General features: G+C 38.6%; 3 protein-coding genes and 1 long non-coding RNA gene across 4 annotated transcripts in view; 1 reads left to right on the top strand and 3 right to left on the bottom strand.

Annotated features, from left to right (window-relative positions):
• The window catches only part of LOC146762032 (uncharacterized), a 6,294-nt gene extending 4,371 nt beyond the window's left edge, over positions 1 to 1,923 (bottom strand). Inside the window, exons 1-3 of the mRNA XM_085539245.1 lie at positions 1,295 to 1,923; positions 1,050 to 1,168; positions 204 to 917 (exon numbers count right to left, since the gene is read on the bottom strand). Coding sequence (XP_085395371.1) covers positions 204 to 917; positions 1,050 to 1,168; positions 1,295 to 1,923 — 1,462 coding nt within the window. The remainder of the gene's footprint in view (positions 1 to 203; positions 918 to 1,049; positions 1,169 to 1,294) is intronic.
• A 262-nt stretch (positions 1,924 to 2,185) lies between these two features.
• On the bottom strand, positions 2,186 to 2,842 carry LOC146762031 (uncharacterized). Its single transcript, XR_014943721.1, has 3 exons — positions 2,680 to 2,842; positions 2,483 to 2,584; positions 2,186 to 2,305 (listed from the first exon to the last, which is right to left on the bottom strand). It is a non-coding gene; the product is annotated as an uncharacterized LOC146762031 (long non-coding RNA).
• A 4,573-nt stretch (positions 2,843 to 7,415) lies between these two features.
• Positions 7,416 to 33,264, bottom strand: SPMIP7 (sperm microtubule inner protein 7). Its single transcript, XM_032442458.2, has 9 exons — positions 31,506 to 33,264; positions 26,151 to 26,233; positions 24,859 to 24,932; positions 24,022 to 24,160; positions 23,484 to 23,551; positions 22,707 to 22,748; positions 22,046 to 22,153; positions 11,483 to 11,590; positions 7,416 to 8,046 (listed from the first exon to the last, which is right to left on the bottom strand). Exons 1-9 carry the CDS (start codon positions 31,999 to 32,001, stop codon positions 7,923 to 7,925), a joined length of 1,242 nt encoding a protein of 413 aa, XP_032298349.1. The 5' UTR covers positions 32,002 to 33,264; the 3' UTR covers positions 7,416 to 7,922.
• Positions 33,265 to 33,903: 639 nt separating this feature from the next.
• On the top strand, positions 33,904 to 55,220 carry ZPBP (zona pellucida binding protein). Its single transcript, XM_015854354.3, has 8 exons — positions 33,904 to 34,129; positions 38,196 to 38,264; positions 40,212 to 40,337; positions 46,709 to 46,858; positions 48,173 to 48,391; positions 50,230 to 50,303; positions 51,546 to 51,723; positions 55,046 to 55,220. The coding sequence occupies exons 1-8, from the start codon at positions 34,018 to 34,020 to the stop codon at positions 55,135 to 55,137; spliced, it is 1,020 nt and encodes a 339-aa protein (XP_015709840.1). The 5' UTR covers positions 33,904 to 34,017; the 3' UTR covers positions 55,138 to 55,220.
• Positions 55,221 to 55,598: the final 378 nt, after the last annotated feature.

Here is a 55,598-nt window from a genome sequence, read left to right as displayed (position 1 = left end):
ATGGGCACTGGAGATATTGAGCCCCAGTGGAGTTGGGGCTGGAACCCAGCACTGCCTAGACCCAGGCACAGGAAGGAAGGTATAGGAGGATAGGTGCCTGGGAGGCATCCCACCTTCGGAAAAGCGGATAAGAACCACACTGAGAAATGTCTATGCGATCTTCAATTTTTATTGTGCTGGCCTCTGAGGACCAGAGCTAGCACGTGGGGCTCGCGTTCGCCTGCTTCTGCGGCATCTTTGGGGCCGGCTGTGAGGATTCTCAGCCTGACGACCCCTGGTGCGGCTTTGCCCTCGTCGCCTGGACTGGCTCCTGAGTTGTCTTTGGAGCGGGCCCCGAGATTCTGCAGGACGATGTTCCACAGGGGAGCGGCTTCGTGTCTGGGTCCGCTGCCTGGTCTGGCCTCTGCAATCAGCTGCTGGGGAATCCACTGATGGCCCCAGTGCTCCCCATCTGGTGTAGCATTGGGAGCCACTCTCAGCCCCTGCAGCTGGTGCCTGGCTCCTCCTGGAGAGCCTCTGGGGATGGATGGGGGAATCCAGGGCCCGAGAATTTATTGGGGAGCGGCTTCGTGTCCGAGTCCGCTCTCCCAGTCTGGACCTGAGGCTGCCAACTGCCAGGGATGCCCTTGAGGACCGTGATGCCCTCTGACTGGATGATGTTAGGGGGCATCTGTCAGCATGGCTGCTCCCATGGAAACCTCGGGGATGATTACAGATGTCTTCATCCATTTGGGATGTCCCAGGCAGGCTGGACTGGCTGCCACTCTCAGGCACCTGGGAACTGTGAACAGGTCCTGTTTCTGCCTGGCTGGCAGTGTTGGAGATGCTGCTCTCAGGACTTGTGGAGCTGTGGGATGGCAGTAGTCCATGCTGGCTGTCAATGCTGGGGCTGTTGACCTCTGAGTTGACACTGGAGGCTGTAAGTGGAGGCAGGAAGGTCAGCAAGATGGGCCTCTAGCCCTGGTGTGGTCAGAGAGACTTTGGCCAGGCTGCCCCATGCACCCACTGCCAGGCCTTGCCTGGCCCCTGCCTGGCTATTTGCTTCTTACCGGTGCCCACACCAGCACAGGCTTTGCACTCCCAAGCGTCTGCGTTGTTGCTCAGGTACGAGCAGCGCCGGTGAGTGCCTTCTGCAGCACAGGAGCTGCACAGGAGCAGCTCCCAGGGCCTAGAGAAACAAACGGGTTGTGTCTGTGAGGACAAAGGGAGCTGAGCCAAGGAGTGCTTGTTCCTGTAGCATGTGGTGAGGCTGAGATCCCATGTGTAGCCCCATAGGGCTGCTGAGGTAACTCACCCCCCTCTCTCTGCCTGCTCCCTGCCTAGTGGGTAAAGGCACTCGCTGGCATCGCAGCGCTCGTGTCTCAATCCCAGCGATGCGTATGCATTGCCGTCCTCCCACATCGGCCCACTGCCAGAGAGTGGAGAATACGTGATGAGCTCCCGCTGCCCCTGGACTACGGCAGACCCAGAGCAGCACTGTTCTACCCCAATCCCATTTCCAGCTTGTCTGTGAGGCTGAGGGCAGCCAGGGTTCATGGACAGCCAAGGGCCCAGCCTGCCCGAGCACTCCCTGGGCAGGAGCAGCTCTGGTGCCCTTGTGTCTTGAGAGCCGGCAGAAAAACACCAACCTGAGTGGGATTCGGATGCCCATGACGAGCATGTCAGATAGAAAGGCATCCGCATCTCTGCAGAGGGGGCACTGAAAGCAGTTGACGCCTGCCCGGATGGCCTGTCCCTGTAGCATAGCAGAAACACAGTCAGTGTGAGTGGGAGCAGGCTCAGGTGCTGCTGACTGCCCGCTGCTGCTTGCCCGCAGGTTGAGGGGAGGGCTCCTACCTGAATGCAGGCGCGGTGAAACCAGGCGTGCTTGCAGGCTGGGCACACCAGGGTGCGGTAGGACTTCTTGTCCTCCACTGGCTCCATGCAGATAATGCAGTTGGTATTCTGCTCTGGAGCCACCTCTGCAGCCTGCTTAGGGCTGTGCTTCTGGCAGAATGAACTAGGGGAAGATGGAAGGGACAAGCAAGGTGAGAAGAGCTGCAAGGAGGGCAGAAGAAAAGGAAGGAGCCCTGGGCCTTGGCCCTGGCTCTGCAGGCTGCTGAAAGGTATCACAGTGGGTTCCTCACTTTCCTCGCTGGTACTGATAACAGGGATTGCAGCTGAGGCCTGGCAGCCCTTACCTGTACTCTCCAAAGTACTGGGTGACACATTCACCCTGCCGGGTACAGGGCAGATGGAAGCTCTGTTCACAGCCCGTCTCTGCACAGGTAATGGGGGCCCCCAGTTCACCACAAATGAAGCAGTGCTGGAAGGAGCAGAGCAGTGTCATCAGTTGCAAGCTCAGGGCCTTTGCTGCTGGCCCCCCCCACCTCTGGGCAGGGCTCAGGACACAGGATGCAGGCCGGGATTGCTTCCTTGGGACCAGGCTGAGCTTGAGGAGCCTCTCCTGGCCCAAACCAGCCTGCTCCAGTCAGGTCCTCACCTTGTGCTCTGCTTCCTGGATTACGCGTTGGACATCTTCTGGGGTCACCTCTGCCGTTCTGTCGACTATTCTTGCCTGCTGGAAAAGGCCGTTGGAAAATGCCTGTTCAAGAGAAAGGAGCAGGATGGTGTGAGGACAGAAAGGAAGGAACCATTGCTTGGAGGAAGGCGAAAGGAGGGAGCCCCGGGGGAACTCACCATACAGAACGCATGAGCACATATCCCAAAGTCCAGCTGCTTGAGCCCACAGATGTCTGGATCAGCATCTGTCTGGCCGCACAGCATGCATGCTGGAGAGGAGAGAGCAAAAGCAGTGAGCACCGTGCAGGGCCAGCTATCCCTGAGGGCTGTCCCCAGGGGCCTGCACTGTGCCTGCCCTGCTGGATGAGGGGTGGGGCAGAGGGCTGTGCAGGGGAAGGGGGCATTGAGAGCCCATCGGTCCCAGCAGGCAGCCACAGGCCAAGCGGGTCCCCCAAGGCCAAGGAGCAGAGGGGCCCTGCCGGCAGTGGTCCCAGCGCACCCCTGCCTACCCACTCAGCCACAGGCTGAGCCCCAGAAGGTCCTTGCCTGGCAGCATGGAGCTGCAAGCTGGGATACTTGTCTCTCACCATGTTCCCACAAGCTGGGAGCCTCCTGCATCGATGAGCACCTGGCACACATCAACAGTGAGCACTTGCAGAGTTTCTGCTCCGGCAATGCTGGGCGTTCTCCTCCGCAAGCTCCTCTGCCAACTCTAAGGGAGAAGCAGGATGAAGGTGAGTTTACAGCTCAGGCCTCTGAGGGGTGGGAACCCTCCTCCCACTGTCAGCCTCAGGCAGCCCCTTCGTCCCTGCCTTCTCCTCACCTCACCAAGTCGCACTGAAGCAGGGCCTGAGCTTGGCAACGTTTGTTCTGTTTGCAGGCCCTATGGTCACAGTGGCCACTCCCTGCCACCCACTGTGACAGAGTCACCACTGCCCGGGGGGGTGAAGGTGAGGGCCCTCAGCACCCAAGCAGGACGCTGTCAGCTGTGCCTGGACTGAGGGCTGGGCTTCTCCCTGATTTCTGCCCCGATGGGCCCAAGTGTGTTTGTGCTGCTACAGGAACTGCGTGACTCACGCACCCCCCTGACACATCCAGGACGTTTTAATAAAAATGATATTAAAAAAATATTGACATTTCTTCTGTAACCTACCTAGAATGCGTATTTTATATGTGGTCAAAGACCATTCTTCTTCACTCAGTATGGATTAGGCAAGTCTTGCATGGCTTAAAGGATGGACATGCATGCTTGAAAGGTTTATGGTTGCACAGAGCATCAAAGTCTACTTGTTGTGTGCTTGACTTTCATTGCAATACACATGCAGGACCTCAGAAAGCATTAATTGCTGTGATACAGCTATTTAGTCTAATATTCTTAGACTTTTTGTAAAAATAGACAGTGGCAAAAAGACCCAGCCCATTCAGATGCTTTGCACACTCTCTTCTTCCATCCCTTTTCACCACCTGTTTCACCCAAGGAAAAGAATATTTTATAAATAATGCGTTTTTACTTGGTTCCATTTAATGACTAGAGCTCCTCGTGGTTTTATTTTATTTGAAATGTGATGATTTTCCAGTGACAGAGTTGGAAGAGCTTCCTTCCTTTAGGATTTTTATTCTTCCCCAAAGCCTTGCCAGGACTGCCGAATTTCAGTAGTGGAGAGCACCTGTCAAAGTTAGGGCTGAAGCTTTGAAAGTGCTAAGGTCTGTGTTACCAGCTTTATATTTCTGTTTCGTAATTTCTGTGTGTAAGTATTGCATAAATATGCATTACATAGGTGCGACGGATTTGGCCGAGAATTGTGCTGTGTAAAGAAGCTGCTGGACTCAGTTATACCCTTTACTGTTGTCCAGTGGAACAGTGCCTTTGTGCAATGACTCGTTTTTGGGATGCTGAAAGATCTGGTCAACCGTGTTCCATGGAAATCTGTGCAATACAAGCAAACGTAGACCTTGCCTCTATTGGTGCTGCACAGGTAACATCACTGTATGTTGTTAAAGGATGAAAGACCATAGTATCTTTTTCTTCCCAGTAAGTTAAGATTGCTGGGAATTGCCTATTTTGATCATTTTTAGAAAGATGTGCTTACATAACCGGAATTTGCTGTTTTTGATCTTTCTGAATCACCCCTTCACCTTGGGTCTATATGATTATTTCTGCCATTATTACAGTTAGTTTCCACAGGAAGAAAAGAGGATGCAGCATTCTTACAATATTTAATCCTTTTAAATTTTTGTTTGTTTATTTATTTATTTATTTGTTTGTTTATTTATGTATCCTGATATACAGCTCCTAATACATTAGGTCTAGTCCCTTAGTTATTTTTTTTTTCCTTTTAATTAATTTTAAGACATTTTCACGGTTGTTACTTTTGAATGGAATGATATCTAGTAGTGTTTTGAATGTTCCGTAAGTTCTTGTCAGCAAAGTGGTAGCAGAGAACTGGCTAGGGTAAGTTATTTGATGCGCTTAAAAATCCACACGCTGTGGTGCTTTACATTATGATACTTAGTCATGGGTGTTAGACCTGAAGTGTTGTCATGATGTAGCCTCTGTTAAGAATCCATGAATTAAACATAAATCTAAATGTCCAGTAGCACTGCTGAGGACTCCCATTGTCTACGGCAGCTATTAGTTGGTAGTGTTCACTTTGACAGTGAAGAAAAAAAGAACAGATATTTTGAACAATATTAGAAGGTGCTATAGAAACACAGGCCAGGTGGATGGAAAAGCTTGGGAGTGCTTTCATTCAGAGCACTAACTGTTCACCTGTGACCAAACACTGACATGTGATCAGTTGAAATTTGTCTGCTTTATTGAGACCATGTATAGATTGACAACATCTGTGATTCAACAAAGTGTTCAACCAATGCAAGACAGAAGTTATCCCACAAACTGAAGTGTTTCTTCTTTGGTTTCCAGTTGGAGGAAAAAGTGAGATTCTTTAATAGCAGTTTTCTTTTATTGGCTTTATACCATATGCCATAGCACTAGTTGATTGTAGACATTACTTTCTATTTCTCTTTAGAATGGTGAAAAACAACAGGAAGGTTAAAAATAATAATAGCTAATACATTCTACCGTACATCCCATGACCTTAGAAGGGTCCAGATTAAATCAAGTGGTGCTCCTTATTGGACTGACATAATGTCAAGAGCCCCCATCCATCTTCACTAACAGGAAAGATACCACTGTAGCCAACAAAAGCAGAAATAGGCCTTATACTGAGAGTGTCATACTACTCTTGTATGGTTTTGATCAGTACTTCAAATTTTGTCCTCCTTTGGACTGCAAGGAATACTGTGTCATAATTTTATTTAATTTTATTTTTTTAAAGAAATTCCCTCTAGCAGTATGGAGAAATATAAAGCTTTTTTCTTTTTCTTTCTTTCTTTTTGTTTACAATTTTGATTTATGTAAAGGTGCTCTGACACACAGCTTTCACTCAGTAGAGATTCTGACTCTTTCATAATCTGTATGGTCAGAGAAAACTGCACAGAGTTATCTGGATGATAACCCTTCCCATTTTAAATGCAGTTCCCATCTCTTTAGATTATTGTGCCTTAATTATGTCACGTGTAAAATGTTTTTATACAAAGCATCCAATCTGAACTTACTCAAGCGATGGCATCTCTTTGCAGTCAACGTTCTCAGCCCACTGCTGGCTTAAAATGTAATCAGTTTTCATCTGCTCATTTGAATGAAATTTAAGTCTCTGCTCAGGATACAGCCTGTGATGCTGCATTGCGCTGCACAAAGACAGTTCCTAGGTTATTAACCAAAGCCAGATCACTTCACCTGCACTGCCAAGTTGGGACTCTGAAAGATTTTAGTTCTTCTCAAGCACATAACAGTATAACCTTTGTATCCAGTAAAAAAAAAATTGCTAATATTTGTTGATGTGGTACCTATGTAATTTCCACGAGACACAATATGCCAGATTTGCAAGAGACCATGTTCTTATCTAAAATACTCACCAGCTTACATGACATTGCTTACATGCATCTCCAGAATGGGCAAGCATAAAAAGGCAAAGGCAGATTGCATCCTTCCTGTCCATCTATACACATACCTTCATTTTGCGTGCATATATAAAATTCTAATTTAATGCAGACAGAGAAGCTGGTTGGATGAGAGCCTCTCTCTAAAATAATCTGGTATCTGTGATTTTTATACAATGAAAATACAGAGAGCAATAGAGCTTCCGTGTTGGGTCAGACACTTTAAGAACTGGTGTCTTTCTGCTCTACTTTGGGATAAGCAATCTGCTGCTGTCTTACTAGGAAAAATTGTTTTACTGTAGTGTCAGTGCTTTCCTTGCTTAGCTGTCAGCTTCCTTTGCCTTGGAGTTTGTATATCCTTTGTGACTGAGATTTGCACAGAAACATTAGGTATTTGGATGCTCAGTTTCCACTGTTGTTGCCAAGGACCTAATCTTTCTGTTGATGGGTGTTCTGTTCTGAAGAATTGCTTTTTTCTGGCTCTGTGGTTTTTATTCCCTACATACTTTTCAGTATTCCCAGTGAAGTCTTCATTCTTCTCTTGAAAAGGCTTTTGGCCATAGCTACATGTTACAGTCATTCACTGAAAGCCCTTAATTGGGCTGTTTCTTACCCACGTATGTCCATCAAAAGCCCACAAGCAGGTAACTCAGTAGCAGTATAGATTATTTGGGTAATACAGCTCAGAGACCTCAAGATAGAGGCTGTCCAAATTACAATAAACTGTTCAGAATATTCTGACCCTTGGCATTGGTCTTCTCTTTCTCAGGAATGCAACTCCCTCATGCTGTCTACACCAATGTGGGAAAATAAAACAGAACCATGACAGAGGCTTGAATACTGGTGCTCCATCTTCTCTATTTAGTTACTTTTAATTTTAGCGTGAGAGTTTAAGCATGGATGTGAGACAAATGGAATTAATTAGAGAATATAATCTGACTCCTTTTACTTACTACTATACACGGAGTTAGCACATATAAAGATTAAAATCCCACTCTGTAATAATTAACCATCTTTGCAAGATACAATCTGGTGAGAGTGACTGCTGCTCAGTTATGATTTACTAGTCAATAATACATTTACATAAGTGTGATTGCATGTGTTTCTATGCGTATATATATCCAGATATATATGCCAGCTGATAGAACTTTTACACCATCAGGTTCTACCTTAGTTTGTAAGGCAATCCAATATAGAGCACAAGTTTCAAACCTTTGACTTACAGCTCCTCTTGTTTTTAATACAGCTTTAACTGTCAATGGTAGGAGGCCACATATCTGACAACAGTGCAATGAGACTGCCACAAACACCCATTTGTATGTTATTTTTGCTCTTTATTTAAAATATCCACACATTTCATTCCTCCTTGCTTTCAGACACCACAGCTTAGTTAGGCAGGTAAATACAACTGACCCTTTTTAAACTGTAATAGTTTCTCGTTGAATCTTGTTGAAAGGATTCTGAGGACTAACTGGAGTCATCAGCTGAGATAAAGGTCCCTGGTGATGATACTGAGATGATCTTCCAGATTTTGCTATGTGTCTGCAATTATTAGAAGAGAAAAAAAAACGACTTTAAAATGAGTTCTTGTGTTGTTAAACATTCCCCCTTCTTCCCTCTCACTGCATTCTGAATAAAGACATCAATCTGCCTCAGAAAACAACTTGTAATATCCTTTATTCTTGGAATCAGTCACTTTAAGAACAGTGGTGAGACATTTTCCTAAGAGTTTTAAATCTTACTTTTTGTGATGCGCGGAAAGATTGATCCCTACAGGAACTGTAATAGGGGTGTGTCCTTCCTTTTGCCTCTTGTCTGCCTTTCTCGGATGCAGAGTCCTTCACAATTAATATATGCAGCATGTGGCAAAATGAGTATGAGTAAGCTGAATGCATCCAGGCGCATAAGGCCCCACAACTCCTGGAGGGCTAGCCCTGGTCATGTTGGAGGTTTGGTTTTCAAGCCTTGAAAAAACACTTTGATAACACCATGCCAATCCTGCTCTGAATGCTCAGTCACTGTGATAAAGCATACTGGGATGGGGTTTAGAAAATATGCTGGGGACGGTATGGAAGTGAACAATTTACACTGATCTTCTGATACACTTCAGAATCTTTACAGGAAGATTCACTATCAATAATCTTATACCTGCAGTCTTATATAGTGTAACACCTCAGCTGAAAAGCCTGAAATCAAAAGCAGGTCTGATACAGAACTAGCCACAGAATCTTGTGCTCACCAATTCTTAAAATAAAAAACAGATTTTCTTTTGACCTAAGGACTCCTCTTGAAGACTCCAAAACATCCTGCTAAAAGGATGTAAGACTTCTCTAAATCCCAATGAAATCCAGCACCATCTTGTATTAACTACTATAATTCCAAGGCATTGTCAAACAACTAGAGATGCACATCAAATTTTCCTTGCTGTGCAAGAGTTAACACTGATGTCAGAATTGAACTGTACTAGAGAACTTTGCAACTTAATTTCCCGACTTCACCTTGAGATTACCTAGAAATAAAAACACAACATCGCAATAAAACTAGACATACAAAAAAGTTGTTCATATTCCAAAATGAAGAAACAATATTTTTGCTGTTCTATAACTTACACAACTCTAGTGTGTTCAGTATGCTTAAAAACACTAAAAACAATTTTGCCCCATGTCCATGCAATAGAAACACAGTGTAGAAGTGGCTGCATGCTGTTTGGTCTGCCTGGTATTGATGTTGGCTCTTAATGAAACATGTATTAAACCATGTCAGCAGTAGATGAGTGATCCTCTCTGTCACCCATAATCGTCTTCAAGAGAATGATGGTATATTATGGAACTGTCAAATAGAGTGGCTATTAAATATCCACCATGTGCAACCCCTTGCTACTTTCTGAGAGATTATTAAAGTCATGGCTTGAAAGTGATCAAAAAGAATAAAAAATGAGTCACCATTTTAAAAACAGTAAGAATGAGATGTCATCCCACATGGAAAGCATATGGAGATGAATCAGGTTGGTTTGAGTCCACATTTCAGGAATAACCTGTCTTCTCTTCTCCACTACAGACTAGCATGACTTGTGAAGACTGAAATCAGGAATTTTATCCTTGATATTACAAAATTAAGAAATCAATTGTTGAGCTTTTTTATTTTATGGGCATCAATAACTAATGTTGGGAGTGGGGCAGATTGACCTGTAACACATAGCAGTATCAAAGAGTGCTATAATCTTCTCTCTTAAGCCAGTGGACTCTACCTTAACATGTAAGTAGCCACAGAGAAGATAAAAAAATATCCCTTACAATATTGCAGCCAGAGGTTCTAATCTCATGGGAAGGTACCATCCAGCTCAGAAAAAGAATGGAAGAACTTTGTCAGCAGTTTCTAAGTGTGATTAGGCATGCTGTCTGTTTAATATATATCCATCTTCGAAAGACCAGAGGATTCTGTCGTGATTCTAGAAAGACTCCACTAGCACAGAAAAGAAAGTCTACTCTTCCTCTCCAGTAGAAACTAACAAAAATTATCCTCTATGGAACACACTCACACTAACACCTGTAGAAAGTAAAATGAAGTAACAGATGTGTTTTCCTTTCTTAGATCCCACTGGCATCTGTCTTTTTGCTTTTGAAATTTGGTATCAGTCTGAAGCCTGTAAATGATCTTTGCTAAGATGCTTTTGCCTTTTTATTTGTCTGACATTTAGAAGCCAGTTAGTCTTGCATCAAGCTGAGTTCAGTTTTATTAGGTTATACAGCCTTGAGACTGTTGCATATTTTCATTCCCTGTCAACAGCAAACTGACTGCTGGTGACTGCCTATTTTCTAGGGCTAACCACAGGAGAAAAAGAGCAGAAGTGAATAGCTGGTAGACAGCAGAAATGGAAGTCGGTGCATTTTTTACAGTGATTAAACTGTTGACGTGTTGATTTCTTCAAAAGTTAGGCAGCTCCCTAAAGCTTCTCATGGTTTTTTTTCTAGGCACTTATTGTTGTTAGTAGTGAAAAACAATTTAAATGTGTTGTGGACAGAATCCCAAGGGACAATTGAACTGTTTAATTGAAGATAAATTTATAAGGACTATGTGGAAACTTGGATAGTGTCACCATGTCCTAAATCATTGTGGAAAATAATAGATCAGAAACTAAAGGGAAGTACAAAATCATAAAGGAGGAAGGGGAAACAAGTAGTGACTAGCAGTTCTGATGCTGGGAGAAAGGCCAGATTGGACTTATGTTTCTATCAGTCTCTTTGTACTAACTGAAGGAAGAGTTTTTCAGGTGCACTGAAGAGTCCAGTTCTGAGTAAACCAACAGGAGTTAAACACATACATACTTCAGAAACGTGGCCCATAGTTTTAACAAGCGTTGTACAGGAGAGCAAGAAAGTATAAAGATTATTAATTCCTCCACGATTTCATGGTTACAGAATCTTGAGCTGCATAAATGTTGGGCTGTGCCATGATTTATCATCTCGCTGCCTTCTGAGTAAATCTCTTTTTAACAACCATTTCTGTACAGCAAATGCCCATTTCACGAGAATCTGCCAGCGCCATGTTGGAAGTGCAATACCACACTTTAATAAAACAACAACAATTTGCCTCTTTAATTTTGGTATTCTTTCATAATGTAAACAGATCAATCAAAAAATAAAGTTTTCTGAAGCCATGACTTCGTCATCTTAGTTAGGGAAAATATACATCAACGCAGAAACATTTAGGAATTATTATTTACCCCAGTGCTAATTCATCTTACCAATATGCACCCTATGTATGACATTACAGGAAATTTAAGAAATCTCAAGATGATTTCAGAATTACCACCATAATAATGCTGTGGGATCCAAAATAAACAGATCTGTATGTATATATATATTTAAGCCAAGGGTAAGTAACACTTAACATTTAATTGCTCTTTAATTAAATAAATGCAATTATGATTCTCCCTGTAACCTTTCTGCACATGCTGAGAAATATACCTCATACCTACCCACGCATTTGTGAAATTATTGATGGTGAGGTTGATGGAAGATTAGAATTTGCCGGATGGGTTGCCAACCAATGAACCTTGCCAGCATATCCAGGGATATTTGGAGTGCTAAAGTAAATAAATAAATAAATAAATAAATAAATAAATAAATAAATAAATAAGGAAAGGGTGAGTGGCAAGAAAGTGTAAATCAAATGACAACAGACTTGAAATATGATTTACAGATCATCTTAAAATAGCTTGTGTTTCTCTATCAAAAGTGAGTAGGGTAAAAGACCATTATAGTGCAGTAAGTAGTCCTTAAAATATGTAAACTGGCCTAACTTCCTTAAGATCAATGAGACAACTTCACGCTAATCTTGCTAATTTTCTGACCCAAAATCCTTGTTAGACATGACAGTATCTTTTTTCACAATTGTTCTTGGAATATCTGTATGATATTTGTGATTATAAGCAACAGTTCATTATTTCACCTCAATGAAAATATGGAGTCATGTGGCTCACAAAAAAGCAAGAAAATGTTTTTTTAATTGTGATACAGATTTATTCATTATTTATGTTCCAGATCTAAACGTGGGATTGTGGTAACAGGCTTTCAGCCAACAGGCGTTATTTCTAGTGGACAAAAATGCAAATGACTTCTCAGACATTTTTAAAGTTCTCTGAATTCACATGTATGTACGATATCACTGACACTGCTCAGACACATACACTTCAAATCTAGCATGAGTTCATGAGAAGATTGCAAGTCTGTCTCATATCTTGGAACACTAAACACTTTCCTTAATTCTGAAGTAATGTTTTAACATGGAATTCAAAAATAAATTTTCTTGAAGAAGCTTTAAGAGGATTCTTTCTTTAAAAAGGGAAGAACTCTACTTTGTTGAGGTAGTGCACACAAAATTTTACCAGTATTGGATAGGAGATAAAACAGAGATGGACAAAATTGACAAAAAAAAGAAAGAAAGAAAGAAAGAAAGAAAGAAAGAAAGAAAGAAAGAAAGAAAGAAAGAAAGAAAGAAAGAAAGAAAGAAAGAAAGAAAGAAAGAAAGAAAGAAAGAAAGAAAGAAAGAAAGAAAGAAAGAAAGAAAGAAAGAAAGAAAGAAAGAAAGAAGGTATTAATATCAGTTCAGAATGACAACCCGTGAAGATTAATAATGAAACAATCTAATGCCCCAGTTTGATAGGTGTTTTCTTTCTGCACATTATTCAGAGAGTACTGACAGTACTATTCTGTGCTGGCAGTTCAGAACAGGATACCACTGAATTATAAACATATTCAGACTCCCCATACATATATGTTTATAAGTGGTCATGGCAAGCTGTTTCATCTATTGAATCAATGTAGTAAGGATTGCTAACCTCGACTGCATTATTCTTTTGTGAGCCATTTGACTGCAAGAAAAGCAAGAGTGCCCTCTTTAAAATAATCTCTGAGATATGTCTTTGTTCCCTTGTACTCTGGGTAAACATAAACAGTTCCTGAATTTATAACGCAGATAGAGCTGTTAGTTTTGGTATGGTTGATAAGCTATTTCCCCACAGTCATGTACAGCACAGGATGCAAAACTGGACATGTGCTCTTTTATCAGGTACTTTTTTGACTGGTGTGCTAGGAAACCCAGCTCTGAAATTCCTTACCACAAGAGCTGAGGTAATGACAAAATGCTGTATTGACCCGCCTCAGCTACAGCAAGGAACTGTGTGTGAGCTATTCACAACTGGCAGAAAGGCCAACTAGTACTTTGTCCAGTTTTAAAGTAAACTATCACTAACCCAAATATTCACGCAGTGCTACATTCCCTGGGCCACACTGCAGAGCGTGACCTTCCTGATGTTTTTGTAGAATCAGTACAGCAGTTTTGTAGCTTTTGAGAAGCTGTTCCCTGTAGGGAATCCCCGAGTTGTTGTCAGAGCAAGTGACAGACTTAACTCTCTGTCTTCACAGCAGTCACACAATGGTAACAAGCAGGACCAAAAAATAAAGTACAGCAGTGAGACACTATGAGACAGTGAGACAGAACTGGCCAACATGGCTGTCAGACAAAGTTAGGTTATATAATGATGAAGTAACTTTGTGTAGGAAAGTTCATTTTCATACACAGGGATCCCACTGAGGTGCAAAAGGGACATTTAATGTGTGCAAGTCCATGCATTTAGTCAAATGAAACCTGAAAATCACTGAAGGAGTTAGACTGTGAGCAGAGATGTACTACCTTGGCAGTGTCCTATAATCAAGATACAACTTTCACATGTAATAAATTCTGTTCAGTTCCTTGAAATTTTATGAGTGATGACAAGGAGGAGTTCACAATAAGAAGTCCCACACTAACTTGCAATGTTTTATAAGCTCATTAGGAGTTAATTCACAGAATAACTACACATGTAAGATATTAAAATCAATTATGCCCAGTGAAGTATCTGATTGATAAAATCTTCTGACTTGAATGCTAGCAAAACTAGAAGAGAGAAAAGCATCGGAAATGACCAGGCGTGACCCAAAAGTCAAGTCTGAGAGATGACCTTAGCTGAAGATTTGTTTTAGACTGTCTGTCAGAAAGGTTTCACAGAAGTTGGCAGCTTCATAACATGTGGAAAGGATGTCACTCTGAAAGAGAAGAGAAATGTGCAGAGAAAAGCTAAAAGCACCAGGATCATAAGAAAGCACAGACTACAGTAAAGCAGCTGCTCTCTTGGGAACCTGCAAAGAAAATGCAAAAAAGTGCTGCGGTTATGTATGTGATAAAGCAGAAGAAAATTAGGTTAGAAAAGTACCCCCTTTGTTTTCTGGTTTTGGATCAAGCAGTTTGGCTCTTGTGCTTTTCCTCTGATGAGCTGCTAATGCAGACTATTGCTGCTAAAGAAAACAACTAAGTGCCAAGCTACCACTGGGCAGCATACAAAACCCTGATGCATGCTGGTGTAATTAGGCTTCCTTTCTGTAACCATGACATCTCTCCTGTTCATGTATTTCCTTATTGTCATACTAGAAGTTCTCAGTCCAGTAACAAATATACTGTGTTAACGTATGCATAAGCTGTAAGATTTTGAGAGCCACCTGAGATGCCTTAAGGTACCTAAGCTATCCCTGTACAGCGTGGGACCCATATAATACCCCATACTGTTCTGAAGCAGCAGCTGGAAGTGATGTTGTAGAATCTCCAGGAGTTTGGATGCTCAGCTTTGCTACATAAATTCCATCCCAGGTGTCTTTAGAGGAGTAAAATCAAGAATGCCTCAAATCATTTGTAAGTATTTAAAACCTTGGATCCAGGACCTCAGCCTGAGTGAATCCATAACTTGAGCCAACCATATCCTACCAAAAGCAGCATGGCCAGCAAGTTGAGGGAGGTGATTCTGCCCCCTCTACTCTGTTCTCATGAGACCCTGCCTGAGGTACTGTGTCCAGTCCTGGGGACCCCAATTGAAGAGCTGTTGGAGTGGGTCCAGAGAACAATGAAGATGATCAGAGGGGTGGAGTATCTCCCCTATGAGGACAGGATGAGAGAGCTGGGGCTCTTCAGCCTAGAGAAGAGAAGGCTCCAGTGGGACCTTATAATGGCCTTCCAGAATCTGAAGCGGGCCTACAAGAAAGCCGGGGAGGGACTTTTTATAAGGGCACATAGCAACAGGATGAGGGGAAATGGTTTTAAACTGGAATGGGGTAGATTTAGGTTGGATATTAGGAAGAAATTTGCCATGAAGGTGGTAAGACACTGGAATAGGTTGCCTGGAGAGGTTGTGGATGCCCCCTCCCTGGAAGCATCCAAGGCCAGGCTGGATGGGGCTATGAGCAACCTGGTCAAGAGGGAGGTACCTTTGCCTATAGCAGGGGGGTTGGAACTAGGTGATCTTAAAGGTCCCTTCCAACACAAACCATTATATGATTCTATGAATGAGGTTTGCAAATCCTTTGTGCAAAAGTTATGTCTCATAAAAGCAGTCCTGGAGATTCATATCTTGCACTTAAGAGTGAAGGGTCCCTAACACCTTACTCATTCTTAGAAATACTTGCACAAATCCCAAATAACCAAGTCACCAGATGAAGTCATAAATTAGTTTTTTTTGGTTAGCGCAATTACAAAACAGGTCTCTCAGTTCTCAGTCACGATAGGCAAGTCTTGCAAATGGTTTCCAGATAAATTCCCTGCCAGGAAGACCTACATGTCATGCACTCGTGGCCCTTCTTTTACTCCATGACCCTGTTTGCTTAGCAGAATATCCTGTGGCAAAAATGTCTCTGATGTGATCTTCTGTCAAGAAACTCAGTGCATATATTTCCTAGTGTTGGGTAAGAATATACTTGAGAGAGCTTATGAAGTTAGAATAGGGTGCTCCATATAGAGTGAAGAATGGAACCAATAGGATTTCAGAACAAAGCATTCTGGGCTGCATTTTATACCCTTGTCCCTTAGCCGTCAAAGCAGTATAAGGAATGGATTTGGGATTTCTAACAGAATAAAAACACCAAAATGTTGTTTTCCCAGAAATATTTTGGACCAGGTTGAACTAAAATATTTTGTTCCTACAATTTCAAATAATTTCAATCTACTTTAAACTTTTTCAAGCCTTTTGTTGTTGTTGTTGTTGTATGAGTTATTTTATTTTATATTATTTTATTTTTCAGAAACATCAATAAAATCTCATTTGGTAAATGTCAAATGAGGATATTTAGGCACCCCCTCCCTCCACTCCCTGCCACCTACAGCATGACTCAAATTGGAAAACTATTGAAAATGCATGTATAGTGGATAAGCTGTCAGTTTCTGAAGTAAAGATACACTGTGAAGGCCCTCACAGACAGCCCATGTAAATGACTGTGCAAGGTGGAAAGCAGCAGAAGGTCCTGTCATCAGCTAATTGTGGCCTGTGAGGTTTCTGTGGTAACTTGAAATGCTAAGGGATGCATGCACACAGTCAGTTGGAAGCTGACTGTATACTGAAGAAATATGACTGAAGTCACTACAGATACACTGGTACGATAGTGGCATTTTGCCCAGTGTGCTTGGGGAACCGAGAATAAAGGATAGTTTCAGAGAACAGCTTCGTGCAAGAACAGTAGGACTTGAAACACATAGGTCTTGATCTTCCTGGAAACTGTGTGTATTACACCAAGTAACTCACATTTCAAAGTTCACCTTTTAAAAAACTGCTCTCAGAAATGGATTTGGGTGAGATCCTAGTCTCTCTCCAATAAAGACAACCCCCAAGGCCTTGAACAAGTAAGTTCATATTCCCCAGTCTTTGTCTTTCCAAAATTAATGTCATAATCTACCTTGTCTGTGTTGTGAGCATGAACTAGCTGACACTTCAAAGTGTTGCTGAGAAAACAGTGCTCTGCTTGTGTAAGCAGTGCCCTCTGCTGAGTATTATGAAAGCTGATGAATTGTGAGTATTGAGTGATAAAACATGAACAAATGCCAGATTTTTGTTTAATTCTGGAGTCAGAGGCTTTCAGTGTGGAAAAAGAAAATGTAATCTCTGTCCTAACTGCTTTTGTCAGATTTAAAGAGGTCGCAGTAAGGAGCTACTGTGATACAAATAAGCAGATATAATGTTTGACTGATAGGAATAGATGCTGTGTACACTGGAATGCACTAAGTGTGCCATGCTACCACAGTAAGAAGCAATGCTAACTTGCAGAGTATGTAAGGGAGTTCTAACAGTGCCAGGGAAGAGAGTTATTTGAGTCTGTCAGACTGAGCGTTTAGCAGAACCCTGCCCTTGAATGTTACAGAGGAAATCCCCATCACCATGTGGGAGGCTTTTTTTCCATTGACCCTTAAAACACCTGCAGAACTAAAATACCACATCAAGCATAACCTTGTTTCAGTAGTTATCGGGGAAGAGGTCAACTGAAGGAAAAATCTGTTGACAAGGGGCTGAAGGAGGATCATACAAAACTGCATGCCGATAAAGATGGTTAAGAGAACAGCAGATGGTTATATTGGGAATCTGTATGAAGCAATAGACCCAGGTTCCACCTCATTTTCAGTGTTATTGAGTTCAGAACACACTTCTGAATAAGAAAGAGATTTCTTTTTATCCAAAGTGATCATTAATAATAATGTGAAAGAATTATTTGGATCACTCTGCACTTATTAAGATAGATCCTGTCAGAAGTGTTCAGAGGATTAAGCAGTTTGAACCTTCCAGAAAGTCATAGTAGCTGTGTAACTTTGCCCAAGTGGTCTGAAAATAACCATGTATCCTCTGAATTCTGTCCATTCTCCTCCTCCTTGATGCTTATGTGGGTTGAAGCAGCAGTTACACATGGGGCCAGATTTTTTCAAAGTGCTCTACATCTAAAAGTTTCATTGTGGTGTTTGTGGCCAGATTTTTGCAGGAGCTTACCAATCAACATATAGGCAGAATGTGAGCTCTTTCTGAACTCTGGTTTTTAAGTGTGGTTGCTGAGCTATTTTTGAAAGCTTGGCTGGTTGCAGAAAATGCACTAGCTCTCAGCTGCTTCCCTGCCTGGTATATGGTTAGCCATGTGACATACAAAATCAGGTGCAGTATTCATCTCCCACAAATAATTACTATGAGCAAATAATAATCAAATCCGTAAGAAACAAAAGTGCCACCACCACCAACAACAACAATAAGGAAGAAAAAGAAGAAATAAAAAAAAAAAAAAAAAGAAAGAAATGAAAACAGGCATAATCATTGTAAACTCCAGAGTCTTCTACAACAAATAGCAGAGCTCTCAGTTCTGCAAAGTGTATGACTGCATAATCCCATTCCAGTTCAGGAAATCTTGTTAAGCAAATATCTTCAACTCATTAATTCCACTGGAATTTGCGTTTCAGTAGTTGGAAGAAAAAGAAATCAAATACATGAAAAGATCTTAAAGCAGGCAGACAAGGAAAGAAAGTAGGAACAAAACAACGGTGAAGAAAGCTGAACAGTAAAATGAAAGCATGATGTATTTTACAAGGTATCTTTTGAAATGTATTGTTGGAAAAGACTATCTTAGAGTGGGACTATAATTATTATAAATTATAATATTATGAAGGATGGAAAAAAAATCATTCTAAAGCAAACTGAGGAGTGAATACACAAACCAAGGATCTTAAGAATGATGCTGGAATGATTTTGGAGCTGAAACAGAAAAGATTATACATTCAGTCCCTTTCCCCCAGGACAGGCTTTAATGAAAGCATGGAAGAGAATTAGATAAATTAAATTACCATCCAGGATCTTTGGTTAAGTATGAAGATGATGAGTGTGACCCGAGAAAAGTATTTCCAAAGCTCCCCTATGGCAATGCCCACTGATCACCCCAGACCACCACCACAACACAAGCACAGTTTTGATTAATAAATCCAGGTTTATGAATTCAAAACTTCTAGCTAAGCAACACTTATGATATGGTTTTTTACATCTGATGAATGCTCCCATTCTGTGACTGAATCACAGAGATGAAGAACTGGATAAAAGATGACTTAAATTCCTGTCTTCAGTTGTGTTTCAAATAACTTTTAAGATCGATGGTGATCTTTTCCTGCTAATTATTACTATTTTTTAAATCAAGTTTAAGCAAAGCACTGTATCAATACATCAGTCCTCAAAATTTGGTAAAAAGTAATAAACAGAATGATACAGGCAAGGTTTCAGTGTATGTGAAGTTTCATTCCTAACTGTCCTATAGATTCCAAATGGGATTTGGCAAACCACTTAGTCCCACCTGAATTTTCATTTGCAAAAGCTCCAAAACACATGGTAAGGACTTCAGTCTATGATCTGTGTACTTGCTTAGTACCTCTCCAGAAGGCTGATCTCAATTCAGCCATAAGCCAGGACTTCTATCTTTTTTCTAATTCCTTGAAAGAAAGAAGGAAAGAAAGAAAGAAGGAAAAAAGGAAAGAAGCAAAGAAGCAAAGAAAGAAAGAAAGAGAGAGAGAGAGAAGGAAAGAAGAAGGAGAGAAAAAAAAAAAACGAACAAGAAGATGGTTTCCTGTTCTGCCAAGAGGAAGAGAGGGCGGGCACAAGGGTAACATACAAAACATGCCCAGGTTCACCACTCTTCCTGTTTGTCTGTGCAAAATAACATGACAGATGACTCTTAGCCAGTTTCAGCTTTGTTACTTATTTGACTGGCAACCACTTTCTTGCATGGTCTGGGGATGAAGAGTAGCTCCCTCCGAAGTATTGCCTGAGTGCTGCTGCTGCCTAAGTTCTAGAAGAAGGAAGTGCAACTGCTAGTCCATGAAAGAGCGAAAGTGACTGACTATCTGCAAAGAGATTTTTACACTTTACAGATTTGCAGAGCAGACACAGACTTCTAAATTGAAATAATGAATCTAACTTCTCAGGGATTCCGGCGGGACCCTAGAAGCCTTCAGACTTTTATGCATCTGTCCAGAACAACTGTCAAACACACAAAGCAGTAAATAAATTAACAACAAACAAACAAACAAGAATCACACTTATTTCTTCATTTCAACATGGTTTTTGTTCTGTTTTGTTATTTTTTTCAGCTTAAAATCATAGCAATCTTGATATCTGGCAGTCATAGACACAGGAAACAAATATACCTCATGCATAGCTATACTTCTTTTCAAGAGTAGAATTTTTCAAGTGGAATTGAGTTTTTCCCAGCTTTGTGATATCAGAATCTTCAAGGTGTAAGAGCTCTTGGTCTCCTGCTTGCCAGAAATCAATAGAAATCATTGTCTCACTCACTAATACCCCCCAAAATAGAGAATATTAGAAAAGGTAATATGGACTTTGTTGCTCAAACATAAATTCTGAAAATCAGCAGCAACAGCTGCATAACATAGCAGAATTAAAAGTTAACAGGTCTGCTAACTTGCAGTCAATTTTGGCCATGTTACAGTGCTTAACACTTCACGTTGTCTATGGGTCTACTGCCATAATGGGCTTCCAGCAACTAGTAATACCCTACATGACAAAGGCCCAGCATTCCAGAGAGAAAAATGACTTTACAGATTTTCTCCCTCTGTTTTCTCCAGTGCTGTAACTCTTCTGTACTTTTTCGTAAAACTATGCAAAATTGTAGACAGGAAAAAGGAAAAAAAAAGACATGAAAAGAGGAAAATGTGATAAGGTAAACAGAACTGTCTTTTGTTATACAATTTTTAGCTCTTGGCATTGTATTGCTACTCTCACCACTTTACTGTGTAAAAAGTTTGCAAATAAAGGCTTCACATCATCTCAAACTACTAAAGACAACATTAGGAAAGACTTAATGTAAAAACTTTTAAACATCAAAGTTAATGATCTAAGAACAAGGACGTGTTCCTAATGGCACTCAGGGAACTTTTGCAAACTAGAAGGCCATCTAGCGGCTAAAGTTAAAAATCACATTTTTAGCATTGCCGCGTTCAAATCATCCCATGCATCGAAGCATGCTGTAGTGCATTTTACACCACAAGACTTGTTCATGAATACTAGAACAGAAGAAGTGTTTAAAATATGAAAATATACCATATTTTCAAAATTAATGTAACACTTTGGGAGTAAGGAATCTATTCAGAATGGCATCAATCTATTCAATGGCATCAGAAGTTCCTGGGGCGCTCTGAGCTCAGAAGTTTCTCCTCCATGTCTGTCCTCTTGATTTGAACCTTGAATGTAATACAGATCTTTTTCCTGTGGCTGGACATTTAGAGGAATGCCTGTTCTGGGTGGTCTGAACATTAGTAGGAGCTACAGGTTGGGTGTTTGTAGGCATGACTTAGCAAATATCCTCAGAGTAGCTTCACATTCAACTTTTCTCAAATGAGGAAAAGGGAAAGGTGTCTGCCCAGTTCTTAAACATTGAATGTGTTATTAATCTGGAAAGGTTAAGAGCAGAAAAGAGAGTATACTCTGATTTCCACCCCAGCCTAGGTCACAGCCTGCTGATCATGAAAGGTTCACCTGGCCAAGACAGGAGATTGTTACTACAGATAGCCTGTATTTCCCAGGATAATGAGCACTGAGGGTACCTTTTTGTTGGGCAGTAAGTTAGTCAGTTTGTTACGTCTATTTTGTACCAAATGGATGGCAGGATCACTTGAGCCACAGCACAACTCCTAGATTTTGAAACTCTATCTTCAGTACTAGAAAAATGATACTGTCAGGTAAACATACAAGTTGAATTAACTTTATTGCCAACATGTTCCTGCAATTAGTGTTTTTCATTGAAAGCCATAAGGTAAACAGATGTATAAAATCTTTAGTACCATGATATTCATAGACATTTCTCTGCTCACCTTGGATAAGCTCCCTTGACTGATTTTGAGTATCTAGACTAAATGATCCCTGAGATCTATATAGACCCACTCTAATCACAGTAGGAATTTATTACAGTAGGCCATTTACTACTGACAGTTATTATGAAGGGCCTGTTGAAGTTCAGTCTTGCACCTGAAAACCCACTGTGCTTCTTGTGTAAATAGAATCTCCTTCAAATTATCCAAAAGTATAAGGAGTGTTTCTATTAATTTTTAAAATTCTTCTGGACCCAGACTGGATCTTAAACAGTTTTTTCCCTTCCCAATTATCTAGGACTCAAGATGCAGCATCAAAATCTTGCTAATAAGAGAAACATACTGTGCAGTCTTTGCGTAGCGAGGCTTTGGGGTCTGTACATGGTTAAACACGATTAACTCCACACTGGGATTGTCGATGTCTTCAAAACTTTCTGCACCAACACAGCCACTGTTAGGATAGAAAGGAAATCAAATACATGTACATTATTTATAAGACAGATGGTGGAGGCAGCTGAGCCATATGCCACATACTCCAAATTCTAGTTATTTATTAAAATGGTCCACAAGAAAAAAATGTGGGGATGAACCCTTCTGCATGCTAGGCATATCCCAAGATGAAAACCATCATTTGCTGAACTTGCAGCATATAACAAATGACAGCACATAGTACATATGTGTATAGAGAAGGTTTGTGAAGAGTGGCAATAACATAGAAATGTATAATCCCTTGTCCTTCTGGTTATGCCAGTGATCAGACTGAGATATTCTTCCATAGAGGATATAGCGAGTCCTGCTTTCTGCTTCACAGGTAAAAGGCTTTCTCCACAAGCAGAGGAAACTCAGCACGCCCTCCTCCCTGGCACCAGAAAATACCATAAGAATAGATCCCATATTCTACTTCTTGCTTTTTGCTTCATATAAAATTCCTCCTTCAGAAAATGAAAGACATGGATTGCATGGGATAAAAGAAAGTAGAAAGGATTCAAGGTCATTGTACTTACGTATACAAAGGGATCTGACAGATTCGAGGGCTTCGGCTTATGCTGTTAAAGACAAAATATCACAATCATTTTAATTATTTTTTTTTTCTATTTTTCACCCAGCAGAATATTCTGATAGAATATTTATGAAGCCCCAAAAGAGAGGTTGTGACAAGTTAACGTTTTGCTCTTTGAACAATGCAATGCTCATTTGAGTTGTGGTAAAAGACTGTGGTAAATGATTAGGTTGACATATATGCTAAATGACCCAGTTTGGCATGCAGAATCTTTCATTTTAACCCTCATCCTCAGATGTTTGGGCTTCAAGTATTTTCCTGCAATTTGCGAGTTTTCTTTAAACATGAACTGCTTTTCTGCTTGTAACACTTCAGTCAGTTCTCAAGAACATGGGAAAATTTAACGTCAGGTCTGAATGCCTCTCTTGCTCTGTCCCATTTTATGCCTAACTGTCCAGCAGTAAATTTGAACAAGCAAATCAAGCTCCACTCTGAAGTTGTTTTATGGAAAGCAGACAAAATTTTGAGTATGTAAATGTCTGTGACTACTGTGGGATTTTCATAAGCGTCATGGCTCAACGAAAACATCAGATGTATGCAGTTGTGATGGTCATTCACTTTTCTGTTCTGCTTTTTACATTTAAGTCTCACAAGAAAAGCACATTGGAGCGTACATTTCATACAGGCATTGACTGAATACCTAACTTCTCTAGTTACCGAATAACCTCATAAGGAATTGTTCAAAGGACTTTAATAATAAACAAACAAAAAAGAAACTTACAAATTAACGGGTCTCTGTAAGGAGCTAAAATGTCTTCTTTGAATTCTATCCCAAAGACTTCCAATAACCTAAAATCACAATTAGATGCTTCTGGTAAGACATCATTACTTAATTTGACTTAATAGATTATTATGCTGCAATTCATCACTGAAACAAACTGTTATGGAAAGGATGACCCATGCAGAGCCAATCTCAAAACTGAATTTTAATTCAGTAAAAATAGTAATTATTACAAATAATAACAACAAACAAACCTAACATAGAGTTTCCTGTGCTACAGTTTTCTATCAGTATCTTTGTCCTCTCTTTTGGTAATGCACATGCATGTCTTCTGTACCAATTTATGGGGGGAAAAGAGAAAACATATGAAAGAATGTGAGGCAATTTCTCAAGTGCGATGATGACCTTAAATGCTCATTTAGGAATGTTTTTATTTGAAATAATTGCTGTGTTTGTTTATCTGTGTGTTCTACACAAAACTTAGGCTACATTCCCTTAGCAAAATCTAAGAAGAGTTGGAAAGAAGTTGCTCACTGACTTGGCTTATGTCTGGTTCGGGATTGTATCTCCTTTTGGTGAAACACTGGGAAACAGGATCAGCCATCACTTCCAGTGTTGATTCAGGAGGCGGAATTTTGGGTGGCAATATATTATCCCATGGAACTTCTTCATATGCTCTAGGTAGCAAAAAACAAACAAACAAACAAAAAAAGGGAGATTAAAGAAACTGCAATATAATCTGAACTGAATTACATCTGTAGCTAGTTAGATAGGAATTCTGTGACAAGGATGTGGAAAAAACACACGAGTATATTTCTCATTCAAAAGGAAATGAAGAGACTGGAATTACATGTTTCCTGTGTGTGAAAAAGTTGTTATGGCAGAGTTTCACAGGCTTCTCTTATTTAAACTTTCTCATTTACTAACTGAAAGTAGTAACTTATCTTCCAGAAGTAGATTATCTTCCAATTAACTTATGTTGCTACAGGATTTATCTTATCTGTGTTTGAAAAATCGGCTCAGTGATGTAAATAGAGATTAGATGCCCCACATATCATGCCTATGGCAGTTGTTAAAAACAGATGTACAGAATGTCCTTTAGGAAACTCCAAATTTTCTTCACTGCATATAGATGAAATAGAGATGAATGGCACAGACTGGATATAAACTTTTAGATAACTACAGGTAATGAGATGAATCTAAGTAATTGCAGCTGCAGTACCAGAAGTTCTGAAGTGGCAGAAAAACTAATCGTGGTCTTATGTGGCCCTACATATTTTGCTACCTAGAGGTTCATCACAGCAAAATAAGATGGAAAAAAAAAAATGAAGCAAAGCACAAACAAATCCTATGCTTAAAATAAATGATGACTTACTTTTGAGTACTTGACTTGTAGAGGTAGTCCTTTGCTTTTTCTTCTCTCCAACTTGCAGAAGGTTCAATTAATTCCTAAGAGAAATCAAAGAGATGGCAAAAAGCAATGTTATCAAGATATAGGACACTATGATTACTTATGAGTGAACTGAACGCATTTATATTTTTCTAGTTTAATATTTTCTTTTGCATCAGAAAGTGAAATAGACAATTTCACATTCTTCACCAGTCAGCACCGGAGATTTATTTGGAATGTGAATCTTTCTGAAGAATTTTACTGAAAAAGGGAAATTTAATAAGTGAATACAAGTTTAAAAACTGGTAGAATGTCACAGTATCACAATCTCACAGTCTCGTGCGGGTTGGAAGGGACCTTACAGATCATCGAGTCCAACCCCCAGGATTCAAGCCTCCTGTGTAGCAGAGCAGCACTTCTACCACTTGTGCCACAGGGGAGATTCGAACCATGTCTCTGTAGTCCTCAGGAATGTAGATTTCAATTTGTTATGTTATTTATCAAATGAAATAACAAAGGCACACTCATACATGTCTGACATATTTGTACAATGTTCGTAGGTGTTACAGGAGTCCAACTTAAACGTTCCTTTAAGCATGTGCGACACATTAAGGACTGTGAATTACCACATCAGTGTAGAAGGATGAAAGATACCATTTCATTTTCAGCATGGGAAAGACTTAATTGGTGTTATGCCACAGAGTAGTTGGTGTTTTTTTATTTACTTATTTCTTTAAGACTTGCACCATATATGATAGAATCATAGGATCCCATAATAGTTTGGGTTTTAAAAGTCTTTAAAGATCATGGTCCAAGGGATGGAACGCCTCTCCTATGGAGATATGCTGAGAGCTGGGGCTCTTCAGCCTGGAGAATTGAAGTTTTTATATCATGGAATTACGGAATGTCCTGAGTTATACAGGACCCATAAAGATCACGGAGTCCAACTCCTGATTCTTTCTATATTTTGTTATTTTGGCTCCAAGTCTGCCTTATTTAGATACATATGACATAGGTAATATCAGTCTCACCTTACAGTTTAAATGCTTCATCCAGGGAAACAGTGCAAAAACAGTATTATTGGAGCAAAGACCAATGTTAAAATCTGATTGTGATATATGCACTTATTTACTATAATCAAATGAAGAAACGAAAAAGCCCTGTTTTACCACATGACTGTGATCACTGCAAAAAGCATTCTAAATGGAAAGCAGAATTAGAAAATAAATAATTTAAATATGTTTTCCATTATTAGAACAAGATAGTGAGACACTTGCCTTGAGATTGGGATCCATATAAAATGCAAAATTATGGTGTTGGTCAGGTGGAGCACAAAAACCTTTCACTGGAGTTGTCTGACCTGAAAGAAAGGGTTTCCTACTGTGTTAATCAATTAGCAGCAATCCTTACTGTTTTAAACTGGATAGAAAAAACTCATGGTTTCTCATTACAATCAATAAATAAGCGTTCAGCTACCTGATGCTACTCTGAAAGGAATTACTAATGACCACAAAAGTACATTTTTGTATACACAATACTTTTAACACATAAAAATATTAGAGAACTACTAAAGATAATCCAAAGGAGGGCTAATATAATCCAAACAAGTAATTATGTCTTGCATTTCACCAACATTGTTAGCAACAAACTATTCTGTGAGCAGTTGAAAAATATAGACGATATTCCTTTCCACTCATTGTCCTCCCAACTTCATTTTCCAATGAGCTCACCCTGACCGGGTACTGAAAATGTGGCATACCCATCCAGAGGCCAAAGTCTGTAGTTACTGTTGAAACATGTTTCTACTGACAGGTAAGCCTGTATACAGTATACAAGCCTATATACTTTGTTACATACTGGTAACAAAGAGAGCTGCTGCCAAACAGAAGGATGGTATAATGCCCAAGATTCAGCTCCCTCAAGAACACTGATTTATGCCTTCCTTCTCATTCTGATTTTTCCTTCCAGATCCCCTAAAAATTTCCAATATATGTGAAAGTGTATGGAACCTAATTTGTAACGGAGTTACTTTTCCTAGCTATTTGTGGAAATAAAAAGATAGTCTACAAAGGTGTACTTCAGAAAAAAGTAATCAAAATCTGAAAGTTGGAAACTACTGTTAAAAAAAAAAAAAAAAAAAAAAAGCTAATTCCTGTAAAACTTGTTAAGGTTTTAAAGAAAATTACAGTTTAGTGCCAAAGTGCTTTATGCAGATAGTGAAATATGACCAATATGACCTGCTTTTTAAAAGAGCTTTTTCCCTCCCTCCCCCCCCACCCACCCACACATTATATAGTACACTATAGGGTACTATAACTTTAAGTTGCTGCTTTTGCAAAGCCTGAAAGAATTTATGGATATTTGCACTGTGAATAAAGCTTTCAAACTGAATCCCTCTCTGATTAAAACAAGGCAACTGGAAAATGTCTCCTAAATAGGCAATGTGCTTGTCATAAAGATGGTGTCTGCATCTTCACTGCCTCAGCCTGGTGGAGACCTTAAATTTTATCTGCAAATATATGCTTGTACTCAGGTGGGAATGTTTCCATTAACTTTTATATTTTGTAATTACTTCATACTATTGTATCAGCATTCTCTACAGTAAATTGGCAGATTGCTCATCTATGCATATGTATTAGTTGTTTCATACAGATAGTTTCTTTTCTTGTTCATTGATTAAATAACTAAAGGTCGCAAATATTTTTCCTTGTGCTGTATGTGTAAAACTCATTTCAGCTACAGTGTCCCTAGAAGGATCTGTATATAACTTTACATTTGCATTGGTAACTACATATGAATTTCTATTAGAGTTCTGCTCTTGGCATCTTACACTCTGTTTTGCTATCTTCATCCTACTGCCCTGATGCTGGGATTATTAGTTTTCTTTTTGCTTTCAGTGGAATGGTCTAGCATAAAAACTACAACAATGCTTTTTCCTTTAGTCAACTTTCTGAGGGTTTCAGTTCCCCTACGGATTTGATTAGCCCTCAGAACTGAAAATGGCACGACCCGTTCAAGTTGGGCACTCAATGTCTTGACTTTGTCACTCTTAACTATCAAGATCTTAATGATTCTGTTGGTTTCAGCTGACTACTTAAACTAGTTCCTAATCTGAGAAAGAAGGATCCCGTGATGGATAATGAATTTTGAAGTTTTTCTGGTTTGCATTCTGAGTCAGAAACCAAAGATGTACTCATTCACTTTTCTAATTCATTTCCCAGAAATCACAAAAGCTAGAGTATCTTTTTGTTTTGTTTATAAAGGAAAAAGTGGGATTCTTATGTCATCACATAAGGTCATATGCAAAGTGGTTTACAAAACCAGTGGTCTTACAAGCTTCATTGCACTTCACTGTTGCTTGAAGACTGTGTGCTGTTTTTAACTTTTTACATCTTAAAATTAGTAGGGATACTGACTTCAGTGGGTCTAACAAGAGATAATGATGTCAAATGAAGAGCATACAGATAACTCTTCCAAATTCTTTTGCTTAGCTCTTTGATGAATTATTCTCCTTCTCTTTACATATGAAAAATAAATATAGCCAATTAACATTACTTCTGTTTGGTTTTACACCCATAAAAAGGGCCTGGCTTACTCGCTGAAAACCAACTTAATGTAAGCATAATACCAACAGTTTAGATTGGAAATGTATGGCAAAAGAAGCAACAGGTAAAGAACAAAGTTGTTAAATAATCCTCTTTGCTACAGCGCATGTGAAAAACAAGTGTGCAGTGAAATATATAATTGCAGAGATGACAAGTATCAAACCCTTAGCGAAACCACAGTATCTATTCTTGCAACAGAACTCAGCCCTCAAGAGGTTGCTTTGAGTTTTTAAGTGTTATTTTCTGGATGACCTATTAGCCTCTTAGACTGTATGCTATTATACACTCCACTGTGCTATGGATTACTATTCAATAGCACTTCTTACCAAAGGGAGATATTCTTGAGTCTACTGAAGGCTGATCTGCATTCTTAGTTGACTGTTTATATACTGAAAAAGTTATGAGCTATGCATGCTATTTGTGAATACCCTTGAATTGTTATTTTTATATGTTCTAAGTTGCACTTTTGTTTTTGTTTGTGGTTTTGTGTTTGTTTTTTTGATTTTCACCATTCATGTTGCTGACTATGATTAGTTTTTCTTCTTTCTGTTGGCTGACAACAGGTTCCATCTCACCAAGTACCAATATTACAAAATGAGGCAGCACAAGTATTGGCTACAGTCATTTTCTAATTTCATCTTTTGAAAGGTAGAAGAGGCTGACACGTCTCATACTCAACGTGCAGCTTAATCCTGGATAACAATTCCTCTGGAGAAAATGCTTCTTGTTTTACAGATGGAAGCACTGTGAAGATAAATCTCCCTGTAAAAGGGAAGAAGAAGAATATGACCACAATTATTTCAACAAGTTCTGCATAAAATTCTTCAACGGAATCTCCTAAAGCAACAACAGAATAAAGAATGCCCAGGGCTCCAACCCACCCACAGGCTACTAAGAGCCCCTGAGGCCATTTTGACATCTTCTCACCATGCTTTGGTATAAGAGAGCTTCACTGTTCTATTAACTTGCTCTGCCCAGTAGTTGCAATAGGTTGTGTAGGGACATTTAAAGTTACCAGTGTTGACTGCTAAAGTCACAACAGAAGACCTCCTGTGCATTGCAAATGCTTCATATACCTCAACTCACACATCTCAAAGGCTGCTTCTGTCTCTGTTTTTTCCTCTCATCACCAGCACAGTGAAGAAACTTAGTGCAGAATTTGCTTGCAAAAGGCCTGAGCTCTCTTTTAGCACAACTTCCCCAAACAACTGTGCTGGGGAATGATTCAGGACTGATGTCTAGAAAGATTAGCACTTTCAAAGCATCATGTGCCTGTGGGTTGCTAGCTGGGCTCTGACTTGAACAGCTGAAATCTGGGATTTGTTTATGCAGTCTCACTAAAAACAGCATCTTAAATCTCAACTACTGTTTTTTGTTTTATTTTTATTAATCTTTATTTACACATCTGTAGACAACATTCAGCATCGCAGGAAAACCTGTAAAAGAATACTAGGTTTGGAGGAACATTTGCAGAGCTCTCTGTAATACATTTATGCTGGACTCTTTCTGTTTCAAGCTTTTGTGCACAACTTAAGTTTAACTTTTGCAGATAGCTTCACTGAAGTTGGTATTTCACACTAATAGTGAACCTCACCCAATGGTAAATCAACAGGAAGCCACCAAATAATTTCTATCTGACTTCTGGAACTACTCTCCATTCTGGACTACTTTCTTAACTGTAAAACTGATAACTGATTTGATGATATTTGGTTTCAGTTTTTGTCTGAATTCATTTCAGGAGTGCCTCTAATCTGTCACCGTATTTCTGTCTTTGTCTGTTTGCTTTTCTTTGTGTTAGAAAAATTAATGATCAGACAGAATATCACACTTCCTCCTTCCTCTTTGCTTCTCCATAGGCTTGTGGAAAAAGCTAATTACTTCTGATAGACTTCTTAGATCTAATTTAAGAAGGACACCAAGAGAGAATAGCAAAAATAGTTTGGAATGAGCAAGAAAAAGAACAAAGTTATAAGTACTTATTATTTTATTCTCTATGATTTCCTGGGTTCCTTTGGCTTCTACTACATGACTTCAATAGGCTGAAAGTGATTTAAAGTGAAAATTTCTAAGACGGAAACAAGGAGCCAAAAATAGTGCTGGAATATATTGTATGTAGAGACATCATGGTGACAATATGGATAAAGTATAGTAAAGTGTAAAGATGGCGTGCAATCTCTGTATGGTCAAATGGAGCAAATTGCTTATTTACATTTCTTTATCTTGTTCTGAGTAATGCCCTTCCCATCTATAAGAGTTTAGTGTGTTGTCTGAGTTCTCTTCTTTTTTTTTTTTTGTTGTGGTTGTGACAAGCATTTCTCTATGAAAACTGTGGGAATTGGCTTAATTTTTAGAACAGTTCCACCACTTTGCTTACCACTAATAAGGCCTGACCTTAGAAGTTCTGGATAGATATTCCTTCTCCCCAGAAATATCAACAGACTATGGTTTTGAAACTTTGCCATTAGGAAGAGTAAATTTTAGTTCTGATGCTGTAATTGATATGAAACAATCAGACCAAACTTCAGGTGTAACACATTTAAGTACATTAAGAAGGTAAAATGTAACTGAAAAAAGATGTTATAGCAGTCTTGAAGGGCTTCTGTTCTCCCATCAGCTAGATATCGGACAAAAGTCTTAAGTGCTCTGCACAGCTATTTTTCAGGAAATGCTTAAAGACACAGAAAAATTCAGGGGATTTCCTGACACTTTGCATTTATTTGTTATTTCAGGTTATGTTAAAACAGGGCTCATTTCAACTATGATATATAACTTCACAATTTATTTAAAATGTTATTTATTTCAAAGATTTTTCTTTTTTTTATTTTTATTTTTAATGCTAATTAGAATTTGCTGACTTGTACCTCTTTTCTACAGCAAGGACTGTGAATCACACACTCTACAGCAGTAATTACATTCAGTTCAAGTATTCAGCACTGGTGTTCAGAAAAAGACCTGTATTTATTTATTTACTGAACATCAATGACTTTTCTTTAGTGATTAAGAAATAAAAATAGTAGCTTGCATTACCTCTGAGTTTTGCCCTGATCCAAGCAGCTGGCACAGCCCTGGAATTCCACCGTCGGTCCTGGCTAATTTCCTCTTGGAGGATCATATGCCTCTTGTGGACAGCCCTGGCCCCATTTCCCACTGTGGGAACCCGCTGCTGAGGTTTCACGTCACTGTAGTCCGCCAGGGATTCAATAAATTTTCCTACACCAGGCCGTAGATCAGCATCCGCTCCTGCACTCACAAAACCTGAGCATGGATCTATTAGAGGCACATCATCTCGGTGTGGGAATAAGGAGTAATTTGGCCTAAATGGAGGGGTGTCTGGATTGAATTTAAGGAAAGAATTGCTGCCTTTTTCTTCAAAGCTGGCAAAGTCATGTCTATTCTCAGGACCTCTCACAAATGGCATGCATGTCTTCTTTAACCGATTTCGATACTGTTGATTATTCGTCCTGGGAACTGTTTTAACTGATGTGGTAGTCCGCCTTTTAGCTCCATGAGAAATCACGGTCATTCTCTTCTATTCCTCTTATGTGACAGTAAATTCAAAAGCTTCTGCTTACTCTTTCCTCTTCAAGTTCCTGAAGTCTTAGCCAACAAATCACAGTAAAACTATGGTTTATCTTCCAGAACATTGGCACAAAGAATCCATAAAGAGCAAAGCAGTGGTTTAAGCGGTGAAGGCTTTCCTGAAAAAGGGATTTATCAAAAAGGTGCAAAGAGAATGGAGCTGCCGAATTAACAGTGAATCTTTTTGTTGCTTGGTGACTACAGAAGCTACCTCACAATGAAATGTATCCTAGTGTGAAAGACAGTTCACATGTACCATGGTAACCTCACTCTTCACAAGGACACAGACAACAACTTGAAATGACACTGCCAGTTATTTATTCACCTAGAAGAGGCAAAATTAAGAACATTTCAATTTTACTATGGGTTATCTTGTATTTTCATTGATTCATATTAAAATAAACTATTCTTTTGATATCTAGAGAGTGAATCTGAAAATAAACTGAAACACTGACTTAAAATGTATCAAACACGATCATAAAAAAATAAAAATTCAGTAAACAAATAATTACTTGCAATAAGTAAATCCCATAGACATTACAGTATCCTGTGCAGCTTAATCCTGTAGCTTTGCCAAATTCCTTTACTGTTTGGCAAACCTGCTAATGTCTCAGACCAGAATATGCTGCACTCATTTTCTAATCCCAATCCCACTGTATTTATTTAGCAATCTAGAAAAAAAAGTAGTCTGATTTATACTGGTACTCTGCATGAATTCAGTGCCATCAGCAAAGGTCCAGCACTTCAGAAAAAAATATACTACATTTACTATACAACCGATGTTGTAGGGTCTTTACTTCATGTCTCTTTCAGCATAAATTCATTTATGCCACTGTCACAAAGATGTAACTTCCCTGAATTCCTAAGTTGCTCTTGACTAACAGATCAGAAAAAATGGGGCTAATTTTTGTTCAGAAAGGGGGCTAAAATATATAATAAGTCAGGTTTAGAGTAATAAAGAAGTTATGTTCCATAATGCAGAATTATGGTGGTTCTCCTTTGGAGTTGTTTGCTGTGGGACTTGGGTAAGGCACAAGATGGATGTCATTCCAAGGACGAGTCCTGTGTTGTTGTTTTATTTCACAGACTGAAATGCAAGTAAGGCTTAACCTGGATTTTGTTGGCAGAGATTCTGTCTAAATCATCCTGGGAAACAGATGTGCCAACTATGGCTGAATGGTTTCTGCTGTCAGTTTTCAGAAGTGATCTGTGAGAGAAGGAAGCACATGGAGGAGCAGGTCACCTGTCTGTGGTGGTACTCTCAAGGGTTTAAGACTCGCAGAGTTATTTAGGTTGGGAAAGACCTCTAAGTCCATCCAACCACTGACCCATCACCACCACGTCTCTCAGGGCCACTGTGGAGCAGCCTTTCTTTGATGTAAGCAGCTATTTTTCATCACTGCCATAGTAGCCACATTGTTACAGTAATGAACTTTTCCTGTCAGACTTTGCTTGCTTCTCATGCAGCCCATTTTTTTCTCTTCCCTATTCTTTCAAACATTGCTTTACCTAACCTAATACGAGCTAAAAACACTCTTATACCACAGAAACATGTCAGAGTCTTGGGATTCCAGACACTTTGTGAAGCAGCACAATAAGAACCGGGCGGTACCCCCTCATGACACTGATGTGCAGTTCACTTTTACAACGCAAACTTCCTCGCTTTTATTTATTTGTTTGTTCATTCACGTGTTTTTAAGGGACAACGCTCTGGTGCGTTGATGGAGCGGGATTAATAGCGTACCGCCCGGCAGCGGGAAGGTCTCAGCTGGAGCTGGAGCTGCCTCAGATGCTTCCCCAGGGTTTGAGGATGTGAAAGCACCCCGTCTTCTCTCCCCGGAGCGCAGAGGTGCTCGGCTTTGTGGCCGGGAAAGCCCCTCCGCAGACTTCCCCGCCCAGCCCGGCCGCTGGTTGCCCTCTGGGGGTCGCTAACGGCTGCCGGGCAGCGGCTCGGCGGAAGATGGCGGCGCAGCGGCCGCTTGGCCGCCCCCGAGCAACGGGCGCCGCCATGCACGGGCTGGGCCTGGTCCTGCTCGGTCTCGTCATCGTCCTGCTGCAGGCGGTCCCGGCAGGTACCGTGCGTCTTTACTGTACGGTGACAAAACCTCAAAGCCCGTCTACACCCAGCGGTAGACGCAGGAAAGCTAAAGGGTTATTTAAAAACGAGCAGTGAGTGCTGTGGAGAAGGGTGTTTCTCCTTTCTGCACTCCAGAGGAGCGCTGTGCCTGCACCCGGGCGGGTTGGTGAGGCATCTGGCAGCTCTGGGACCCAGCTGAGAGCTGCAACAGCTCTGAAGAACAGAAGTAGTTCTGTGGTAGGACACCAAGACTGCGCTTTTGGGGAGTAATTCTGCTGATTTCCTACCCCAGCGTGCGTGATTGCAGCTGTCAGCTGACACCCATTGGGAAATTTGGTTGTACAGACGTGATGCTAAAACTGGGATTGCCTTGAAGTTACAGACCGGCAGGGGTTGGTGCGAGTCAACCCCTGCTAGAGCAGGTTCCCTACATTGGGTTATGAGTAAAGTGTCCAGGCAGGTTCTGAATATCTCCAGAGAAGGAAACACCACAGCCTGTCTGGGGAGCCTGTTCCTCATCCTTTGTGAGGGTCTGAAGTCTGTTTGTAATAAGTAATATTAAACTAGATAATTCATTTTGAATGTCAGCGTGCTTAGGTGCCAGATCTTTTTGTCTGCCAATCTGCCTATGGCCAAGTTTCACTAATTCCTAAGGACTTTTCCATGAGCAAGATTAGTGGTGAAGTTCCACTCTGACAAAAAAAAAAAATACATCATTAGCAGCATTTTAGTATTTATTCACTGAAGCATTGCTGCTATATTATTTCCACTGCCCTAGATTTAACTAGGCAAAATAGACATGGTAAGCTCCAGAAAAGACATTCATTTTTATTTTGTATCACTGGGAAGTTATTATTATACTCTGGATTCAGATAGATGTAAGGAATATGAACCTTTTCACCTTTTTTTTCATTGTTGTTGTTGTTGTTGTTCTTGTTTTAAACTAATGCTTGCATTTGGGCTTTGTGTGGTTTTCCTTACACAGCTCTTTCCATCAATAGGCAGCTTGGACATGCCAGCTACCATTAAACTACTTAAATATAGTAAAAAACATTTGTCTATTAGCACCATTGGGTAAAGATGAGTATCATTGCTTTTTATGTCTTCTTTTGGTACAGAAACCTCTTTACAAAACTTACCTCCAAACATAATTACTTCAAAAAAAAAAAAAAATCAAGAATCACCATTACTTAAATCTCTTCCTGTTATTTTGGAAGTTTCATTTATAAATGAATTGAAACTATGCCAATTGCACATTCTAGCAGAACAGCATTATACTCATTAGTAAATTGTTTAATTACTTAAGACTCATTTTAAACACTACTTCCTGCCATTGCACTTTTCAGACAAATATCATTTTCTGATTAACTGTTCTGAAGATGACTAATTTTGCTACCATAGTGTTAATTTTAAGACTAAAACGGTCAGGGTAAAGTATTTTATGAAATGGTTGAATTACTTCATGTGAAATTTAAAGCTGCAAAGTGGCATCCCCTTTCAACTCAGTGCTCCTATAGTCATTATTAGCCTAACCAGATTCTTCCTTTGGACAAGGAGTGAGAAGGGACTTGATGTTGTTGTAGTGTCCATGGAACAGGGAGGAGCAGGGGGGCTTTGTGTATATGCCAGTACAGTCAATTTGCTGCTTCTGGTCTAGTGCTAAGGCTTTTCCCCTGCAGACAGAACTCCTTAGAAGTACACGATCCTCATCTCTCTCTTACTTTGGGTACTTTTGGGTAGAATTTATAGTTCAGATGAGTAGATTTTCATTGCAAGAAAATGGAGTGCTAGCATTTTGCTCTTGAACTGAACTCCCTACACATTCTGTGGTGTAAGTTAGAAGGAAGGCTGTTGAGTTTAACTCCAGAAGATTTTAGACTCCATTGATGAATAACATACAGATATAGATACCTGATACTCAGGTAACACAAACCGCATGTATCACCATAGACAAGGAAATGAATTCCTTCAAATTCCAGTAATAATTCTTTGCATGGCTCTTCATGCACTTGGGAAGTTTTCACCAGCCTTGGAGATGAATGACTTGACTTCTCCATGTCTGATAGTGATACAAAACTAGTTTTCTTTGTCTGTATTGATCTGCAAAAGGATCTGCTGCACAAAGCTTATGTTATGCCTGTGACGAATGCAATACAAGGAAGACTCACACCCTGTGCATTGGGCTGCTTAAAAAACTTATGTAGAGAATTAATACATAAATCACCTTTATTTTCTTTAAAATGAATGAACCTTAGCTTTTCCCATTGCTTTGTAAGTGCTGCTGCAGTTTGAGGAGATGGAATAGTGTATTGAATGACTTTAAAATGCAGTTTAAGCTCTTATTTTGTTCTATCTTTATTGTGTTTTTGCTACATTTTCTTCGGAATGACCGCTTAATACTTTTTCTGTGATAGGAATCTGTTTTAACTGATCGTATGCGCTCTTAAGCTAGTGAGTGAAAATGAGAAGATCATCTGTGCTAGAGACTGCCTGAGGAAGAGCCATTTGAAGTGATTAGGAGGAGAGGAAAGGAATTCAAGTAGGAAACCTTAAAAAAAAAAAGGCTTAAAAAAAGTTAAAGGCAGTATAGGAGGTGAGGGAAAGAGCATATTGAGGTCAGATTCATATGTGGACAGAAGCACTTACGGACTGAAATGGCTGCCATGCAAATGAAGTGTATGCACATGAAAGAGCAGGCAAATGTGCTGTCCTTAATGATATCAAAACAGTAATTTCAGTATTCTTTTACACTGTCTTCCTTCAGCAACTACATTCTTTCAACTTCTTCTAACTTGTTTAATGTAAGCAGTGCAAGAGCTCCATCTTTGGGTTTCAGTTATTATTGTAAAAAAATCCCTCCTTTGAGAGCTGTGTGTAACTGCTCCAGTGTAGTATTTTCATTCAGTTCTCTTTTTCTATTCCATATGTATTTTGAATAGAATAGTTTGCTTGTATCCTCAAGTGGCAGAAATAGGCAGTTCTTTTAACTTACCTTGATTATCTTGTCCAGATGGCTGGAGAGTCTGATTTCCTTCTGTTTTCCATAGCAACAGTATATGGTAAGGGAATACAGTTACAGCTTCACAGTAGATGCGGTGAATTGTTGATTTCCTATCAAAGCAAACTGGGAGTCGACTCAGTCTTTCTCATGTACCAACTAATGCCTGAATAGGAAATGAATTTACTAGCGTATCTGCTGCTGGTTTTAGTTGATAACTATTGAATTAAGTTAGCAACAAGCACAGTTCTGGTGTCACATAACTATTTAGCCCTTGCCATCTTTTGTGTTCAAGATGTTATATTCCTCTGTTATTTACTTGCTTTCCCAGATTCCCCTAAGGAATTAAATCTCACAAGTGTGCTTTTAACTCTCAGTAACCCATGTTCTTTCTTAACAGGAGGTGGAGACAAAGAACACAAAATACTGAGAGGTCTACTAGCCAGTGTTTTTCTGCTGTCTTTCTGCAGCATATCTGGAATATCTGTAGAAGAAAGTCAAATCTGACTTGTGTAGAATGCCCACCTGATACTGTGCACTGAAAGATCATTCAGTTTTCTTTCAGAAGCCTGGCACGCCTTACAGAGCTTTTCAGTTGTTGTAAAAGGTCTTTTAAATCTCTATTTAATGTAGAAGCAATGCAAATTAAAACAACCATTAAGAGATTATATTTTCATTTCATGGAGGAAATAAAGAAAATCACAATAATAACAGAAACTGTGTTTGTTACCTAGTTAATGGTCAGTACACAGATAGACTGACATCCAGACTGAGTGCATTGTAACAGTGCAGCTAAATTTGATCCCCCTTTTGGACAGTGTATAACTGCATTACCCTCATTATAGAGAGCCTTCATTTAACACATGACAATTCTTTTGTAAAAATCAGAAATATATTTAAGCTAAAAATGAGAGACATGCCCTGCATAAGACGTCAGACGAAGTTAATACCTGTTGAAGAACAATCCATAAAGGCTGTACATTGACCTGAAGCGTGCTGTTTGCTTTTTCAGAGACATGTAATAGTTCTGTTGATGCAATTGTTTTGTTTTATCTTTTAACAGTTCAGTGTTCAAGAAGTGCAGAGTCAAGAAGCAATAGCTTAAGAATAGTGGGATCCATCTTATCTCCAGGTATTTTTCTTTAAACGTAATGTAAACAATTTCAGGTAAAATATGCCTTCTACCACAAAAGTGCCTTTCTCCATCGTATTCCTTGTTGTTTAACTATTTAAAATGCTTTAATGAATTACAATTCTGTACTGACTTATGTATGCTTAGGAGGCCACAAAAGCACATATTCGTACCACTGATTTTTATTCTTGCTATTTTTATAAAGCAAAGATCATTATTTTCCAGAATTGTTCTAAAAACAACAGCATTCTTTGTACTCCTCATTCTGGCTGTAAGACATTTGCCCTGAAATACTGCTTTCTCCCACTGTAGATTATTCCTGCTTCTGTGTACACAGAAACTGAGTCTTATGTTACATTCTACAATAACAATTAAGAAATGTTAATAATTAATTGCTTATTAAATCTGTCTAACTCCACTACGTAATACAGTCAGTTTCTTAATAAATAAAACAATTGTTAGAAAATCTGAAGATTAAAGAACAGGCTGTTCCTCATTGCCACATACTTATGTTGCCGTCTCTTTAGTGCACACTGTGTGCTTGATTTTGATAATACCCTTCCCCCTAGTTTTCTCCATCTATGTTAACACTTTCAGCTTTACTAATAGCATACATAGAAGCATTAAGCTGCAGTCAGTGCAAAATGCAATTTGCAAAACAAAAAGTGTTGGTGAATATAGAATAGCTTTTGTCAGCTGAGGGAAACAAACAAACTTATTATTGGGGAGTTTAGCAACGAGATGCCTTTAGATGAAAGTTCTTTTTTGCAAACCTCTCTGGCAGTTTACCTGAGATTCAGAACAGAACTTTTGGTCATAGAGTTGCTTCATGACTATTGTGCTCAGCTGCAAAGTGAGAGAGATGCGTTTGGTCATAGAGCTGCTTCATGACTATTGTGCTCAGCTGTAAAGTGAGAGATATGCTTTCAAATTCATGGCTAAACTTTGAAAATACTTGTTTTCATTCAGTGTAAATGGAGATGAGCGCAGAAACCTGCATAAGTTTTTTCCCCTTTGTGAGTTACACTTGAAGTTTAATCCTTTAACTTCCCACTTGTTCCTTGTATCATGCTGCTCTTCCCACCCAGAACAAATGAAGGCATGTCTCTGCAGGGTGAAAAGTAATAAATGGCGCTATGATGTGAGGCATTTCTGATTAGGAAGACTAGGACATGTCCTCCTTCCCTCACCCCTTTCTGGATTAAAAACTGAAGTAACACCTGCAAATGATGCTTATTTCCACGATAATCTATTGTACAGTAAAAATGATACATGTCTGTATTCTGCAATACAAGCCCCTGTAACAAGCTTCTTACTAGCTGGGATGGATATTCCTCCTGTTCTTAAGACTCTGAAAATTATAAATATGCTTTTCTGTATCAAATGTTAATATTTACCTCTGTATTCTGTTTAAGCAGTCTGATACAGTGCTGTGATGTTAAGAAGCTTTTCATTTTTTAATTAAAGGAAACAATCATGCTTGAAGGGGAGAGAAAACTGGTGCCATTACTACTACTTGACATAATGGAAAAGTGAAAACTGTTTTTCTAAATGTTAATTCCTTCCTGCATCAAATATCTAAACAGTTTTCCCCCTGCAGGGAGTCTGAATGGCATGGTAGAATAAATGGTAATTTGTATATTTGATTCAATTTCACTTATTAAGTCAGATTCTTTAGATCACAAATGTAGTGGTTGTAGTGTTTATACTAGTTGTGGCTTTTCAGCAGCATTAGGATAGCACGGTATACTCAAGTTTGGAGTACTCTAGAGTCTAAATATCTAGCATCTCATGCTTCTAAAGAACACAAATGTTGTGCCATTAGGAAGGGAAATAAAATGAACTGTACAGAATGAAATTACATTTATTACTGTCTTAAAATTATGTATCTCACTGGTAGGATAGCAGTGATAAGTATTTAATGCTAACGATAAAACTTTTTTTCAGTGAAAGTTTATGTTAAGCTGGATCACAGCAGTCCGCATATTCTGTGTGTTACAAATCATCTGCGAAACTCAGAATTGATTGATCCAATATTCCGGTGGAAAGGACCACATGGTTATCTCTCTTCGGGTAAGAATGTATTTTCTTGCATGGCCCTCTACACTCTCTCTTCCCCTCCTCCTCCCCCTAAAAAGAAGCAAGATAGCTAGACACACAGAGAGAACTGTGAATGGAGGAGAGCTGAGAAGACTTTGCATATATATGTATATTTTGTAAATGATATAAAATACACATGTAAATGATGAACTTTCTAGTTTTAAAATAAAAATTCAGGATAACCAGAATAAAACACTGGAGATCTGTAGAAAATGGTGCCATCTCTAAAGAGTACTAGACACGGCAGGGTGTAATGAAAGCGACAGAGGCTGAGGAGGACATTCTTTGCTGCATTGAGAGACAGCTGGAAGTGTTCTATAAGGATAGAATAGAGTCATAGGCAGTGTGATCTGGCCCAGCCTCTTGCTTAGTGACAGGCTACCTTCAGGTATGAAGTTGTGTATGACCTTGTCCTCTGGAGTTCAGAGAATCTCTATCCATGAAGATTTTCTGCCCTTTCTCTGGAAATTCTTCTATTTTATTTCTTGTTTTCACAAAAAATTTAACTTGTTGCAATTTTTCATTATTGCTGCTTGTCTTTCTGTGATGCACCTCTTAAGGGTATGGCTTATTCTGTCCTGTAACTCCCCTTAGGTAGTGAAGCACTGCAGTTCCCTCCCTGGATTTCACTGGGACACAAATCCTAGTTTCCACTGCCTCTTGTCCTGTGCTCTAGCTCCTTAATCATCTTAGGGGCTTCCTGCTTGACTCACTCCACTTTGTTAGCATCTGTCTTGTACTGAGGACTTCTATAGTGCCCAAATGAGTACTGAGAATAATCACTTTAAACTGATGGCTGTGCTATCGTTGATACAGCCCAATATACAACTAGCCTTTGCTGCTGCAAAAGTGTGTTTCTGATTCATGTTCAGCGCTCACTTGCATTCCCAGGTCCTTTTTTTTTTTGCAGGACTGCTACCAAAAATCTTGTCTGCGACAGTACATTGCAACTGTATATGCTACTTTTTTCTGTTCCAAGTGCAATGTGATTTTTTTTTTGCATACTTGACAAGAAGGCATTCTGTCCTGTGGTATAGGTCAGTGGTAAAGATTCTGATCAGTACTATTGCTTTGTAGCGGCCCTGAGGAAAGTCCCTCATGTATGGCTGCTAGTTACAATTTGAACAATCAAGCAGTCTTCTAAATGGAGATCCATCCACTTCTTCATCTGTGCTGCCTGTTCATAATCACAGTTTTTGCATTCATGGGCTTTGAAATGGCTTCCATCAGTTCCATCTTTTCACAGTTTGAGGTGAGGATGGCTGATTTGTAATTCCCTTTGTCGTCTGGTCTGTTTTGAAAATGGACGTATTATTTGCTTCTTTCTGCTCATTGGGGCCACATCACCATCAAAACAGACAGTCTCATTCTGGTCTCTTAACTTGTGTATGTCCAGCTCACTTCAGTAAGTCCCTAACATCATACTTCCCTTTTCCTGTAGCATCCCCCTTAAGCTTTGATAGAGCCTGGGGCAAAGGCTGGAAGGCAGCCCTTGCCTGAAATGAGTGAAACAAAGAATGTTTACTACCTCATTGTTTCTGTGTCTTTCGTCACTAATGTCATTCAGCTCCCTTCATTCTTGGGTCAGCATTTCTGTTGCTCTTCTACTGCACATGTCCATGTTGGCTCTTTGCATCCATTGCCAAGGTCAGTTTCTGATTAATCTCTTTGTGACTAGTTTAAGGCTGACATTTTTCATAAGCATGCCTCTAATGAAACCATTGTTAACAAGGTTAATCTGTTAACATGGCAGGAGAACTACTAATCTTTTTCTTTGTGGATTGTGTTGAGCTACTTGTACATTTTTTACAATTCTCACATAATGCAAAAGATTTCTTGGAGATCATGAGCTGCTCATGAGCAACATCTTTCCAAGTTTGAGCAGGGATCCTAAGTTCTGTTTTTTATTTCCCTCCATCTATGTCTCCTTTATTCCTTAATGTAATTTCTGTATCTGTTTTTTTAAGGTACACTGTGATTAACTTTAAACCTGTTTAATCTCTTGGTTTAGTTTATAGTTTAGGTTATTCACCCTTTCATAACAGCAGTGTTGCTAAATGCTGTTTGCTTTCTTAATCTGTACTGGTGTCTGTCAGACCTCTGTCCTTGGTGTTTGTGTATTTTCAAGTAGCTTTTCCTATTTCTTGATCTGAAGTACCATTGATATCACAGTGATTCTTCATCCTTAATCCGCTACATGCCTGCCTTCATAGTAGAGCATTTCAGGTTTCTATAGCATCTGACACTACACTGGTTTTGCTCTCAATCTGATAACAGGCTTAACCTCAAGGATGAATTTATAACATTCTTTGCCTCACAGTTAAAGATGTTTTTGCTTATACTTAAGCTTGTGGGCTATGTCATTTTACATGGAAATGTTAATCTCTATTGAAATGAATATGTAGTGGTTAGCTGTGTGTCCCGCATTGTAAATGATATATTTTGATGCCCAGTCTGTGATGCATGACAAGCACATTATCAGATGTATTGTCATGTGTATATGTCCTGAGCTTAATGTGATCAGACAGAAGGCAGCCTCCTGATTCACAGTTAACAAAAATTGTCCCTTTCAGTCCTCTGGCTTCTGCTTACCCAAATGGCAGTTTCGACAGTGTTAACTATGCAGAAGTGAAAACCATGGAGACCTCAGACTTTCATTTGACAGGTTTAAATCTTTTCCGGAAGACTGCTTTAGTAATATCTCAAGTTGTTGTGCCAGACTTGGATGACTAGCAAGAAGCTGGGGTGGCAGGGATTCTTGGCTCTGTGGAAACTTCAGGTATACTAGAATCAGCAGCAGGAGGGCAAAAACCATTTCAAAAAGAGAAGAAAACGTGTAAAGCTTTCTATAGAGATGTGAGGGTTTGGGGGAAAAAATTGTTGAAAAAAATGTAGTAATGAAAGGACTTCAACTTCAGACACAAAAATGTTTCTTTGTCTCCCAGGGATGTTGTCACATTCATTTTCTTTCAAGTCAAGTATAAACAAACACCCAAGTTTTTAGTTTATGAACTGTTTGTTGTGCAAGATAATTTTTTTGCCGGGCCTTCTTTTATAATGAATCTTATTCCCTCTAAGTGGTAAAAATCACGTGGGCTTTTGTGTGTCCAGTTAGTCTCTCATATCTATCACAGTGAATCACCATACTGGAAGGAAATCAGCATTCATAAGAATTACATGATTCTTTATCTCAGTGTGTTCATATAAAAGAAAATAATCCTTTCAGTGGAAATGTAGAGTTATGAATCCAATTGTAGGAAGAGTAAGAAAATGCTGCTTCTTGAAACACTTCAAAATAAATGCACAAACTGTGATAGAAAAATCAACTTATCTTTCAGGCAAACCACCCTTTGATGCTCACAATAAGGTGTTTTGTGCCCCCCACATTTGTCTAAATATACACATAGAACATCACGACTACAAGGAAAAAGGAGCAGTAAACACTCTGTATTCTGTAGTCAGTTCTGCTTTTTGAATCTTTGTTCACAGATAGTTCTAGTCCACGTTTGTGTTGTCAAAAGTGTAATGAAAAACAAAATACTGCACCAAATGTCCCTTTAAATGATGACAATTGTGTGATTTCCCATTTTTCTTCAGTTAGCAGAGTGACTTTTTTTTTTTTTTTTTTTTTTTTTTTTTAATTAAGATCTGGAAATTTGACTTGGAAGTTTTTAAACATCATGCAACTGAGAATAAGAGTATTTCAAAACACACCTTAAACAGAGGAAAAATGCTTTTGATGTTCTGCATTCTAGAGTTTCACTGCGTGCAACAGAATATTGAAGGTTATCTAAATAGAAATAGTTAAATGGAACAGAAAATATAAGAAAGTATCATTCTTTTTGCTAATGAAAACATCTGAATAAGTTTATTATATTTTGATGAAACCTAAAGATTTGTTATAGGGAGGTTACTGTTTTTCATACACATTGGCACCTAATGTACTCTTGGAGCCTGGAAAACGATCTAACTTCCTCTTATAGGACAAACTAAAAAATAACTTCTCTTTTATTTCATATCATGCTAGTTTATTTTGACCACAAGGAAACTGAACTTGATCACATCCTTTGTCCATATTGCATATGTAATGCCTTTTGTGTAAGAGAGGGACATTATATCATGTCATTTATATTGTAAAATGTGACATGAAATCTTAACTTATTTTGCGGCAGCAGAGTAACATTGAAGAAAATACTAGATTTGAGAGTGTATAAATTGTATTTAAAGTTTCATTTAAAGGCAATAGTCTTTTATTTATTTATTTATTTGTTTTTGTGAGTAGGCAATATGCATCCAGATAATCCCACACAGCAAGGGAAGGTTAGTGTAGTTTTGTCTATAACACTGGGAAGAAAAATAAAACAAGCTTCTGATTTTGTGATCTATACAGAGATTCCTTACAGACAGATGTGCTGTTAAAGCAATTAATGACTACTGTTTTAAATTTCTGTTCCTTTCTGCAGTGGAAATATGAATTGTTCAAGGTAGAATAAAGTTCTAAAATAAAACCAGTGACTTCATCCATCAGAAGAACTGCTTAACTTTCCTAGTTCTTGTCATGCATTTTCCAAAAGATCTTTGTGATCCAATCTCTTCACTGGATGTCCAAGCTTGGTCCTTTGTGGACTTCTTTGTCATCTTTGAAACACAGTAGTGGATTTTGTAGGTATAACAAAGCTGGCTGTGATATGTCTTAAAGGTGCTCCAGCTAGGGCAGCTGAATATGCCAAAGATCTGAACTACATTCGTAAATCTATGCTGGTTTTCTGACAATATCAATCTGCTGGCTATTTCAGCACTCAGTAGGAAATGACATCCAAGCTGATAGACTTAGCATCCTGTTCATCATCGGATTAAAAAGCTCTTCATCCTCCTGAATATGACAGTGTCCCATTAATGTGAGAACCTAAATTTTTATGGAAACCCAAATATTTCATGTAAGAGAATTTGTACTTTCAGTCTTTTTAATAGGTTTCTTCTGTTGTTTTTTTTTACCAGCACTTGAATCACCATCTTAATAAGCAGTTACATGTGAGACAAAAGTTGATAAAATGTTTAAACTGACTCTTGACGAACAAAGTTATCCCACACCCTCCTGCCAGGTGTGTGAAAAGAAGCACTTGGGTCAAGCTATTTTTTGTTAATGACTTTCTTAAAATTGTATAGTAGGAATATGAGCATGCATCCAGAGTAAGAGTAGTTTGTTAGATTGGAGTGTGGCTTGGAACCAATTGCTTTATTTTTCTAACTAAACACATTTTGTTTGGATCACGGACTGGTGGTTGGATGCAGAAACTGGATTCCTTTTGGATAAAGCTAATTGGAAAGATTAGCTTTGAAAGAGAACACAAGTTCTGCCTGTAAAACCAGATTAGGACTGGTCTGAAGTAAGGACCCTAAAATGTGTTTCATATAAATCTCATGTCCTTAGGATTCACTTTCTTAGTCAAAAAATATGTTTTTCACATCACAGTAACTGTCTTTGATTTCATACCCTAGATAAAAGGTCTAAAATACTTAGAATATTAAAAAGAGTTTTTTTTGTTTTGTTTGTTTGTTTGTTTGTTTTTTCTTGGGGTCCCAAAAGCAAAATAATCTGTTCTCAAAATATTTTATCCAAGTGAGTATTTTACCTTCAGGTCTGTTACAGTCTGTGCTAATCCAGTGGTTCCTAAGGTTTTCTTTGACAGCTACCAAGATGAGCTACTGTTTATGAAATCCTCAGGCATGTTGTCACTGCCTGAGGACTCTTCAAATTAGGAAAGCACTTGTCAAAAGTCATCACGTAACCCACAAGAAGGCTACATGGAAGAACTATGTGGCTTAACATCAGAGCCCAAATATTTCTTTCCATTTTCTTTAAAAATCTAACTTGAAGAGACATGTTTATGATATGTACTTTAAAGTAGGATTTCACTTCTTATCTGCCTTGAACCTTAGTTCAAGCTGCATTAAGATTAAGGGCACCACCCTGAGTTTTTTGATCTTGGAGACCAAAATGTTACTGCTCACTTTGTTAAAGTTATAAAGATTATTTTCTCACTTTTTCCTTTTGTGTATGTGAGATTTCTGCTCTTGGAAGTGGATATTGGAGAGAACAACAGACATTGGAGGTTAAGTAAAAAGCAGAACTACTTTGTGAATTAGTAAGTAAAAACAGCAGCAATAAGCGGTATAAAGATGAACTGAGTGACACCTTGTCAGCCTTAGGTTCTGAGTCCTGAGCCTTCAGCTGAGCCCATAATATTATTGTACTGTGCACATTTTAAGATTAAATAACCATTTGCACCCTTTCTGCATTTTCTCATAATGACTGCTACAGTTATTTCATTACATTTTACCAGAAAATTCCAGTGTGCAAATATCACCAGCGGGAACTTTAATATTTGAACACTTCAGTTCTGACCTGAGTGGAGTTTACACTTGTTCTCTTGTTTATAAGCTTATCGCTGAGCAACCTGATAAAAGACTCACAATAAAATATCATATTTATGGTAAGTTATTAACATTGGTAAGTGTGCTGTTACCTTGGAGAAGATTTTCTTCTTAAATGTGTTGCTGCTTATAAAGAAGTAGTGCTTATTTAAAATTTAACTTGGAGAAGTAAAGACATTTGTTTTCTCTGGATAAATTGTTTTTAATAGCAGTTGCTACCAGGCAGCTCATTTAATGTCATTTACAGAGCCTTAAATGAAGGTCATTTTTTGACTAAGAAATGTATGAATACAGTTCTTTCTAAAAAAGAAATATAAAACATAGTGGAATGCAACAGATTGAATAGATAGTAGTCCTTAGTAACGTAAAAACAGTATAATTTAAAGTGAAAATATTCTTTAGGAGATGTATTTCAGCATAGCCTTATGGATTTATGTCACACAGGTTAATGACTTAAGCATTTATTGAATGTCTTTTTGAATTTTAAATTATGTATAGATTAATTACATAATTAATTAATTAGTTCATGCATAACTAGAGATAAGACTAGCAGGAATGGCCTCAAGTTGCGCCAGGGGAGATTCAGGTTTGATGCTGGGAAAAATTTCTCTTTTGAAAGAGTGGTCAGGTGCTGGAATGGGCTGCCCAGGGAGGTGGTGGAGTCACTGTCCCTGGAGGTGTTCAAGAAATATTTGGGTGTTGTACTGCAGGATGTGGTTTAGTGGGGAAATACTGGTGTTAGATTGACAATTGGATTGGATGATCTTGAAGGCTTTTTCCAACCTCATTGATTCTATTAATCTATGACAATGCTGGTAGCTTATTCTTTCCTTCTATGATTACAAATCCAACTGTTAAGAATGTTTGATGAAGTGAAATAAAATATTAAAGCAACATAATTTATATGATTCCTTTCTATGCTTCTACCCACACCATGACCCCTGTTCTTCATTCTTCTACTTCTGTTTTCTATTTAGCATTCTATTAATATCTAGCTAATAGTAAGCTTTGGGTAAGTAGAGTGGTTATCATGAAATAACTAAACCCATATATTTCATGGTACATTATATTTGTAAAAGATGCCCAAGTGTGCATGTTGTTTTGCAGTAAAGTTTAAATAGCTGATCCTTCCTTAAAAGTAAATTTCATGTCCGTGTGATAGCTTGTTCTGGTACTTACATTAATAGAGAAGGAATTTCTATTCAGTTTTTACAGCCCAGCATCCATTATTTTATCATTAAAAATTAGTTCAAATTAGTTGAATGTTGTTTATAAGTTAAAGATTTAAATCAACAATTTTATTTGCAAATATGTGAATAGTTCATTTTTTTTTCATGCATTTTCCTCATCATCTTATGGATTTTTTCCTGCAGCTTATTCTGATCCTCAGTATTACTATGAATTAACAGCGAAGTATCATGCAGCCCCCTGCAATAGTTTACATAATACTTCTTTTGGGAAGACATTGCTTCAGATACTAAGTAAGCTTGTTGCTGACCTTTCATGTGAGGTTTCATTAATTAAGTCAAAATGCCACCATGTAAAAATGCAGAGAGGAGGCCTCCAGGATGAAATGTTCTTTACATTTTCAGGTAAACATCTGTCTTCGATTTAGAGAATGGTTAGATACTTTATACCTAATGCAACTTTCTGCTTCTATGCAGAAAATATTATATGTATTTAATTTCTTTGATTGTAGAAATGCTTCAAGATATTGCACGTGAAGCTGCTGTCAGTGACAAAAAGTGAGATGATCTACTTAGAAGTGTCTTTTACATTATTTCATTAGAGTACCAAAGTTTTTATAGCTGTGCATAGATCAATATGTATTTTTTATTTTGTATCATAAAACTTTATCATGTTCCTTGTTGCACGCTATCATGGGAGGAAAAGTGATGCATTTTGTTCCTTAGCTCCCTGGATGACGTTCCTTTTGTCAACTATTATAGATGTGTAAATCTCTCTATGGATGTGGTCTGGAGTTAAATGAGATGAATCTCAGTACAGTTCTTTCTTTAAGTGGCAACAGTAAAAGAGGAAAATTTAATATTTTTCCATTTCTTCTAGAAAAAAAGGAGTATAAAGGAGAAGTGGATAAAACTGATTTACAAAAATGCTGGGTTGACTTTGGTAATTTTAGTTTCCTTAAATCATGATTGAAAGCAAATAATTAGGTGGCTTTGTCAGATGTCACTAAGTTAGGGGATATTTAAGTGTTCTTACTCAGTGCCATTATATATTGTAATAATTACAAAATATTATACCTGATACATATGATATTCAAATCTTTTTATACATAAATGGTGTCACGGTATCTCAGTTACTTACCATCATCTCATAAAATTAATGTACTACAAATACATTTTCTTCTTAGCATAAATTAATTTTCAGAAAATGTTCTAACAGCTTTTCACTAAATGCATCAGTTGTGGAAGTCAGAAATCTTAACGTTGACTCAGTCCAAAGGAGTTATTATTTTACTGATACTTTTTTGAGAGTATTCCTTCTAAACATTGAAACTATTTGAAAAAAAGGTCATAAATATGTGTAGTTCACTTGAAAACTTTGTTATTAAGAGATATCTGGTTTGCAGTTGCTGAGCTGAATATGAATAAGGACATACCTGAAGTTTTCTTGAGCTTACTGTTTTTAATTATTTAGTATTTTCATATATATTACTACATTAGTCACTACATATCAACACATGCAGTTTAAAAATATCAGTTTCTCAAGTGTATCAGTTGCACTTTGTTTTCCACTTTCCAAAACAGTGAAACCATTAGTTGTGTTTCTCTAAAGGTGGTATTTGTAGTGGATAGCACTGAGCTGAAGCGGGTCATTAGTTTAGGTTAATTCTAGGTTTGTTGAGATGACTTAAATGAGGTTTAGCCAATGTGAAGATTTTATAAAATGTTTAAGCAATACTTTGAAGCTTTTCTAGAATCAAGGAGGAGAAGTTCTCTAGTTAGAGATTTAGGTGGATATAAACTTTGGTGTAACCCAATGGTAAATTAGACATTCTTCAGCACCTTGAGGTGTAAGTACTTTTTGATTTCTAAGCAGCTTTTATTGTTTCAGAATGACTTGTATGACAGAGATAGGTGAAGCTTAGGAGAGGGGAAATTAACATGTTAGCAGATATTATTATTCTTATTATGGCAGATTAATCAAGTGCCAGTTCTGGAGAGTAGGCCAGCAGCTTCCTAAGCATGTCTCAGGCCTTCACCATATCATGCTAGTCATAGTTGATGAGGAGTGTGGTCTCATGCAAGTAAATTACTAAAGTATAACCATTTTTTCTTGAATCCATTCTCAATGTGAAATTCCCAAACACTTGCATCAGAAATGATTAGAGTCTTTTAAACAAGTAAACAGAAATGTTGATTTCATTGACTTTGTTCTTCTGTAAACAGATTCTATTTTGTTACAGTTATGTGCTTAGAAACAGAAGACAACAAACTATGTTCGCAAAGAGCTTGTGATGTACCTCATAGATTAAACGAGGTAAAGTAGACAGAGGATTAAAACTGCAACTAACATAATAGACTAATCTCATATAGTATAGTATCAACATAAAATATGAAACATAATGTGGTTAGTAAATCAACCAATACAAAGTTTTAGTGATTCTTTAGAACCACTAAAAATTATAAAAATTAGTTAAAATCGTCAATATTCTGCTGCCTGTCTGGCTAAGGCAGATCACACTATCAGTTGGCATTAGCCCTGGTGAGGCCTCATCTGGAGTACTGTGTCCAGTTCTGGGCTCCCCAGTACAAAAGACAGGGATCTCTTGGAAAGAGTCCAGCGGAGGGCCACAAAGATGGTGAAGGGCCTGGAGCATCTCCCCTATGAGGAGAGAAGTGAACTGGGTCTGTTTAGTTTTGAGAAAAGAAGGCTGAGAGGGGACTTGATCCAGGTTTATAAATACCTGAGGTGTGGGAGCCATAGTGGTGAGGCTGGTCTCTTTTCAGTAGTGCGTGGGGATAGGACTAGGGGTAATGGGATGAAAGTACAGCATAGGAAGTTCCACACGAATGTGTGGAAGAACTTCTTTACAGTGAGGGTGACGGAGCACTGGAACAGGCTGCCCAGGGAGGTGGTGGAGTCTCCTTGGAGTCTGTCTGTGATTCTGTGATTCTTTGATGTCTATTTTGTACTAAATGGATGGCAGGATCACTTGAGCCACAGCACAACTCCTAGATTTTGAAACTCTGTCTTCAATACTAGAAAAACGATACTGTCATGTGAACATACAAGTTGAATTAACTTTTTTTGTAATTTGTGTGTGGTATTTTCTTTTTATTGCACAGAGATATTCAGTATGCATGGAAAGTGTGAAATATAATTGGACCTAAATAATAGTACTGGTATAGGAGGGAAAGCTGCAAAACTATTGATGAGCTACAGATATCCAACGCAGGATAGCTTTAGCGCTATAATCCAGCTTTAGTTAAAGCTGAATAACCATTAATGGTTGCATTTATATAACCTTGCACACATTTAGAGGTATTGCAGTAATGGAGCAAGTTTTATCTAAATTTAAGACAGCATATCAAAGAATATCAGATTACCTTCCTGTTTCCATTCTGCCTATCTGCTACCATCAAAAGATTTAGAAATATGTCCTTTAAATCTTAACTCACAACTCACACCAACTTTCCTTTGCCTTATCTTCTGTTTTGACCTATTTGCATCGCTGATTCTAAAAAAAAAAACAAACCACAATAATTTGTTTCAATTTAGGCAAAAAACCTCATAGAGAAATTTTTTAAGCGAGAGGTGGAAATTAGGAAGGAAAGTTCTGAACCGTTGCCTGAAATATACTACATTGAAGGTACACTGCAAATGGTGTGGGTTGATCGTTGCTATCCAGGATATGGAATGAGTGCTGTAAGGCATCCAGACTGCCCAGAGTGTTGTGGTAAGTGACAAAAATTCATATACCTTACTAGCATTAAATACTGTTGCAGTGCTGGTTGTTGTTGTTTTTTCCTCAACAAATCTTGTCGATTTATGTTTTAAATGGCTTCACCAGATTGTATTTCCCCCAGGAAAAAAGTCATTGATATGATTCCCATATACTGAGACTGAAGTCTCAAGGGAACATCATGAGTTAGATACGTAGAGTATAAAGCTGTGGTCAGGCTTTTTATGTAGATAATTCTCTACAGAGCTAGAATTGGTAAAAGAAACACTGGATTACATATCAAAGACTGCTAACAGAATGGACTACACTTTAAAAAATAAGTATTAAAATATGGGAGAAAACAGACAACAGAAGAGACTGTTCTAAAATTGCAAGACGTAGGAAATGTTTCCATATGCAGCTGCTTTTTCCCATTTCTTGTCTTTATGGGACAGGCATAATTTGAGGAAGGACAAGATATGTACCAAATTAGTGCATTTACTGCAATACAAAGTGTCAGTGCACAGTATGTCAAGAAAAGACGTTTGAAAATCAAGTTTAGAAAAACGTATCCTCTTTTAGGATGATCTGTTCGGTAAAGACTGCTGTTTTGTTTTGGTCTTCTGCCCTGTAATATCTTAGTTCATTCTAAACTAATTTATACTCCTTTTTTATTCAGAACAGAACTTTCGTCTTAGCTCCCTCTGATGGTCATTTAATATCAGTAGTGAAAAATAATATCGTTGTTTTAGCTGTCACAATCCTTTATGTCTCTTGCTTTAGACAGAAATGTTACACAGCTCTACACCAGTGTCAAACCAAGAAGCTGATCACTGTTTAGCAGTTCATAACAGGTGCATCTTCGGCGGATAATGGAGGCATGATTTCACATCTGAAGTACCTAAGAATGTGAAAAGTTTGTCTGCTTACAGCTTCCCATAGCTGCAAATGTCATCTTGTCAGTATTCTCAGACATCTACTCTTCTCTTTCATTAACCTATATAATTAATTAATCTTTCCTTTCACCAGAATCCCAAACACCATCTCATGGGCAATATAGCTGAAAGAATCCTCTGCTATATACCAGTCCATCATTCTGCCTCAAAACAGGATAGGAGCTTCAGTTTTTCTTGATGGATTTGTCTTTCACGATCTTAAAAACCTCCAAGGACAGACTTCACAGACTCATAAAGACATACTCAAAGTCCCTACCATTGGAAAGCTTTATGTTAAGGATTTTGTACTTCCCCTCAATTTTGTTTATACCTGTTAGCTTCTTGTAATGTGCCACCAAATGTGGAAACAATTTTGTTAGCTCTGTCTTAGCAATAGCTTTTGCATATCTTAGAAGATTCCATCTGTTTTCTCTTTCATTAAAATAAAGTTCAGTCTTTTGGGTCATGTTTTGGGTTATGGCTCCTGCACAGCATTACTACTATCTACTAAAAGTTCTCTAGATTTCTTTTCAATGTCTCAGACTTCATGAGTAGTTCTCGAAAGACCACGCTAACATGGGAGAATTACTTTACGTATCTTAGATACACGGCTAGTTATACTCACTGTGGCTGGCTGTTTTGTGGCTTTTCTTTTGGGAACATGCATGCAGTCATGGAAGTGTATTGATAAATGTATTTCCATGAAGCAGTGTTCAGCTTCTTGGGTGGTCCACTACTTTCCCTTGGAGTTGCAGGAACCAGGTCATGCCATCTAGTTAAGAGATTCAAGGTCCATTTTAAAACTGTTTGGAAGTTTTGGTCTCAGTTGCTATGTAGTTAAAAGATCCAGCTTCTAATGTAAGGTAATTCATGGAAAGTTTCTAATTATTTGCTCCAGTATACACACTGGCCTTTAGCTTATATATGTATTTATATATATTATTCTCCTATTTTATGGTCAGAACAACTCAACCACTTTTTATCTGCTTTTACAAGAAACTGTATTTGACAAACCTTAATCTCACATGCCCCATTTTGAGTTTAATTTAGAATAGAAATCTGATCAGCTGCTCAGTAGTTTGCTCCTTTTTCTCCTTTCTGAAAAATGTATAATGCATTTCTTAATTATCAGCTGTAGGTTAGCACCAGCCATATTGTATCACCACAGATGCATCGCAAACCTCAGATAATTGTGCTACCCGTGCATATGCCAGTTCTATTTTGGAAGATGGAAACAGATGTTTCTAAGCTTCTGATCTCAATAAGAATGCGACGGAATTGGAAGGAGTATGGCACAGGCCCTTGAACATGGAGAAAAAAAAAAGAATATCCACTGATTGATTCATAAACAAAAACTAACTCAAGCTTTCATACATCAAAACAGGCGGATATTCGGTTTTACCTCTCCTGTATCCTCTACTATTTTTATAATACTTAGTTTCATGTCATACTAGTACTTTCAAAGTGATGGTTTACTCCCAATAGGAGTTTTCTGTCATTGAAAGGATTCAGAGAAGTTAAGTGTATCAATTAGTTTCCAGCAGCTGTGTAAGTAAGCTACAACTCATCTAGTTAAGGTTCCATTTCCTTTTCATGCTGTCCCTGAGATCGCACAACGTTGGAACAACCTTTTTATCCTGTTGCAATAGAAGGCTACCTTGTTCCAATTAAATAAACAGAATAATTTGTATTATTTCCTAGAAGTGAATCTATAATCTTTGACAAAAAGAATATAGTTATTCCTCTCGTATACCAGTAGATGCTTTTGCTTATGTATGTGTATTTGTAAAGCTTTCTCTTTCCTATAATGCCATCTTGAATTGCCTAAATTAATGTACTAAAGATGCAAGGTGTAGATGCCATCTGCAAAGGACTCCCTCTTGCTCATATTTCCTAAGACCTCTAAATTAGCAGTGGCAATAAATAAATAAATACATAAATAAATGCTAGGCAAGCTATTAACAGCCCACTGAGAATCAACAGAATCCTGCCAGCCTCAACAAATGAAGGTAGCCCAAATATTAGAAGTCCTGCTGAAGGTTTGGGCAGTAGTGACTAAGAAGTCATTATTAAACTAGGCAAAACCAAATAACCAGTTAAACACAGACTCTGTAAAAGGATGGAATGTCTTAAATACCACCACATACTGAATACTAATGCTGTTCATTAATGATCTTTCCTAAACAAAGGCTAATATTGCCAAATTGAAGAAAGCTGTAGAAGATAAGTTTGAGATGTAACCAAGTAGCTCGAATTCTGTTTCATCAACTAGCAGAATACCGGGGAAAAATAAATGATCTTTTTATTTTCAAATAGATAGAGATGCATTCTGAACATTTCAAATGTAAACAGTTCTGTATTAATACCATTGAAATTCACTGTTTTTTTTTGTGTCCATATAGTTGTCTGCAGCCCAAGATCTTACAATCCTAGTGATGGAATTCACTGTCTTCAGTGTGACACCAGTTTGATATATGGAGCAACAACGTGCTGACAGTAGAGGGACTGGCAAAGCTGCAATAGCTCTCATACGTTTTAACTTGGTAATATAAATAAAGATTTTCATTTAAATATTTACCTGAGGACAGTTTGTTTTGATTATATCCATACCATACACTTGTTTTTAAGGAATAATGATTCATCTGTATATTCTAGTTTGTGTCACTTAGGTGTATTTCGCTTTTGAGGTCTTTGTAATCACCCACCACATTAAGTGCAGTAAAGATAATTAACTGTTTAAATCAAAAGAAGAAGAAAAGAAAAGCTGGAGCTATTTTGCATAGATTGTTCCAGTCATCTCCTGTTGACATAGACTAGTGTAAGGACTCTATATAGCAGCTTTCATCTACCTGACTCTTCAGTCTTTGGTTAGGAGAACTGTACTGAACAGCTTAATACAGCACCAAGTACAAAAATATTAACAAAACTTTCTTCTAGGGTGATTTATAATAGTAA

The sequence above is a fragment of the Coturnix japonica genome, chromosome 2 (genome assembly GCF_054131305.1).
Source record: "Coturnix japonica strain WE chromosome 2, WE-NBRP24, whole genome shotgun sequence".
In the NCBI taxonomy this organism is placed as follows: domain Eukaryota; kingdom Metazoa; phylum Chordata; class Aves; order Galliformes; family Phasianidae; genus Coturnix; species Coturnix japonica.
Note: the sequence above shows the minus strand (reverse complement) of the source record. Positions and strands in the feature narration are given on the sequence as shown.

What these genes read in the sequence shown, in the direction of transcription:
- SPMIP7 (XM_032442458.2), bottom strand. Translation starts at nt 32,001, where the DNA reads ATGACCGTGATTTCTCATGGAGCTAAAAGGCGGACTACCACATCAGTT. An exon ending in CCGAACCAGACATAAGCCAA is followed by an intron (nt 23,552 to 24,021) that starts GTCAGTGAGCAA and finishes TTGTGATTTTAG; the next exon opens with GTTATTGGAAGTCTTTGGGA. An exon ending in TTACAGAGACCCGTTAATTT is followed by an intron (nt 22,749 to 23,483) that starts GTAAGTTTCTTT and finishes TGTCTTTAACAG; the next exon opens with CATAAGCCGAAGCCCTCGAA.
- ZPBP (XM_015854354.3), top strand. Translation starts at nt 34,018, where the DNA reads ATGGCGGCGCAGCGGCCGCTTGGCCGCCCCCGAGCAACGGGCGCCGCC. An exon ending in GCTGCAGGCGGTCCCGGCAG is followed by an intron (nt 34,130 to 38,195) that starts GTACCGTGCGTC and finishes ATCTTTTAACAG; the next exon opens with TTCAGTGTTCAAGAAGTGCA. An exon ending in ACATGGTTATCTCTCTTCGG is followed by an intron (nt 40,338 to 46,708) that starts GTAAGAATGTAT and finishes ACATTTTACCAG; the next exon opens with AAAATTCCAGTGTGCAAATA.